General features: G+C 36.2%; 1 protein-coding gene, 1 long non-coding RNA gene and 1 other non-coding gene across 8 annotated transcripts; 2 read left to right on the plus strand and 1 right to left on the minus strand.

Moving 5' to 3' along the window:
- Positions 1-24,586: 24,586 nt before the first annotated feature.
- Positions 24,587-24,693, minus strand: LOC131631024 (small nucleolar RNA R71). The gene has a single exon (XR_009292587.1). It is a non-coding gene; the product is annotated as a small nucleolar RNA R71 (small nucleolar RNA).
- Positions 24,694-55,539: 30,846 nt separating this feature from the next.
- LOC131630994 (protein S40-5) lies at positions 55,540-56,686 on the plus strand. Its single transcript, XM_058901755.1, has one exon. The coding sequence runs from the start codon at positions 55,697-55,699 to the stop codon at positions 56,342-56,344; it is 648 nt and encodes a 215-aa protein (XP_058757738.1). The 5' UTR covers positions 55,540-55,696; the 3' UTR covers positions 56,345-56,686.
- A 5,128-nt stretch (positions 56,687-61,814) lies between these two features.
- On the plus strand, positions 61,815-65,396 carry LOC131631023 (uncharacterized). Of its 6 annotated transcripts, none has more exons than XR_009292582.1 (7): positions 61,815-62,513; positions 62,620-62,749; positions 62,865-63,131; positions 63,253-64,025; positions 64,269-64,341; positions 64,429-64,561; positions 65,165-65,396. It is a non-coding gene; the product is annotated as an uncharacterized LOC131631023 (long non-coding RNA). The 6 variants fall into 6 exon arrangements; XR_009292583.1 differs by having other exon boundaries at positions 65,171-65,396; XR_009292584.1 differs by having other exon boundaries at positions 63,253-63,561; positions 63,903-64,025; positions 64,429-65,396.
- The last annotated feature ends 6,693 nt before the right edge of the window (positions 65,397-72,089 follow it).

The following is a 72,089-nucleotide window of genomic DNA, read 5'->3' on the forward strand; positions in this document are numbered from 1 at the left end:
CTACTGTCAATTGCATACTAGCTATAACACCTAGAGAGATTTTACAATTCATAGATCAATTACATTACTTAAACAGTCAAATAAGACTTTAAGAATAATTATAGGAGCCAATTGGTATATTTTAAAAAATTATAGTAACAAATATGCAAAATATTGGTAGATTTACATTCAGTCAAAATATTTTAATAAACACGTTTGGTGGACTAAATTTGAGATCAAAATCTAACAAATTCATACCATTTTTTTCAATCACGTCTACTAGTCCGATTCAATGTTAGAAAGTCCCTCATTTAATTGTGGGATCGGAGCCATTTCTACAGACAAAACAAACATATTAATAAACGTTAGACAAACAAAACAAACATATTAACAAACGTTAGACAAACAAAACAAATATATATATATATATATATATATATATATATATATATATATATATATATATATATATATATATATATATACCTTGTTCGAGCTTCTCCAATTCTTTCAAATTCTGTTCAATATCCACTTTCAAAGGGGAGGATCTTAACCAATTTTGTGCACATATTAAAGCTTCGACAGTGTGTGGTGTAAGAGAGCTCCTATAACAACTTAGAACTCGACCCCCAGTGCTAAAAGCGGACTCGGAAGCAACCGTAGATATTGGCATAGCCAAGATATCTCTAGCCATTATACCAAGAGTAGGGTATTTGGTGGAATTTACCTTCCACCAATTCAAAATGTCAAAGTCTGGACTTTTCTTCTCCCTCGTCTCCATGAGGTACAAATCCACTTCGTTTTTATTTACATTCGAATCTTGATCCATGTCCTTCTCAAATTCATCATCCATATGATCAGAAGATGTAACGAATTCGGATGGTTCTATTTCTTCTGCAACACTTTCGATTTGGCCTTTATTTAAATAAAGTGTATAGCTTTCAAACATTTTGTTTAATGTTTGCCTTACCTTATCACGCAAAGAATCAGCAACTTTCTTCTCATAAAACTTATCCAATCCCCACCTAATAAACTGAAACTTACGCCGAGGATAAAAAATTACAGCAATAAATACCAACTTGTTCATCTTTATGACATCCCCCCAATACTTACTATATTTTTCATGCATAATGTCAGTCATACTTGTAAGTAGTATGTCATCTTTGTGACATTCCTTCCAAGTCTTTAATGCCCCTAATATTTTACAATGTTCCATGAAATACATAGAAGATGATACTTATGTTGAACCTAACACATTCTTAGTGATTTCAAAAAATAACTTCAAAAATTTCACAAAACACTTGGCATTATCCCAATCCTCATTATTTGGTACACCACCTTCTAACATCGCATACTCAACACATTTCTCTCCTAATCTCTTAAAGGCCTTTTGAAACTTCAATGCACTTTCAAGCATAAGGTACGTGGAGTTCCACCTAGTAGGACAATCAAATTGCAATGTTGACTTGTCTTGTATCCTAACTTCTTTAATACATGTTCTAAACCTATCTAGATGACCCGGTGACTGACGAACATATCAAAATGCAGGATCTTCAACTTCACCCCATCATTGACAACAAGGTTAAGAATGTGGGCACCACATCTAACGTGCAAATGCTCCCTTTTTAGTGGATGTGAATTCCAATCCTCCATTCTATTTTTTAGGCAAGTCATAGCAACATCATTTGAAGCTGCATTATCAACTGTGATGGTGAAAACCTTATCTATCATCCAGCCCTCCAAGCACTTTTCAATCTTTTTCCAATTATCTCTCCCTTATGAGATGTTATAGGACAAAAACTAAGAATCCTTTTATGCATCTTCCAATCTTGATAAATGAAATGCGCAGTAAGAACCTTATAATTAATATTTTGCATAGAAGTCCAAGCATCAGTTGTTAGACAGAGACTTTGTTTTGTTTTAGTAAACATGCTTATTAACTTATGTTTCTCACTCGTGTAAAGACTCAAACAATCTCTAGTAATTGAAAGCCTTCCTGCAAGTGGGAACCTAGGTTATGTAACACTCATAAAATAACGAAATCCTTCATTTTCAACAAAAGAAAAAGGTAACTCGTCCACGATTATCATTCTAGCTAAAGCTTGTCTACACAATTCAACATCAAAATGAATACCAACAAGTGCATTACTAGATCTTCTTGAAGGCTAAGAGTGGTTTGAGTAAGATCAAGATGAAGGATAGAAAAACACTTAGAAAGGGGGGGTTTGAATAAGTGTAGCTTTAAAAACTTGACAGATAAAAATAAATTGCACAGTTATTTTTATCCTGGTTCGTTGTTAACTAAACTACTCCAGTCCACCCCCGCAGAGATGATTTACCTCAACTGAGGATTTAATCCACTAATCGCACGGATTACAATGGTTCTCCACTTAGTCAGCAACTAAGTCTTCCAGAGTCTTCTGATCACACACTGATCACTCCAGGAACAACTGCTTAGATACCCTCTAAGACTTTTCTAGAGTATACTGATCCACACGATCACTCTAGTTACAACCTGCTTAGATAACTTCTAAGACTTCCTAGAGTATTCTGATCCACATGATCACTCTAGTTCCTTACAACTTAATGTAATCAATTCTAAGAGTATTACAAATGCTTCTTAAAAGCTATAATCACAAACTGTGATATTTCTCTTAACGTTTAAGCTTAATCTCACTAATATATTACAACAGCAATGTAGTGAGCTTTGATGAAGATGAAGATTCTGAGTTTTGATTTGAACAGCGTTTCAGCAAGTTAATATGAGTTGTTTTGGTGCAGAATCGTTAACCTTGCTTCTCATCAGAACTTCATATTTATAGGCGTTGGAGAAGATGACCGTTGAGTGCATTTAATGCTTTGCGTGTTCCGTACAGCATCGCATTTAATGTTATACGCTTTTGTCAACTACCTCGAGCCTTGTTCACGCTGTGTCTACTGACGTAGCCTTTAATAGCTTTTAACGTTCCTTTTGTCAGTCAGCGTAGCCTGCCACTTGTACTTCCTTCTGATCTGATGTTTGTGAATACAACGTTTGAATATCATCAGAGTCAAACAGCTTGGTGCAAAGCATCTTCTGATCTTCTGACCTTGAAGTGCTTCTGAGCGTGATACCATCAGAACTTCAGTGCTTCTGTTCTCTTGTTCTTCTGATGCTTCCATAGACCCATGTTCTGATTCTGCTTCGACCATCTTCTGATGTCTTGCCAGACCATGTTCTGATGTTGCATGCTGAACCCTTTGAGACAAAGCTTCTGAGCGCTGAATTATGCGTACTCTTTATATATTTCCTGAAAGGGAAATTGCATTGGATTAGAGTACCATATTATCTTAAGCAAAATTCATATTATTGTTATCATCAAAACTAAGATAATTGATCAGAACAAATCTTGTTCTAACAATCTCCCCCTTTTTGATGATGACAAAAACATATATAAATGATATGAATTTGCGATCAGAAAGAGCAGATGGCAAAAGACAAATTACACAGCTATAGCATAAGCATATGAATATGTCTCCCCCTGAGATTAACAATCTCCCCCTGAGATAAATAATCTCCCCCTGAAATAAATACTCGAAGAACTTTAATAAAAGACTTCCCTGATTATTTCGGTAGAGACGATCATATAAGCTTCTGTCTTCAGAGAATTCATAGCTTCTGACTTCTGCTTCCATTGGACAGCTTCAGAACTAGAATTTCCTTAGATCCCTAGAACACTCACAGCTTCTGATTCCTGCTTCCATCTAGGACAGCTTCAGAACTTGAATTTCTTTGATCTTCTGAACATTCACAGCTTCTGATTTCTGCTTCCATTCAGGACAGCTTCAGAACTTGAATTTCTTTGATCTTCAGAACATTCACAGCTTCTGATTTCTGCTTCCCTCGGATAGCTTCAGAGCTTTGAATTTCTACCAACATCACTTCATGCTAGATTTGTATCAGAACATTGTTGAATGTACCAGAGCATCATCAGAGCATCTCTACATCCTGAAATGTTACAGAACAAAAACTAAACGACAAAAGTCAGCATGAACGAGTCAGAACATAAAATGTATATTTGAACACATGATATGTATCAGAGCCATATAGGCTAAAATAATGTATCAGAGCAAATAGAATGTCAGATCAAATAGACAAATATGGATCAAATTCTATTATCAGTGCTTCTGATTTATTCTTCTTTCCTGCTTCTGATTTCTGAAGCTTGACAGCACTAAGCTTGCTTCAGTTTCCATGAGTTTATTCTTTTTACAGAATAACACTTCTTATGGTTTTGCTTCTTGTGTTTGCTTTGAAGATTTTCTTCTTCTTCACTTCTTTATACCTGCAAAACACTTAAACCATATAGAACTTGCAGTTCTTGTTAGTAAATGTGTGGGAGCTTTACCCAGCAACTGATAGATTAATCAAATCATTTATCATTTATCTTCTCCCCCTTTTTGTCATATCATCAAAAAGCAAAAAAGATTCAGAGAGAAACAAAACGAAACACACGGAGGAAGAAGATGATTTCATTGAAGTTCAAACAGCAGGTACAGAAGTACATGAAGATAATTAAGATCAGATGCACAAAGACAGATGCAACGAAAAGAAAGAAACAACACAGACTCAATCTAAGATGGCCCTAGCCTTGACAAGATCTTGGCCAGCATCTCTTGAACCTCATTGTTGTGTCCTTCTTGCCTCACCATGAAAGCTCTATACTCATCATTGAGTAAGCTTTGCTCATCCTGTCTCCTCTGAATTTCTTCCAGAGTCCTTGCAAGACGAGAAGATTCATCAGAAGAAGCTTCACCGCTTTCAACCACAGGAATAGCAACTTGATCTGTAGCTTCCATGGATAGATCATTTGCAGGGATTTCCTCAACAGGATCTGATTCAGCAACATGATCTTCAGCATCTGCTTCTTGCATAGAAGCATCTCCATATTCTGCAGCAGGAATTTCCGAGTCTCCATTCTCAAGTGCCTGAAGAATGGCAGCTAGATTCCTGGGAGCAGAAGGACCTTCAACTACTGGTGGATCAACAACTTCTGGAATGACCAAGCTTGGATCTTTCTCAGAAGGGTTTTCCCTCAGATAGTCAAAGAGAGTCTTGAAGTCCCCAAGTAGAACAGGATATTGAGGTATCCAGACCACAATCTCCCTGCAAGGATTGGCTTCCAATGCAGCAGCGAGTCTTAATTGTTCCATCTCATCCAAGAAGGGCTTCTCTTCCAACAGATGTCTTCCTTTGAGACTAGCAAACCAGAAGTCTTCATAATTCCTCAGAATTCCACGAGGCCGTGGGGCAGCAGCTACACAGGCTTCCTGAAGTTCTAAAAACAAAGCATCTGATTCTCTGCGAAAAATCCTCCAGAAGTTCCGCATAGCAACATCATTCAATCCAGAACTTTCAGCAATTCTGAGAGTATCAAAGGTACTTCTGAGATTCCTCTTTATGTTTTCAAAAACTACACCAATAGGATATACAGGGCGGAATTTTATTTGGGTTTTTGAAAAGGCAGGGTTGGAAGTGAAGTACGGATGAGGTTCTCTATCCAACCTATAAGAAGATTCTGCTTCAGTATCAGAATCTAACACTACCACTTCAGCTTCAGGACGAGGCTTGGGAGTGTAGTTGCAATCACGGAGCAGCTGCTCATGTGATGCAGAGGTTGGAAGAGGAGAATCACAAAGATTGTTTTGAGAGGTGGAGGGAGTATGTTCAAGGGTAGCATTGAGAGAAGGTTGAGATGGAAAGAGAGTTTGAAGGGGTGGTATATCCAGAACATGATTTATGGTAGGTGGAGAGGAAGGAATGGTTATAGGAGAAGATGGAGGTGTAAGAACATGGACAAAGACAGGTGATTCTGATGTGGCTTTTTCTGGTTCAGGTGTAGGGACAACCTCCATTGGTGCAGCTTCTGAACAAACAGCAGGAACAAAATCAGGTTCAGAAATGCATATACCTTTGGATCCTCTCAGAAAAGCTTTGGCCACATCCTCAGTCTTCTTCTGCTTCTTACTCTTCGGCTCTTCAATAATCTTTGCTTTGCCGCTAGCGATTTCTTTCCTTCTGACATATGCCAGAACTTCTGGTTGATTCTCAGCCTCTTGAGAGATATTTTCTTCATCAGATTCTTGAAGAATCATCTTTCTTTTTCTGGTTTTCTTCTTCTCAACAACTTCAACAATCTCAGCATTGTTATTTGACTTCTTCTTCTTTTTCTCGGCTTCCTTCTTTTTCTTCTCAAAATCAGCAGAGACAGCCTTAACAACCTTTGCAATGACTTCTTCTGGGACCACTTCTTTCTTGGTGGTAGCAGCAGGATGATCAAACTTTCTTTTGGTCCTTTCTTCCTTCTTGCGATTCACTTTAATAGGAGCACCTTTGTCTTGATCTTTAAGACTCTTATCCTCTTTTTGTGACTTCAGATACTTAGTTCTGACTTCAGGTACCTCACTTTTGAAGAAGGTTTCAAAGTCAGCTAGAACTGGTTTTCTTCTGATTCTTGTTCCAGCTAGAGGTTGAGGAACTTTGAGGATAGTGTCAATTATTTTCATCTTCTTTAAAGAAAAAGCATTCAGACAGGCTCCAGAGGTGACAGCAAGGTCTTTGATAATACCTTCAGACTCCAGACTCTCAACAATCTTGGAATGCACCAGAAGGTTTGTAATAATTCTACCAAAAGGAATGATTGTTCCACCATTTTCTTTTCTGAAAGCGTTTCTGGAATCCTTTACTGCTTTCCACATATGGTTGAAGATAATGTAAATCGCATCAACCTTCTTCTGAGTGGCAATGCAATAAAGAATATACCTTTGATCATTACTGATGAAATCCGAGGCATGTGTTGCTTTCCTATGGTAGAAACACCCAAGAAGGATCTTTGTCCAGATTCTGTAGACATCTCTCAAATCCTTGACGTGTTTTGTTTTCTTGACATTTGGATAAAGAGTGGATAGAACATCTCCCATATCTGCCCTTTGATCAAACTCAAAAACCCCTTCAGGGTTTTTCAGATCAAACATCATTCTTAGGATGTTTTCAGTAATAACAACAAACTTTCCATGGACGAAAGAAAGTATAGATTTTGGAGCAACCACAGCATGTGCCCAGAACTCCTTGACAAGATCCGGATAAACTGGACCAACGAACTCAGCAAACAACGAGGTCCATCCTTGAAAGATGATGTCTTCTTTAAGGTGAAATTGGTTTTCTTCAATGTTGTCAAAGTCAACCATGAGTTCACACAGAACTTCCAATTCATCTTTAGGAATGGAGCATGCAACAACAGGAGTGAGTTGCAAAGTTTCTTCTTGGAGATGATGAGGAACAGATGACTCAGCATTTTGGGATGAGAAGGCAGCCATGGATGCAGAATGAACAAAAACGAACAAGAAAAGCGAACTGGGTTTTCGATTAGGTTTTTTTTTTTTTTGAAAACGGCTAAGAACTTTTCAAACGAGAGAATGCAAGAAGAGAGAGAGACAAGGGAGCGAAAAAAAATATATGTGATGATTTGAAAAGAATATATAGAGACGGATTTGAAAAAGAAAATAATAAGAAATATAAACTGAACAGTTCCAGAATCAAAAGAAATCAATTTTATTAAATGATGAGTGACATAAGGAGAGAGAACGTGGTAAATGAAATGATTTAATACAGTTACCTAGGTCGGCGTCTTTTCAACTGCACGCTTTGTACTAACCGTACAGACACGTGTTCACCATCAGATAATAGATGACAGCTGTAAAAAAATGAATAGGCTTTACGCCTTTTGATTCTGATCACTGCTTCTGATAGTCATTCTTAAGAAATGATCTGGTTCTGATAGGATCATCTTTCTTCCCAAGAATCACATCTTCTGGATAAGCTGATGCAAGTCTAAGTGATCTTCTGTTAGTTGGTTCTTCAGAAATTCTCAGATTCTCTAAAGATGCAGCAACTTGATCTTCTGATCTATTGCTTCTGAGACTGCCAACTTCTGGAGATTCACTCCTTTGTTCTGCAGCTTCTGATACGACAAAATTGTATCTGCAGAAATTCTTAAGCAGAACTTGGAAGGCAGTCCTTCTTCCCTTCAAGTGTTGAGACCAACTTGAGTCCAGATGACATGACATGTTGACTTTTATCTTCTTTGTCGCCAAGAGAATCTGCAAAAGAAATAGTCTTTTTCTTTGGTACCCACATCTTCTTGGGTCCTTTCTTGTTAGTTCTCCTCAAGTTCTGATTGAACTTGGGTTTAACATTGTAAGCAATAGAAGGAACAGCATGATAATTTTTAATGTGAGTTTCATGATATTTCCTAGGTTGTGTCACATGCTTTTTGGTGTGTGTTATGTGAAAACTTTGAGCATGTGAAGTGTGCCTAATATCATGGGAGTGGCCATACTTGAACTGATCATACAATGGCTTGTATGTGAGTTTCATTTCATCAACAGGTTCAAGTTTGTATGGGGTTTCACCCTCAAAACCAATGCCGACTCTTTTGTTTCCAGACACAGCATATATCATAGAAGCTAGCTGACTTCTGCCAATACTTCTAGATAAGAACTTCCTGAAACTTAAATCATATTCTTTTAGAATATGGTTTAGACTAGGAGTGGATTTTTCTGAATCAGAAGGAGATCCAACATTATTGGATAATTTTAAAAGTTTTTCTTTTAATTCAGAATTCTCCAACTCAAGCTTCTTTGTTTCAAATTCAAATAGCTTTTTCAGCTTTTTGTATTTGAGACTAATCTGAGACTTGAGTTCCAGAAGTTCAGTTAGACCGGAAACTAACTCATCTCTAGTAAGTTCAGAAAATACCTCTTCAGAATCTGATTCTGATGTAGATTCTGATTCGTCATCTTCTGTCGCCATCAGCGCACAGTTAGTCTGCTCATCTTCAGAGTCTGAATCATCTTCTGACTCATCCCAGGTTGCCATAAGACCTTTCTTCTTATGAAACTTCTTCTTGGGATTTTCATTCTGAAGTTTTGGACATTCATTCTTGAAGTGTCCAGGCTCATTGCATTCATAGCACATGACCTTCTTCTTGTCAAATCTTCTGTCATCAGAAGATTCTCCACGTTCAAATTTCTTTGAACTTCTGAAGCCTCTGAACTTCCTTTGCTTGGTCTTCCAGAGTTGATTTAGCCTTCTGGAGATCAAGGACAGTTCATCTTCTTCTTCAGATTCTGATTCTTCAGGATCTTCTTCTCTAGCCTGAAAAGCGTTAGTGCATTTCTTGATATTGGATTTTAATGCAATAGACTTACCTTTCTTTTGAGGCTCATTTGCGTCCAGCTCTATTTCATGACTTCTCAAGGCACTGATAAGCTCTTCCAGAGAAACTTCATTCAGATTCTTTGCAATCTTGAATGCAGTCACCATAGGACCCCATCTTCTGGGTAAGCTTCTGATGATCTTCTTTACGTGATCAGCCTTGGTGTATCCCTTGTCAAGAACTCTCAATCCGGCAGTAAGAGTTTGAAATCTTGAAAACATCTTTTCAATGTCTTCATCATCCTCCATCTTGAAGGCTTCATACTTCTGAATTAAAGCTAGAGCTTTAGTCTCCTTGACTTGAGCATTTCCTTCATGAGTCATTTTCAAGGACTCATATATGTCATAGGCCGTTTCCCTGTTAGATATTTTCTCATACTCAGCATGAGAGATAGCATTCAGCAAAACAGTTCTGCATTTATGATGATTCCTGAAAAGCTTTTTCTGATCATCATTCATTTCTTGCCTTGTCAGCTTTACGCCACTGGCATTTACTGGATGTTTGTAACCATCCATCAGAAGATCCCATAGATCACCATCTAAACCAAGAAAGTAACTTTCCAGTTTATCTTTCCAGTATTCAAAGTTTTCACCATCAAATACCGGCGGTCTAGTATAACCATTGTTACCGTTGTATTGCTCAGCAGAGCCAGATGTAGATGCAGGTGTAGACTTTTCACTTTCATCAACCATCTTTTACTGAAGCGTTTTTCTCTTCCTGAATCTTTTCTAAACACGGTTAAGTGCTTGCACCTTAGAACCGGCGCTCTGATGCCAATTGAAGGATAGAAAAACACTTAGAAAGGGGGGTTTGAATAAGTGTAGCTTTAAAAACTTGACAGATAAAAATAAATTGCACAGTTATTTTTATCCTGGTTCGTTGTTAACTAAACTACTCCAGTCCACCCCCGCAGAGATGATTTACCTCAACTGAGGATTTAATCCACTAATCGCACGGATTACAATGGTTCTCCACTTAGTCAACAACTAAGTCTTCCAGAGTCTTCTGATCACACACTGATCACTCCAGGAACAACTGCTTAGATACCCTCTAAGACTTTTCTAGAGTATACTGATCCACACGATCACTCTAGTTACAACCTGCTTAGATAACTTCTAAGACTTCCTAGAGTATTCTGATCCACATGATCACTCTAGTTCCTTACAACTTAATGTAATCAATTCTAAGAGTATTACAAATGCTTCTTAAAAGCTATAATCACAAACTGTGATATTTCTCTTAACGTTTAAGCTTAATCTCACTAATATATTACAACAGCAATGTAGTGAGCTTTGATGAAGATGAAGATTCTGAGTTTTGATTTGAACAGCGTTTCAGCAAGTTAATATGAGTTGTTTTGGTGCAGAATCGTTAACCTTGCTTCTCATCAGAACTTCATATTTATAGGCGTTGGAGAAGATGACCGTTGAGTGCATTTAATGCTTTGCGTGTTCCGTACAGCATCGCATTTAATGTTATACGCTTTTGTCAACTACCTCGAGCCTTGTTCACGCTGTGTCTACTGACGTAGCCTTTAATAGCTTTTAACGTTCCTTTTGTCAGTCAGCGTAGCCTGCCACTTGTACTTCCTTCTGATCTGATGTTTGTGAATACAACGTTTGAATATCATCAGAGTCAAACAGCTTGGTGCAAAGCATCTTCTGATCTTCTGACCTTGAAGTGCTTCTGAGCGTGATACCATCAGAACTTCAGTGCTTCTGTTCTCTTGTTCTTCTGATGCTTCCATAGACCCATGTTCTGATTCTGCTTCGACCATCTTCTGATGTCTTGCCAGACCATGTTCTGATGTTGCATGCTGAACCCTTTGAGACAAAGCTTCTGAGCGCTGAATTATGCGTACTCTTTATATATTTCCTGAAAGGGAAATTGCATTGGATTAGAGTACCATATTATCTTAAGCAAAATTCATATTATTGTTATCATCAAAACTAAGATAATTGATCAGAACAAATCTTGTTCTAACACAAGAACGCTCTTGGGAATTTTTTTACATTGATTCTCCAAATGATTATTTAAATTTGTGGTTCCATTCTTGTGTGAATCAGCCGCATAAGATTTCGTACACCAATTACACTTAGCTCGAGTACCCAAATCATCTCTTGTAAAATGATCCCAAACCCAAGATTTAGGCCTACAAGGTTTTTGTTTACCGGCATCTCCAGCATTAGAATCATCAGGCTCTCCAACTTTCCTTTTCTTCTTCTTTTGAACATTGTCCAAATCAATAGTTTGTGGTGGATTTGTTGTTGGTATTTGTTCATTACTTTAAGGCTGCAGATATATAATAAACACATTGTTTAGTATCTTTCTAACAATATTTGTCATCTAAAGAACTTAGAAAATTCCATATTTGAAGAAAATATAAACAAAAAAACTTAAGAGCACAGTAACTCTAAATTAACCCATCAATTCCATATTTGAGAGCACAGTAGCAAATTCCATATTTGATACAAAGTTATTAGTAGCTAATAACGTTATACACGTCAATTCTTAACCCTTAACCATATTCAAAAAACATCACTAGTTTTGAAAGACGAAAATTCCTATTTGTTTCAGCTACTAAATTACATGATACTATAAACTGTCTAAGAGTACTAAAGCTAAGTGAAAGAAAGGCTGAATGTGATTAAGAAAGGCTAAATTACCTGATTTTCGGCCATGGAAATGGGTAAGGAAGCATCATAAACATTTACATCTTTATCATTATCAATAGTCATGTCTGTTACAGAAGGAGGTGAATAGAATGATAAGATAGAACTTGATTCGCAGCCGATAGAAATATAATTCAAAATTACCTGGAAACGGAAGAAGTAGCGGTTGTAACGACGACTGGAAACAGAAGAAGTTGTGGTTGAAACGGTAGAATCTGGGACGACTAGAAACGATGAAGTAGAACAAACACAAAGTCACAAACCCTAGCCGTGTGTGGTAGACTGGTAGTAGTGGATACTGAAATGATATCTCATATTGCAAGTAGCAGGCCGGGTGTTTTTTGTTTCCAAAGTTTTGGTGGGCTGTATAATAATATGGGCCTAAAAAATACTTAAAAATGGGTTAATTTATAAGTCTTGCGGTCTGCTTTGGTTTGGGCCGATTTCAACATATAAATCGCAAACCGAACCGAACCGCACGGTTCTGTCAAAAAATGGCCCAAACTGATCTGAATCAAATGCGGTTTTTTCGGTTTTCAGTTTGGTTTGGTTCGATTTGCGATTTTTTATTGGGTCGGTTTGGTTCTGAACATCCCTATAAACCAACATATATATACACACACGTACCAAAGGATAGAACCAAACACCTAATAAACATTTTTCTCTTGGTTCATCTAATTTCTATTCTTTAAACATCTCAAATCTAAATCATGAAAAATCAAGAAAATAATACATTTTAGATCCATGAATCTTAACAACATTTCCGGCAAAATACACAGAGTCGCCACCTAAGGTACATAAATGGGTCTCTGAACAAAGTTCTAATTTATGGTGGAGTCTTGGGTGAAGATACTAAAGCAGTAATTGAAGGATTTCTGGATATGTGTTCACTATGTTTGGCATATCAATTAGTTGGAAAGAAACACTTCAGAAATTTGTTGCTTTATCAATCACTGAAGCGGAATATATTGTCCTCACTAAAGTTGTGAAAGAAGCATTGTGGCTTAAAGATTTTGCTAAGGAGCTGAAACTTCAAGGTCAAATTATCATTGTTAAATGTGATAGTCAAAGTGTTTTACACTTGTCGAAGAACTCAGCATATTATTAGCAAACCAGGCACATCGATGTGAGGTTGTATTTCATTAGAGAAGTAATCGAGCGTGGAGAAGTCCAAGTGTTAAAGGTTTCGAAAGATCACAATGCTGCTGATATAATTGCCAAGACATTGATGTCGAGTTGCAAGTTTTTCCATTGTATGCAGTTGATAAAGTTGTATGAAGAAAGCTAGTTTGTTCTTGATGTTATAGACTTTGTTTCAAGGTGGAGATTTGTGAGAATTTGATCGAAATCTATTGGTTCGAAGAGTGGCTTCTGGTTCGACAAAATGTATGCATGCCATCGAAGTATTTTCACATGCTGGTTTCGAAAACCTACATACTATATTCGTAGTGTGTTCTAGTATGTGGGTGTCGAAAATGTTAGGGTTATTACTATTTCGAGTTAGGTGTGTTTGTTATGTCTAATTATTTAAGTTACTTTGTACCCTAAGTTAGCTTGTAATGAATATTTGTGTAAAAGCTCATTAGTTTAGTGTGTTAGATTTATTATAAACAGCATACTAGTCTCTCATCATTGCATACTGCAAATCCTAATTTAGGATGAGAGAGTTATTTGTTGTTCTTATAACACTTGTAATCTTGATTGAAAGAGAAAGTAAGGTTTTTTTTAAAAAAACCTCAACTCATATCATTAAATAAAAATCATTATATACAAGGAGGACTCAAATAAAGCACCATGCGTCGAGACCAAGAATTGGCCTACCGCGCTAGGCTACGAGCAACACAATTAGCTTGACGCTTTACAAACTTGACCTCAAAGTCGTTAGGGGAAATAAGAAGATTCTTAATACTAGCAATGATCAAACTAAATGCAGAGTTATCATGTGAAGGAGCGTAAATAGCTTGAACCACCAATTGTGAGTCACTTTCAAAAATGATATGGTTCAATTCTAACTGGATAACTCCTCGAATCGCTTCCTTCAACGCTAACGCCTCTACTTCAACAACGGAAAATCGCCCATGGTCCCACAATGTACCAGCCACCCGAAAACCCCCACCATGGTCTTTAACACACCATCCTCTATTGGTCGTGCCAAGTTGGTCATTAAACCCCGCATCCACGTTACATATCAACCAACCCGACTGTGGAGGTTGCCAAGCACTTTGATGTTGGATTCTATTCATGTCATCCCCAAGAGGATCTTGGGAAAAATACAATCCTTCCACAAAAGATAACCATGCGCACCTAGATGATCAATGTCCATATTTTCTTCATTCCAGATTCAGTTGTTCCTATTATTCCATAACACCCAAACCATCCCCGTCACTCTTCATGCTACTTTCGATTCTTCCTTACTACATATATCTTGGATCACTTTTCGCGCCTCGTTCGTAGTGGCAAGTCGCGACCTGATAACAGGTTCAAGTCCTACAACATTCCAATAATTATTTGTTACTGTAGAACCAAATAAAGTGGGCCATTCATCCTCCACTTCGGCATTACAGAGTTGGCAACTAAGAGGACAAGGAGCAAAGCGTTGTCGGAGATTTTTCCTGGTAGGAAGGCAGCCTCGACACAATCGCCACAGAAGATGTTTAGTTTTTGGTGGCGCTTTAATCCTCCATAAGCACGACCAGACTCCATCTATCCTTTTATTTCTAAATTTATGCTCCTCCTCCCACCAGAGCTTATAACTTGTTTTAACACTATATATTCTGTTCCGCTCTTCCTTCCAAACCATGCAATCTTCCGTAACATCGTTCACAAGGGGAACCTGTAAAATATTATTAGCAATTTCAGTTGAAAACAGTTGACAAATTTTGTTGCAATCCCATTCTTTACGATGAGGATTCATAAGTTCTTGGACCATCAAATTATAAACATGTTTCTCTTGTGGTGCTTCCACCCAACAACCCCCTTCCTCTCTCATCCACAGATCCGACATCACCTTTATACTCCTCCCATTCCCAATGCTCCACCTACTCCCTAAGGCTAGCACATCCCGAGCTTTCCATAGACTCCTCCACACAAAGCTTGGATTGTTCCCTAAACTCGCTGCTAGAAATGACGAGTCAGGAAAATATGTAGCTTTGAAAACTCTGGAATAAGGCAAATGTTTGTTTCGTTCAGATAAGCTGGAAAAAAACCACGGTCAAGCCAATGACAAACAGCCTGAAATTATGTGTTCTTATTACTCCCCTACTTTTTCTTACCCTTGAGGATTTCTTGCCGAAATAAACCTATTATACTTTGTTCTTGACATCGATTTCACATCAGAGACAAATAAAAATAGAAAAAAAATACCTATTCTGAAACGGGTGAGTATTAATATAGATTATATATAAAAGATGTTTATTTAATTTGGGATAATTGACATTTATCCCCCTGCCATATAGGCGAGGTTCGGATTACCCCCTATTAATTTTTTTTGGATTACCCCCTGTATTTTTAGGGTACCCCCTAAGCGTGTAAAAAACAGTGAAAACCCAGGGGGATAAATCAAAAAAACAAATTTACAGGGGGGTCCTAGGGGGGTAAATCATAGAACTTTTCAGATTTCAAGGGGGTAATCCAAAAAAAAAAAATTAATAGGTGGATAATCCGAACCTCGCCTATATAGCAGGGGGGGTAAATGTCAATTATCCCTTTAATTTATAGTTTAAATGTTAAGGGTTTTTATAATTTTTCGTAGCTATTTAACAACTCCATAATAGATGGTCAAATTGTTTGAATCTCATAAGGAGTTAGAATTTTTCATATCTTCATAAAAGACAATAATTATGCTAGTAAATTACTAACAATTATGCTTTTCGATGCAATGATTTTAGGGTTAATGAACTTTTTCGTCCCTTTAAATATTTCAAATTTCGTTTTTAGTCCCTTCAAAATTTTTCTTCAAGAAATCGTCCCTTCAAAATTTTTCTTCCGAACTATTGGTCCCTAACATCAAATTTCGTAGCTAATCAGTGGCTAAAGTCGTAGCTAATCTCTAGCAAATTTGACGTTAGGGACCAATAGTTTAGACGAAAATTTTTGAAGGGACGATTTCTTAAAGAAAAATTTTGGAAGGACTAAAAACGAAATCTGTAATATTTAAAAGGACCAAAAAATTCATTAACCCATAATTTTATAAGGTTGAACACTGTTTTTCATTCCATTATGGATGACTTTTTTTTAGTAACGGGAATGAGCTTCCTCTCGTTAAATCTTATTCATTATTAACTGCACTATACTCTTTTTCTTTCACCAATATTTTATCGTTTTAGGGTTTTCTAATAAGGTTTTTAATAAATTATTTGTTGTTTTCTCTCCCTCTTCCTCTATGTTATCTTGAGTTTTGGCCCTACCTTCCAATTTATTTTTCTGTATTTTTCATTTGAATAATATCGATTAAACTGTTATTAAGTGATAGTCTTAAATTGTCAAACCTAGTTAAGATGTCAAATATATTATCTTATACACTCATTTTTACCCAAAAATATATAAATAACTTCAATAAATTCACTGTTAACTAGTGTGAAAAAAATGAATTTAGAGATGCAAACACCAATTAGAGACGTATGCCAACTTTTTTTTTACAACTAATACGTATGTCAACTTAAGTATTTTTTTGAATCATATGGGACATTTTATTTATGTACGTATGCTTTCTCTATCTGCGCCACGTTAGTAAACAATGACATGTTATAATTTTTTATTTTGTATATTGATAAGATAATTGAAGTTAGAAGAAAGGGGATAACGATATATACTCCTAAAGATGACACTATATTTCGATCTTAGTTCGTAATCAAAGTTAAAAGAAGATATATTTAATGGTCTTAAATATTAATATAATAAATGTGATTTTATATTTGAAGTTATGAGAAAATAAGTGATGCAATAAAATAATAATTTTATATTTAAATAAGAAAATGAGTGATGTACTGGTGTAATACGGTCAACTGACTTTATTTGAAATGTCGCGGTAAGCAAGAGTCGCCACCGACTTTTATTTTATCCAAATTATAGAAAGGCTAAAAGAACAGAAACAAACCTTTTAAAAGAAATTTTGAGTTCGGGGGGTAATTTATACAAAGGAAGGGTGTAAAGCACCCTTTGTATCCATGGTTTTCCATGGGCTCTTAATTGCTTTGCTCTTTTGTAACCAAAAGTTTAGAAATGTAGAAGAAGAAAATAAGGACTTTAGCTCGTAAATGAGCGTAGCTTTTTTGAAGGTTTATGAAAAAGTGTAAGAAAAAGATTTAAGACAGAGCAAAGCAATTAGGGGCAAATTACCTTGACATTGTAAAAGAGTTCTTTTAGCCTTTCAGGGCTATCCATACCATAAGAGGGTAGGAAGTCCTTTTATTTGGAGGTTGAAGGGTCGTCGCAATTATCGTTCGCCATAAGACTGTCCCTGCCATAGGGGGGCAGGTAGTCTAAGGGAAGTATCAGAATAGTCATCATTGTTAGGCAACCAAGAGGACACCTCAACATATCGTAGGCAACTTCGAGGGACGAGATCATATAACCGAACCGAAGGCAACATCATTGGGATTTATGATCTTTTGTGACAAGAATGAACTGAGGGCAACATTGCTGAGGCGTCCTCGTATTCGAGGGACTTGACTATTCTGCGCTGAAAAAAGACAACAAGGCAACAGGCAACAGGCAACAGAAGAGGTTACCATAAAAGGTGTGTGGGTGCACAATCATGTGATTTATTCAAATAATTATCTTGTAATTAGTTATTCTAAGTTCAATTCAGAGTTGCACTCCCTAGAATTACTAACCACGCAGCTATAATAGCAGTTTTAAGTGCCTTCAAGGCCACACAATACAACCAGCCATGGGGAAGGGGAAGAAAAGCAATAAATCCCAACAGAGCAATAAGTCTAACACAAGTAATAATTAAAAAAAGACGGGTTTTAGGGTTATCGAACATTTGAGCTTTGACTGGTTGGTTAACCCTGAAAATTGGCAAAGGAAGAATAAACAACAAGGGGTGAGTGTAGGAGGAGTTCATTGGCATTGAAAATAAACCCTAATTTAATTTATAAGGCAAAATAAATATTTAAATAAAAATAGAAGAGATTAGAACTTAGGTTTTGATTGATAGGGCGCGTAGTCGGAAGAACCCCGATGGTAACCCTGAAAAATTGCACAAAGGAAATGAAATTTTTTCAGTGTATGAATGATCTGATGATAAACCTCGTAAACCCTGATTAGGGCACAAATTAACTATGATTAAAAGAATAAATAAAAAAGAAACCAAACTAATTAAATCGGCAAAAATAAAATTTCGATTAAATTACCTAACCCTAATATGTATTTTAATCAATTAATAAAAATCTTGATAATTAATTAAATAATTAAATAATTGATTTAAACATTTAAATCAAATAAAATTATTAATTAAAATAAATATTTTTTATTTTTAATATTTTAAAAAAAAAAGAATATTTAAAAGGGTCTTGAAAAGAAAATAAACAAACAATGTATGAACAAAATAAAATAAAAAACTACATTATATAATTAAAAATGAAAAATTTTAGAAAACTTAGCTGGTAATCCTGTGTGGCGCGTTGATGGAGATGCATGGTGCACCTGCGCGTTCAGAGGCATTGGATGAGCCAGGGTGTTGATCCAATGGACGGATAATGAGGGTGCAGCGCATGGATGTGGGCTGCATGTACCGGATTAGGAAGCATATAATTCCAAAAAAATAACGTTGGGAGTGGGGATCGAACCCCATCCCTTATGCACATAGGCCTTATGCGCTTCTTCTTTGCCATCTAGGCTGAAGCGTTGTGCTGTTATTGTGTCGCATGCAATAAATAATATACAAACAAATTAATCAGAAAGGAATTTAAACATGAACGCGCGCCAAAGGGTCTTCGTCTTCCTCCTTGGATTTTCAGAAACACAAGATCTTTTGACAACGGTTTTTAGGCGTGGTTGTAGACCTTCAATCTAAAAACCGTGGCTTGTTGAGCGAGATTCCAGATGTTTCAGGGCTTGGTAAAGATCGTAAATCACTCAGTGATGTTCCAGGAATGTGCTTGGATCTTCAAAACTACTTCAATCGATCTCAAACTCCAAGAATAACTTCAATTTTCCTTGAGTTTTATGAGCTCGGTTTAGGGTTTGTAAGGCTGCAAAATTCGTGAACTAGGGGTCTGGAACGAATCACTACTTATAATAGATGGAATTAGGGTAAATAATTGGACTTGAATCTTACTAAATCTTTGATTTCAATCTTTGAAATTTGATTGAAAATATGGTTCATAATGTTTCTATTGTTGTCCAATGTTTGATTCACTTTATTCCAATTATCATTTGGCTGATTGAGGGAATATATTTGATTGATTTTTTGACTTAAAATCAAAGCAAATAATATCTCTTATTAATTTTACTATTTTATATAATTAATTTATGATTTAAAATGATAAAAAATCATAAAATAATTAATAAAATAATAAAAATAAAAAGGCTCTTGTTATGGGGCGTGCATGGGCTTAAAATAATGATAGGATAAAAAGAATGTAGGCCCATTTGGAAATATTTGGAGTTTTGGACTTTTTCTCTTCATACATGCCCTTGAAAATAGGTGAACTTGTGCACCTTGCCATTTCCTCATATTTCAACATTTTTTCAAGTTCTTGAATTTTTTAGAAACCTTGAAGAGTCCTCTAACCAATGTCTTTGTTCCTATATCAAAATAACTTTCCATGCTACTTGTATTCTCTTTTGAAAAAGATGATTTTTGGTTGACTTTCAAAAGGACCTATAATGTTTTGAGTCATAACTCTCAAATGAAGCATTTTTGGACTTGGCTTGTGAGAGACAAATTTGTATAGAATCCAATTTCCTTCAAAATGATATTTGAATGGGAAATTTCTGATGTTCCATGTAGGAGTTATGACTGGTCAAAGTTCAGTTGACTTTTCCTATGAAAACCCTAATTTAGAAACTCTTGAATTTGTTGATTTCTGATTTTTTTCTTGATGAACCATGATCAATCCTTGATAAAATGGTAAATGATACTTAAAAATAAGGTTGTTGACAAAAAGTCAGGAATTTTGACTGTACTTTGACCACAGTTGACTTTTAGGTCAAACTAGTCGACTGTTGATTTTCTGAGCAATTGAGTGGTCAATCCTTTGAATTAGGACCTGAATTTTGTCATGGAGATAGTTTGAAACATCATAAGCCATATGAAATGCCTTGGAGCCTTTGATTCATTCTTTTTCTTCAGAGAGACCAAAACCCTAATTCCTTGAACCATTGTTTAGGAGGGGTGTCCTTGAGCCTTGAACTTTGATATGAGTTTGAATTAAGAGAAATAAGATGGGCAAATTTGGTGGTATGACAGCTGCCCCTGTTCAATTTTCTTAAACCTGAAGATGTAGAGTGGTTTGTATGCCAATCGGTATCTGAAGGTGGAAGAAGATTGAACACTAGAGTACCCAAAAATTTGTACCATCGGGGGATGGGCTTACAGATGCCATCCGGAGGAGTATTAGTACAAGTCATACATTAGACTATATCTGAACTTGAAGTGTTTGAGAGGTAGTTGTTGAATGTTGATCGTATCATTATTGCTCGTAGTAAATGAATTAGATCCTTGAGAGTTGGTCGTGTCAGCACCGTTCGTAGTAACTGAATTAGACTTTGACAGTTGATTGCGTCTACATCGTTCGTGATGATAGAGTTATATCCTTGAAAGTTGATCGTGTCAGTACCGTTCGTAGCAACTGAATTAGATCTTGGAAAGATGATCGTGTCTACACCATTCGTGATGATAGAATTAGATCCTTAAAGGTTGATCGTGTCAGTACCGTTCGTAGCAACTGAATTATATCTTGGAAAGATGATCGTGTCTACACCGTTCGTGATGATAGAATTAGATCTCTTGTCGTGTCAGCACCATTCGTAGTAACTGAATTAGACTTAGGAGATAATTGATCGTGTCCACACTGTTCGTGATGATGGAATTAGATCTCTGAGAGTCGACCGCGTCAGTACCATTCGTAGTAACTGGATTAGATCTTTAAAAATGATCGTGTCATCGCCGTTCGTGGTAAATGAATTAGATCTTTGAGAATGATCGTGTCTACACCATTCGTGGTGATAGAATTAGATCTTTGAGCATTGATCGTGTCAGTACCGTTCGTAGTAACTGAATTAGATCTTGGAAAGTTGGATATTTCGTTCATTTGTTCGTACCTGTATTCTGCAATAGGTATAGCAAGTTTTTATGCAATGTCATGATGCATGTATTATGTAATGAGTTTCTCAAAATAAATGAGAGACTTTGTATGTCATGCATGAGTTTATCATGAGACACCATGTGCAATGTACGAATATGTATGCAATGTATGATCATGATTCATATCATATGAAGTATTTTGATCGGGACCCTGATGTCTTTATCTTGTCTGGAAGATATACAGCTGAGGGTTTATGATTTTGCTCGGGGATGAACAATAACTTGATGTACCCTGACTGGGGATTAATAAACCATGTTGGAGGAGGGCAAAGCGTCGGAGAACCGGCAGTCTTGAAGATGTGAATTCCTTTGAGGGGCTAAGTCTTTTGTTGAGAGTATTTGAAGATATCTTCTTAATGATTACTCTGTGGGGATTCCTCCAGATTATTGACTCTAAGGGAGGACTTCTGAATCACTTTAGACATTGTCTATTTGCCTTTCCTATCCTTTTACTAATCATACAGATATTTTGCAAAAGAAAAGATAAATGATAATCATGTTCATATGCATATGTTCATTCAAAATTATCATTGGACGTTTGCGAATTCGAGAAAGAGAAAAACTCAGAAAAATAGAAAGGAAAAAAATAACTTGTATTAAGGAAAAGCCATGAATAGGCAAGATAATAAGAGAACATTTGTGTGTTTTTAGAAAAGATAAACAGTAAAACAAAAGAAAAATAACTATGTGGAAACAATCCTATTGAGTTTCAATTCTGCTATTGCTAATATGTCTTCGAGTATCTCATCCCTTACTTGTTGGAGAAAGATGATTGAATCGGTCCGTGCCTTTTGAACTTGATATTATAAATAGAACTAAATGATGAGTGATCTGAACGAGACATAGTCGTACGCTTTAATCCTTAACTTTTGCCTAGGCTGCCCTTTCAGGTTTTCAGCCTACCAGGATACCCTTTTTTGCCCAAGTCACCCTTTCAGGTTTTTAACTTGCCGGGTGTACAATTTTTTCTATATATATTGATAACACGATTTTATATCGTATATTTAGCCTAAAATCCATAGATATTTATAGCATTTTCCGTTTATTATGTTAACTTATTGTGATATTACGCGTGTATTTGTTTTGTTTCAGGTTTTACACTTCAATTACGTCTATTTGCGAAAAGGAAAGAAAATCGAGCTTAAATGACCAATATTTATGCTTAAAAGACGTAAATTGGGTGCTGAAGTAAAAAGGGAGTGCAATTAGGACCCAAAAGGCCCAAAAGAGCAATCCAGCCCACGAAGGAAAGCAACCCAGGCCACGCTAGTAAGCAGAGACGCACGTCTCTGCCACCTCAGCAAAGGGGAGACGCACGTCTCCACCTCCCTAAAGAATCTCCACTTGAGACGCACGTCTCAAGTCAGTCAGCTGCCTCCCTGAAGAATCGGAGACGCACGTCTCCAAGTCCCAGTCAGAAAAAGGTCCCTCAATTCACGGATTCCAACTGCAAATCCCCTCCTATAAATAGGACCTGCTATCTCACTTCAATCGGTCCGATTTCCTGCCAACGAAGTGCTGCCGAAATTGTACCGCGAACCGCTTTTCATTATTCTGTTTTCATTCAACCGTTTATTTTCTCACAACGATTTCTACACTGGAAATTGTTGTGAACTTTTCGTAGATCTAGCCTTACGTTAGATTTATCGTTTTAATTCCTTGTTTTTATTTTCTGCCATTTAAATTCCGAAGAACGATCCAGCCAAGCTGTGGTGGAAGTTCGAGTACTTCAAGATTCAATTTAATTCAGATTTATTTTAATTCAGGTTTATTATTTACCGCCTTTATTTATATTATTATTGCATGATATATTATATGCCAATCAATATGCTTATTAATATGAACCAAATTTATTTATGCATGTTTAACCATATTAATATGTCTGGCTAAATTACTAAAGGTGTCGGTATGTAAAGTAAGTTAACCGTAGGGATCCGAAATAAATTGGCTTAAATTATGTTTTATTAATCATCACTTATTTTTGGTTTATATGTCTAGTTTAATTAGTAAGTCTTAAAACCAATAGAGCGAAAGTTTGAGGGCTTAAGACGGTCAAAGGTTAAAACCAATAGAGCGAAAGTTTGAGGTCTTTAACTGGATAGTAGACATAGGACATTAGTTTTAAGGATGGCGAAAGCGTATTAAAACTAATTGGGACTTATTTATTTCCAAAAATTGTTTTTACACTCGAGCGGGATGGCGAAAGCGTACGTTAGGGATATTAGCTTGCTCCGAGTCAACAGAGCGAAAGTTTGAGATTAGGAGATTTAAATAGATAACAACCTCATAAAATAGGCATTTTATTAATTACATTGTTTCCAAAAAGCTCTTCTAAAATCTAATGGGATGGCGAAAGCGTACATTAGGATTAGGATAGTAGTCTGACTCAACAGAGCGAAAGTTTGAGACGAGGATTTTTAATCAATTGAATTAGTAAAGATTTTTAATTTAATTATGCAAAAGCCAATGGACCTTCGGATTTCCTGTAGTTAAACGAAATACATACTGATACCTGTCTTTTATTATTATTCTTTATTCTCTCACAATCACTTTCCCTTAGGAACAATCGAAATTTTAGTACTCCTAGCTTTACATAGTAACCTTAGATAACGGTAGATCGATTCATAGTCCCTGTGGATTCGATATCTTTTAAAACTACACGACACGACTGTGCACTTGCAGTTATCAGATTTATAGACACGTAAAGTCGCGATCAAGTTTTTGGCGCCGTTGCCGGGGAACTATTTAAGTCGATATCGTAACTCACTGTTACACCGTAGAGACTAGGACAATTCTTCCCTTTCTTTTTGAACGATTGTATGCCAAATACTCGTTCAGAAGGAGGAGACTTAATACAACGAATTAACGAGATCGAACGTTTCATTAACGTCAAACGTCGAGCTCGCAATCTTCCCGAAGTAGCAGAAATTCCGATTAATCAGGAATTGATTTTTACTGATCAAATCAATCAAATTACCCCGAAGTTAGAGATGGCTGCTATTCGTCCTCTTAGAGACTATGCCGCTCCTTCGCGCGCTGAACCGCATTCAAGCATCGCACCACCTGCGATTGAAGCGAACAATTTCGAACTAAAACCTTCACTGGTCCAAGCTGTTCAACAGAATCAATTCTCTGGAAGCCCTGTAGACGACCCCAATCTCCATTTATCCGTGTTCGTGCAATACGCCGACACTATCAAAGCCAACAACGTTAGCTCCGAAGCTATTCGATTACGCCTTTTCCCTTTCTCCTTGAGAGATAGAGCGAGAGCGTGGCTTCAATCTCTGCCTTCCAATTCCATAACTACGTGGGACGAATTGAAGAGAGTATTCTTAGCGAGATATTTTCCGCCTAGCAAAACTGCTATGCTTAGAGGTCAAATCAACGGATTTACCTAGAAAGATAACGAATCACTCTTCGAAGCTTGGGAACGTTACAAGGACATGCTTAGAATATGCCCTCATCATGGACTCGAACCATGGCTGATCATCCATACTTTCTATGGTGGTCTCCTATATAACACTAAAATGACTATAGATGCCGCTGCTGGCGGAGCATTAATGGACAAACCCCATGATGAAGCATACAAACTCATAGAGAACATGGCACAAAACCATTACCAATGGGGTGGAGAACGAGCTGCTCTAGAGAAAGCACAAACCAAAGGAGGAATGTACGAAATAAGTGGTATAGACCGCGTTAACGCTAAAGTAGACGCTTTAACTCAAAAGATCGAGAATTTAACCATCACTCCTTCAGCCACCGCTGCCGCTGTAGCACCTAACTGCGAGATTTGTGGATTGACTGGGCATGTAGTTGCTGAATGCCAACTCTTGACTGGAGTCCCATCTGATCAAGTAAATTACGCTCAAGGAAACCCTTATTCTAACACGTACAACCCTGGATGGAAAAACCACCCGAACTTTTCTTATAAGAACAACAATGCGTTGTACGCACCTGGACAAGCACCTGCTGTACCACCTGGCTACCAAAAAGCACCTGTAGCTGCTCAAAACACCCCTAGGAAGTCGAACCTAGAAATCATGATGGAGAACTTCATAGCTTCCCAACAACAAACCAATAAAGACTTCCTGAATCAAAACATCCACAATAGCGAGCAACTAAAACAACTATCGAACAAAGTAGATGCTTTAGCTACGCATAACAAAATGTTAGAAACTCAAATCTCACAAGTGGCTCAACAACAAGCACCTACTGCTGCCCCTGCTGGCACGTTTCCTGCTCAACCACAACCTAATCCTAAAGGACATGCGAACGCGATAACACTACGAAGTGGAACGAATTACGATGGACCCATAGATCCTAGAACCCAAAACGTACCCATGTCACAACAAGAGCCAAAGGAAACCCAAAAGAAAACAACTGACGAACAAACTACTAAGACTGATGAGAACAATAACGAAGTGGAACCCGAAAAGGAGAAACCTTATGTTCCACCACCACCTTATAAGCCACCAATTCCTTACCCTCAGAGATTAGCTAAATCAAAAACCGAAGCGCAATTTAAAAGATTTGTAGAACTTCTGAAGCAATTAAACATAACCATACCATTCACAGAAGCCATAACTGAAATGCCTTCGTACGCTAAGTTCTTAAAAGAAATCTTATCAAACAAAAAGAAACTCGAGGATAACGAAACTATAACGCTTACCGCTGAATGTAGCGCTATCATCCAAAACAATATGCCTCCAAAACTGAAAGACCCTGGTAGTTTCTCTATACCCTGCGTAATAGGTAAAACCATTATAGAGAAAGCCTTGTGCGATTTAGGAGCTAGTGTTAGTTTGATGCCTCTCTCAACCTGTAAGAAACTAAATTTAGGCGAGCTTAAAGCAACAAGAATGTCTCTTCAACTAGCAGACCGTTCAGTAAAGTACCCTGTAGGAATGTTAGAGAATATCCCTGTTCGTGTAGGTCAATTCTACATCCCGACTGATTTCATCATTATGGATATCCAAGAAGATTCTAACATCCCAATCATATTAGGAAGACCATTCTTAGCAACCGCTGGTGCAATTATAGACGTAAAACGAGGAAAGCTTACTTTTGAAGTAGGAGAAGAGAAAATAGAATTTATACTTTCCAAATTCCTAAAAGCACCCTCTATAATTGACACATGCTGTTCTGCTGACATAATCGACGAGTGTGTTCATGAAATAAAATCCGAACCAAATACGGAAACCGACATCCTAAGAATTCCTATGCCGCCAATTTTTGAAGATGACAACTGGCGTGAGGAATATCAAGATAACCACCTGAGTGAATGCTTAGCTTTAACTCCTGATCCTATACCTGGACCTAAGAAACCTGCTATAGAGCTGAAGACACTTCCTACCGATCTTAGATATGAGTTTCTAGACGAAGAACTAAACCGACCAGTTATAGTGAACGCCAACTTAGGACGAAGCGAGACTGAAAAATTACTTAATGTCCTAAGAAAATACCCTACCGCTTTAGGATACAACATATCAGATCTGAAAGGTATAAGCCCTTCTCTGTGTATGCACCGCATTATGCTCGAAGACGATAGTAAAACCTCTAGGGAACATCAAAGGCGAATAAATCCTATTATGAGCGATGTGGTTAAAAAGGAAATCCAAAAACTGCTAGAAGCCGGAATAATATATCCTATATCCGATAGTAAATGGGTTAGTCCTGTTCACGTCGTACCAAAGAAAGGAGGAGTCACTGTAATCACTAATGCAAAAGGAGAATCTGTAGCACAACGTACCCAAACTGGATGGAGAATGTGCATTGACTATAGGAAGTTAAACAAAGCTACCCGAAAAGACCATTTCCCTTTACCTTTCATAGATCAAATGCTTGAACGCCTAGCTAAACACTCACATTTTTGCTATCTGGATGGATACTCCGGATTTTTCCAAATTCCTATCCACCCTGACGACCAAGAGAAGACCACATTTACCTGTCCTTATGGTACATTCGCCTATAGACGAATGCCTTTTGGACTCTGCAATGCACCCGCGACCTTCCAAAGATGCATGATGGCAATATTCGCCGACTTCCTAGATGGAATAATGGAGGTCTTTATGGACGACTTCTCTGTCTGTGGAGGAAGTTTTGAAACATGTTTAGCGAACCTTGAGCTGGTACTTAAACGATGCGTAAGCGTAAACCTAGTCCTTAATTGGGAAAAATGCCATTTCATGGTTCGACAAGGAATTGTACTTGGACACATCGTATCCGATAGAGGAATCGAAGTTGATAAAGCAAAAATCGAAATTATCGAAAACCTTCAACCTCCCAAAACCGTTAGAGAAATAAGAAGTTTTCTAGGACACGCTGGTTTTTACCGACGTTTCATTAAGGATTTCTCTAAAATAACCAAACCCTTAACTGAATTACTCATGAAAGACGCCGAATTTATTTTCACCGATAAATGCACTGAAGCATTTCAAACACTTAAACGAGCATTAATCTCTGCGCCAATTATGCAACCTCCCGACTGGAATGAGCCTTTCGAAATAATGTGTGACGCAAGTGATTATGCTGTAGGAGCTGTTCTAGGACAAAGAAAGGATAAGAAACTACATGTCATATACTATGCAAGTAGAACCTTAGACGAAGCTCAAATGAATTATGCCACGACAGAAAAAGAATTATTAGCTGTCGTATTCGCATTAGACAAGTTCCGTTCTTACCTGGTAGGAGCCAAAATAATCATATACACTGATCACGCCGCCATTAGGTACCTCCTAACCAAAAAGGACGCCAAACCAAGACTTTTGAGATGGATCTTGTTACTACAAGAGTTCGACCTGGAAATTAAAGATAAAAAGGGCACTGAAAACGTCGTAGCAGATCATCTCTCTCGATTGGAAAATCTAAAACCCGAAGAAGTACCAATTGACGACGATTTCCCTTATGAAAGACTCATCGCTCAATTTGAAGCAAATGAATTTGAACCATACCATCCAAACTCTGAAACCAACATATTAGCTGAAATAGCTGTAGCCCGATCTAACGCACCTTGGTATGCAGATTTCGTAAACTACCTAGCTGCTGGTGTGCTGCCTCCTGATTTAAGTTATCAACAGAAGAAGAAATTCTTCCATGACCTAAAACATTACTATTGGGACGACCCACTCTTGTTCAAAAGAGGCCCCGATGGAATCTTTAGACGTTGTGTACCCGAAGAAGAAATAGGAAGCATAATCACACACTGCCATTCTGCACCGTGTGGAGGACACCATATCACATCTAGAACCTGCGCCAAAATCCTTCAATCTGGACTTTTCTGGCCTAACCTGTGGAAAGACGTTTACTTTGCTGTAATAAACTGTGATAGATGCCAACGAACCGGAAATATTTCGAGACGTGATGAAATGCCTCAAAAAGGCATTCTGGAAGTAGAAATATTTGACGTCTGGGGGATAGACTTTATGGGTCCATTTCCATCGTCGTTTGGAAATCAATATATACTCGTAGCCGTCGACTATGTTTCAAAATGGATAGAAGCTATCGCCTCTCCTACAAACGATACACGAGTCGTCACTAAAATCTTTAAAAACGTCATCTTTCCTAGGTTCGGTGTACCAAGATTGGTAATTAGTGATGGTGGTTCCCATTTCATTTCAAGAATACTTGAGAAACTCCTTCGAAAATATGGAGTAAATCATCGAATAGCCACACCATACCATCCACAAACAAGCGGTCAAGTAGAAGTATCTAACCGCGAAATAAAACAAATATTGGAGAAAACTGTTGCTATATCAAGGAAAGATTGGTCAACCAAGCTAAACGAAGCTTTATGGGCTTATAGGACAGCTTTCAAAACTCCAATAGGAACTACCCCATTCAAACTCGTTTATGGAAAATCATGCCACCTACTGGTAGAGTTAGAACATAAAGCCTACTGGGCTATTAAGAACTTAAACCTAAACTACACTGCCGCTGGCGAGAAACGACTTCTAGACATAAACGAATTAGAAGAACTTAGACAAGACGCTTACGAAAACGCCAAAATCTATAAAGAGCGAACGAAAAAATGGCACGACAAGCGTATATCTAGGAAAAATTTTAGCATGGGCGATAAAGTGCTTTTATTTAATTCTAGACTAAAATTATTTCCTGGCAAGTTACGATCTAGATGGTCTGGCCCTTTCGAAATAACTAACATATTTCCGAGTGGAGCGATAGAAATCAAAGGAGAAACCGTCAAACCTTTTGTCGTAAATGGGCAACGTCTTAAGTATTACCATCATCTCGAATACGATGAAAACATCGAAATTTTTAAACTTGACAAACTGCCCGCTCTTTCGAAAAAATAGTTTTCTATTTTAAAATCGTCGAGCTTACGACATTAAACAAAGCGCTTGGTGGGAGACAACCCACATTTATTTATTCTTTTTATTTTTATTTTATTTTAATTTTAAAATTTTAATTTTTAATCTTCATTTAACTATTCTATTTTTAATCATTCTAGATTTTAATTTTCTTATTATTTTTCATACATCTTATAATAACTATTATAATTATAGCCGCTTTCTTCATTCGAGAAAATACTTCCTTTTTATAATTATAATTATTATTATAACTTGTTTTATTTAATTTTATTTTTAAAATTAACACTAGCCTAGTTCTAACTTAATCTCAATATTTTCAACTTCTAGGTTTTTCATTTAACTACTAACTACGATGCAAGAAGTTGACAATATGGAAGTTGTGTTCCGTGGTAGAGGACAAGAAGCAAGATTTAACAAGCTGGCTGAAAGACACATGGAATTGACTTGCTATCCTCACCAACCAACTATGGTGAAGCTTGGTATCGAAGAAAGCATCCTACACCTGCTTAACCAAATCGGTTGGACTGGTTCTCACTTGTTCCGCAAGTTTAGCACTTATCGGAAGCTCACCCTGGAATTCTTGAGCTCCCTGACCTATCTTCCAAACTGTGGACAAGGGCTGAAAAAAGGAGTTATTCTCTTTAGACTCTTTGGTATGGAGTTTAATTTCTGCATCCGAGACTTTGCTGAAATGTTAGAACTACCTCATGGACCTGATGCATACGCCCAAGTAGCTGAAGAAAATCTTCCATACTGGGAGTTGGAAAAATACTGGGGCAAGATCACTGGAAACGACAACCCTGAAGAGAATGAATTTCAATCTGAGAACATCCACAATCCTGCTTTCCGCTACTTTCACAAGATCCTCGCTCACTATATTTTTGGCAAGCCTGATAATGTCACTGAAGTTACTAGAGAAGAGCTGTTCATCATGTTTTGTACATCTCAGAATCGCCCGGTCAATACCATCGCATTCATGCTAACAAACTTCGAACGCATCACGCAAGACGAAGTTTCACCCATTAGGATCGGCGGATTCGTCATTATGATTGCTAATGCCATAGGAATGAGAGTGCCTTTGCTTAGATTGACACCTTTTGGTACCCACACCTCTATGGACATCAATTTCTGCTTTAATCGAGGTATCATCGGTAACCTTGGACCTGATCGTTTTGAATTGCTCATTGACAACAAAGTTTGGTATCAGTTCACCTTACCGAATCCTAGGACGAGTGTGCACAACCCTACCAACTGGCTTTACTATGGTCAGATAGAGCCATCACCTGAAACTCCTCAAGCTTATGAACATTTTGATGAGGAAATGCCTGCATCTGAATCTGAACCTGAAACACCTCCTGGTTATTATGAACCTCTTCCTGTTGATGAACCCATTCCTGATTACGAACCTCTTCCTATTGATGAACCTATATCTGAGTATGAGCCTGAAACTCGTTCTGAAAATTCTGTTGATGACTACACTGTTGATATGACTGATGTCGAGGTCGAGCAACAACAACCCGCTACATCTACCGCATCGGTGAATCAAAGAATGCCTAATCTGAATACGCACGAGCAAGCCATCACTGCGCTACAACAAGATGTACAACATGTGCGCAACGAGCTACACACCTTGCAAATGCATTTCTTCGATTTTATCGACACCGTAAATGCTCAGTTCGACGAAGTTTTCAAACACATTCAGTCTAATCAAAACAACAATAGACGTGGCTAGATGTTACCGTATTAGACTATTAGATTTTATTTCTAGTTTTAGCAATTTCTTTTCCTAGTTTAGATTTTCATTTTTCTGCACTTTTACATTCTGCTTATGTTAACACTCAGTACTGGTTTAATATTCAATGCAAATTTCTTTTGATTACTGTTACTGTGTTATGTTACACTGCTATTGACTGCTATATATATACTTCCCTATAATTTTTTGCTGTTAATAGTATTAAAATCCGACACTGTTATGAACTGATGGACAATATTAATGGTATCTGTCAGTACTGTCTGGTCACTTGCATGCGTGACCCACCTGCCTACAACAGGAGACGCACGTCTCCATCTGTGTGGGGCCAGCTGACACGAACCAAAGGAACAGGAGACGCACGTCTCCATGCTCTGCCCCAGCAGACTGGCTGCCTGAGACGCACGTCTCCCAAGGCCAGCAGTCTGCTTGACCACGCAGACCACTCTCTTTCCCTCTTGAATTTTGAATTTGAATTTCAAAATTCACCTTTCAATCTTCTTCATTCTTCCCCTATTTATTCCATTTAAACTCCATTAACCTCATTCATCCTCCATCATTCACCTCTTAAACTCCATTCATTTCCCACTTTTCTAATCTTTTCAAACTTCAAACACCACCATTAATCCATTTTAATTCTCCATTAACCACCCCATTTTCAAACCTCACTATAAAACCACACCACCACCACTCTTCTTCTTCACAACTTTCATACCATTCTCTATTTCTCCTACACTTCATTTCTATTTTTCATTTCCATACTCACCATGCCTCCACGTTCATTAATCCGTAGTGAGCGTCCCGAGAGACCACCTGCCGACCTTTCAAACATTATCTTCCGAGATGATGACAATGATGCTCAACGAACTAAATATGTCACCTTCTACGAACGTTCGGTTGTTCCCACAAAATTTGTGAACACCGAGTGTCTAGAAACTTTGGGTCTCATTGATGGTGTCACCCGTTTGCTCACTAAATCTAGCCTCCACCATCTTTGTACCGAACCCGTACCTACTTATGAGCCGCTCGTCTTAGAATTTTTGAGTTCGTTCAACTACGACACTCCCTCTAATCAACCACTCTCAACCGGTAGCATCCAATTTCGGATGTTCAACCGTGAATATGCTCTAGATCAAGATGTCGTAGCTTCATATTTGCATTTTAATCATGCACCAATTGCTCACCGCTCAATCTTTCAAGAACTCAATGGTCGATCCTGGGAGGATCTCGCTTTTGAATTTTGGTTCCATCTCACTGGAGAAAACCCTACCGGTTGGAATGCTCTCCATGCTTCTCACATTCAAAACCCCGCTATACGTTATTTTCAACGTGTTTTGGGGCATATTATTTTTGCGAGATCTAACAACCACAAGGTAACCAAAATGAATTATTTTTCCTTTACTGTGCGCTTAACAATATCCGTTTCAATGCCGCACCGTTTATGTTCCAACACATCCAAGGCTTAGTCAACGCCCCCGCTACGAACCCATTCTTGCTTGGCGGCATTATTACTACCTTGGCCTGTGCTTTAGGTCTTGGTGACGAGCTCCTCTCACTCTCACATCTCATGAAACCTGCTCAGTCACTCGATCTCACCTACTGCCGTGACTCCCACTTGGTTTCACCCCGCCATGATGGCCGATACACTTTGGTCGTCAACAAAGTTCCTATTCCTTATGTCATCCTTCCATGCCCTGAAAGAATCAACATCCGTTATGTTCAACGTTGGAGGCTTATTGAAGACAACCCTCAAGATGACCAACAAGAACATCCTAATGAACCTATGGATGCCAATGAAGAAGAACTCAACCAAGGGCAAGCTGATGTCAACCAACCTCCTCCAAACAACCCTCCGCCTATCACTCTTGAAGCCATGTATGCTGCTATTCAACGCCAAGATCAACTCGTTCAAGCTATGCAGACAAACCAAACTGAAACAATTAGGCTCATCCGAGAGATGCAACAGGAGCACCGTGACTATACTATTAGGAACGAAAGTCAATACGCTGAAATTGCTACATATTTGCATGATCTTGACATTCGTGTGAATGACTCTCCTGATAGACGTCGCCGTGTTCGTACAAGAGGCGCGAGCAGTTCTCGCAACCGCAACAATGAGGAGTAGTTCTTATGCACTGAGGACATTGCATCATTTCAGTCTGGGGGAGTCTTATTATTTCTATTTCCGTTTTATTTTTCCCTTCAGTTATTTCCCTTCCTTGTAATGTTTTTCTAATTCAATAAAGAATATTTATGGAATTTAAGTCTTATATGTATAATTCCGTAGTTATTTCAATTTCTTCCATTTTCTTGAGCCATAACAAAAATTTTGCTCCTAAACGATAAACGCAAACCCCACACGTTCGAGAAATACAAAGCTACTCAAACACTCAACGCACTAAAATTGATTCAAGTTAATATCCTTATAGTCCCTACACTTTAAAACCCCCGAGTATGCGTAACCGATTTGAATACCCTTTATACCAAAACCACCGACTTTAATTTTTGAAGTAACCTTTAGTAGTTTATTCTAGCAGTCGGCACCGTCTTAGACACCAACTACGCAGAGAGTCGATGAATATAAGTGTATGATCCTCATACTAAAAATTATGTGCTTAACCATAATAAGAAATGTGCCTACTAAGTAAGGTGGTCCTCACAAGATCATTTAACCTAACGGTCGCAATTCTCAAATACAAAGAATTTAAAAACTCATTGTTGATTGGTTCAGAAGTCATCTGGTACTGAACTTGGTAGGAAGGACTATTGTCCTATTCCCCGCAATCCTCAAAATGAGCGCTAAGGAGTATACCACTTATTGTGCCAGAACTCCATGAGAAGGATCATAGTCACTAACCGACTACTCTGCTATGTGCGTGTCGAGATAATGGGCTTAATGTGATTGCACACGAATGAAAAGGGTGAAACATGATGACGAGTCAAAAAGGTCGAGCTATAATGGCATGATTCGGATTGGTATGCATACTGGGAGCTGTCTAGTGTCGCTACTATAAGCCTATTGCTAGGATCATTATCATTATTTTCAAATAAGAACACTATGTGGCTGAGTATGACCGAGCGACGTGGAGGAAGTGTATTTTATTTATCTTTATCTTATTATTTTGCTTGAGGACAAGCAAAGGTTCAAGTCTGGGGGAATTTGATAACACGATTTTATATCGTATATTTAGCCTAAAATCCATAGATATTTATAGCATTTTCCGTTTATTATGTTAATTTATTGTGATATTACGCGTGTATTTGTTTTGTTTCAGGTTTTACACTTCAATTACGTCTATTTGCGAAAAGGAAAGAAAATCGAGCTTAAATGACCAATATTTATGCTTAAAAGACGTAAATTGGGTGCTGAAGTAAAAAGGGAGTGCAATTAGGACCCAAAAGGCCCAAAAGAGCAATCCAGCCCACGAAGGAAAGCAACCCAGGCCACGCTAGTAAGCAGAGACGCACGTCTCTGCCACCTCAGCAAAGGGGAGACGCACGTCTCCACCTCCCTAAAGAATCTCCACTTGAGACGCACGTCTCAAGTCAGTCAGCTGCCTCCCTGAAGAATCGGAGACGCACGTCTCCAAGTCCCAGTCAGAAAAAGGTCCCTCAATTCACGGATTCCAACTGCAAATCCCCTCCTATAAATAGGACCTGCTATCTCACTTCAATCGGTCCGATTTCCTGCCAACGAAGTGCTGCCGAAATTGTACCGCGAACCGCTTTTCATTATTCTGTTTTCATTCAACCGTTTATTTTCTCACAACGATTTCTACACTGGAAATTGTTGTGAACTTTTCGTAGATCTAGCCTTACGTTAGATTTATCGTTTTAATTCCTTGTTTTTATTTTCTGCCATTTAAATTCCGAAGAACGATCCAGCCAAGCTGTGGTGGAAGTTCGAGTACTTCAAGATTCAATTTAATTCAGATTTATTTTAATTCAGGTTTATTATTTACCGCCTTTATTTATATTATTATTGCATGATATATTATATGCCAATCAATATGCTTATTAATATGAACCAAATTTATTTATGCATGTTTAACCATATTAATATGTCTGGCTAAATTACTAAAGGTGTCGGTATGTAAAGTAAGTTAACCGTAGGGATCCGAAATAAATTGGCTTAAATTATGTTTTATTAATCATCACTTATTTTTGGTTTATATGTCTAGTTTAATTAGTAAGTCTTAAAACCAATAGAGCGAAAGTTTGAGGGCTTAAGACGGTCAAAGGTTAAAACCAATAGAGCGAAAGTTTGAGGTCTTTAACTGGATAGTAGACATAGGACATTAGTTTTAAGGATGGCGAAAGCGTATTAAAACTAATTGGGACTTATTTATTTCCAAAAATTGTTTTTACACTCGAGCGGGATGGCGAAAGCGTACGTTAGGGATATTAGCTTGCTCCGAGTCAACAGAGCGGAAGTTTGAGATTAGGAGATTTAAATAGATAACAACCTCATAAAATAGGCATTTTATTAATTACATTGTTTCCAAAAAGCTCTTCTAAAATCTAATGGGATGGCGAAAGCGTACATTAGGATTAGGATAGTAGTCTGACTCAACAGAGCGAAAGTTTGAGACGAGGATTTTTAATCAATTGAATTAGTAAAGATTTTTAATTTAATTATGCAAAAGCCAATGGACCTTCGGATTTCCTGTAGTTAAACGAAATACATACTGATACCTGTCTTTTATTATTATTCTTTATTCTCTCACAATCACTTTCCCTTAGGAACAATCGAAATTTTAGTACTCCTAGCTTTACATAGTAACCTTAGATAACGGTAGATCGATTCATAGTCCCTGTGGATTCGATATCTTTTAAAACTACACGACACGACTTTGCACTTGCAGTTATCAGATTTATAGACACGTAAAGTCGCGATCATATATCCCTAATTTTTGCCCGAACCCTTTTGGTTCGCCGGGATGCCCTTACTTTTGCCTAGGTACGTCGACCTAGCGGGTCTCATTTATGCGTAGTATTTTTTGACTATGTCTGCATTCACAGGGTGTGGAAAGTCTTTACCATCCATAGTAGTAAGTATCATTGCTCCTCTAGAGAATATCTTCTTGATTACGAATGGTCCTTCATACATGGGCGTCCACTTGCCCCTAGGATCTCCTTGTGGTAGAATAATTCTCTTTATAACCAAGTCACCGGTCTGGTATGCTTGTTGCTTGACTCTCTTGTTGAATGCCTTGATCATACGCTTCTGATATAATTGTCCATGACAAACAGCCGCAAGCCTCTTCTCGTCAATCAGGTTTATCTGGTCTAATCGAGTCTGAATCCATTCGTCTTCGTCTAACTCTGCATCCTTCATGATCCTCAGAGACGGAATCTGAACTTCAATGGGTAATACAACTTTCATGCCATAGACTAGTGAGAACGGGGTTGCCCCAGTTGAGGTACGTGCTGATGTACGGTAACCATGAAGAGCAAATGGTAATATCTCATGCCAATCCTTATAGGTCACTGTCATTTTCTGTACAATCTTCTTTATGTTCTTGTTGGCGGCCTCCACTGCGCCTTTCATCTTTGGTCTATAAGGAGAAGAATTGTGGTGCTTGATCTTGAATTGCATACAAAGCTCAGTAATCATCTTGTTGTTCAAGTTGGTACCATTGTCTGTGATAATCCTTTCGGGGATGCCATACCGACAAATAAGGTTGTGCTTAATGAATCGAGCCACCACATTCTTGGTAACAGAGGCGAATGAAGCAGCTTCTACCCATTTGGTGAAGTAATCAATGGCCACAAGGATGAAACGATGTCCATTGGAAGCAGTAGGTTTGATTTCTCCGATCATATCAATGCCCCGCATTGCAAAAGGCCAAGGAGCAGTCAGGAAATTCAGAGGAACTGGAGGTACGTGTACTTTGTCGGCGTATATCTGGCATTTGTGGCAAGTTCTAGAATGCTGGTGGCAGTCAGTTTCCATAGTGGACCAGCAGTAACCCGCTCTCAGAATCTTTTTAGCCATAGTATGTCCACTAGAGTGAGTTACAAAGATACCGTCATGCATATCTTCCATGATCTCTTCTGCTTCCTTGTTCACGCAACGAAGCAGAGTTTTATCATGATTGCGCTTATATAGGGTACCATTACTCAGGAAGAATTTGGAAGCAAATCTTCTCAAGAACTTCTTGTCATTGATAGATGCTCCTTCAGGGTATTCCTGAGCTTCGAGATATCTTTTTACTTCATAAAACCAAGACTTTTCTTCAACCTCGTCGGTAGCTATCTCGTAACAGTATGCCGGTTCGTCATGTCTTTCAATAATAACTATAGGAGCCTCGTTATCCCATCTGACTTTGAACATGGATGACATAGTAGCTAGGGCGTCTGCCAATTGATTCTCCTCTCAGGGAATATGTTCAAAAGTAATCTCTTCGAAGTGAGGAATCAGAGATAACACCAAATCCTTGTAAGGCATGAAATTAGGATGCTTCGTGTCCCATTCTCCTTTGATCTGACTAATTACCGGGGCTGAATCCCCATATACTTCCAAGAACTTAATTCTTAAGTCAATGGCAGCTCTGAGATCCAAGATACACGCTTCATACTCAGCCATATTGTTGGTACAATAGAAACATAGTCAAGCATAACATCTTCGTCTGGAAATTCAAAACTCATAGATTGATAGTCGTCTAGAGCTTGTTGGGCCAAATGATCTGCCAACACACTTCCTTTGATTGCTTTCTGTGTTGTATAATGGATGTCATAATCTATTAATATCATCTGCCATCTTGCTATTCGTCCAGAGAGAGCGGGTTTCTCAAATACATACTTGATAGGATCCATTCTAGAGATCAACAATGTGGTATGATTTAGCATATACTGTCTTAGTCGGCGAGCAACCCATGCCAAAGCACAGCAAGTTTTCTCGAGCAGTGAGTATCTTGTTTCACAGTCGGTAAACTTTTTTCTAAGGTAGTATATTGCATGCTCTTTTCGACCAGACTCGTCATGTTGCCCCAGTACACACCCCATTGAGTTCTCTAACACTATTAAGTACATAATTAGAGGTCTTCCTTCAACAGGTGGTATCATAATCGGAGTTTCTTGAAGATACTTCTTGATCTTATCAAAAGCTTCTTGGCATTGGTCATTCCATTTCACTGCTTGATCTTTCCTCAGTAACTTGAAGATCGGCTCACAAGTAGCGATCAGATGGGAAATAAACTTGGCAATGTAATTCAAACGTCCCAAGAATCCTCTAACTTCTTTCTCATTCCTTGGAACCGGCATTTCCTGTATGGCTTTTACTTTCGCAGGGTCGACTTCAATACCTTTATTGCTAACAACGAACCCTAGTAGCTTACCAGACCTCACACCAAAAGTACACTTGTTTGGATTCAGTCTTAACTTGTATTTCTTCAACCTATCAAACAACTTCTGCAGGTGGACCAGATGTTCTTCTTCAGTGTTGGACTTTGCAATCATATCATCAACATAGACCTCTATTTATTTGTGAATCATGTCATGGAACAGAGCCACCATTGCGCGCTGATACGTTGCCCCTGCGTTCTTCAACCCAAATGGCATGACCTTGTAACATAAAGTGCCCCAAGGAGTAGTGAAAGTTGTCTTTTCCATGTCTTCGGGTGCCATCTTAATCTGATTATAACCTGAGAAACCATCCATGAAAGAAAATGTTTTGCATTGCGCAGTGCTATCAACTAGAATGTCAATATGTGGTAGGGGAAAATCATCTTTAGGACTTGCTCGATTCAAATCTCTATAGTCTACACACATTCTGACCTTTCCGTCCTTCTTGGGTACCGGTACTATATTGGCGATCCATGGTGGATAACTTACTACTTTCAAGAAACCGGCATTGAATTGCTTCTCAACCTCTTCTTTGATCTTCTAAGCCATGTCAGGTCTGCTTCTTCGTAACTTCTGTTTAACCGGAGGACTGTTTTCTTTGATAGGTAGACGGTGAACCACAATATCAGTATCGAGCCCAGGCATATCTTCGTAGAACCAAGCAAAGATCTCAACATTGTCTCGTAGCATCTGAATTAATCTCTGTTTGACCATATTCTCTAGTTCAGCCCCTATCTTGATTTCCTTCTTTTCTTCGTCAGTACCTATGTTCACAATCTCGATTGGCTCTTCATGTGGCTGTATAGTCTTTTCTTCTTGCTCTAACAATCTGGCAAGTTCTCTAGGCACTTCACAATCTTCCTCACCTTCATCCTCAGCTTGGTAGATCGGATTTTCAAAGTCATATTTAGCAATAGCAGAGTCGTTATCAATAGGATCCAGAGTGGATATGGATCTGCAGTGCATTATGTGGGTGTGTGTAAGAACACATAGCTATAAAAAAGTAAAGAAAAATAAAAAGCGAACACACAATTTGAATACGAAACGTCCAATGTTTTTATTGAATGAAAATATGCTTATGAAATGACAAGCCCTAACAAATGGACCGTTGTTCCCCGGGCAAGACACACGACTTTAAAGTTTATTTTTTATTGAAGTACATAAATTAAAATTGGGAAACATAAAAACAAAACAAAACTAGAAACGAAAATTACTCCTGACTATAGGAGATAGAGACAATGTCTTCGGTCTTCCAGTTGTCCAGCCCTTCGTCAGGTGTAGGAAAGATCCACTTGTCTAGGTTGCAATTATCTTCATCTTCTCCAATGGCATTGACTCCTTTGCTGATGAAATGATACTTCAAACCTTCTGGACGAGGATTTCGTTCTCCACTCTGATCTTTGGCAGTGTAGCCTAGACCCCATTTGTTGGATTTATAAGGAAAATCAGGGAGTTGCCCCTAGATAGTACAGCCACCTTCTTCTACCACAGCCCTAGCATCTTTCAGGGAAGCCATTGTAGGAGAAACTCTAGTAACTTTAGGAACAACATTGATGGGTTTAGTCTCAGGAACCACTTGAGGGACCAATTCAAACGCTTGACGGGGAGATTCAAAAGCTTCTCCAGTGAATTCAACATACTTGGTCTCGTCTATGAAGCTCACCACGTATTCTTCCTCACCATACACAGTGACAATCTTGCCTTTCACCGGATATTTCAGTTTTGGATGTAGAGTCGAAGTCACAACATTTGCCCCATGTATCCAAGAGCGTCCAAGTAGATAGGAATAAGCGGGATGAATGTCCATCACATAGAACAAAATGTTGAAATTCTGAGAACCTACTCTAATCGGGAGCTCAACTTCGCCATATACAGTACTCATTGAACCATCGAAAGCTTTTACTATCACATCATTGGATTTCAGCACGATTCATTCAGGGTTGAGTTTGTCCAGCACCAACTTGGGTAGTACATTCAGGGATGAACCATTGTCAACTAATACGTGAGCTAGAGTGGTGCCCCCACATTCAATGGATATATGTAGAGCTTTGTTATGATTCTTTCCACTGGGACTTAGATCAGCATCAGAAAACCCAAGGTAGTTGTCTGTCGTCAGATTTGCAATATAATTATCGAGTTGAGTGACAGAAATCTCGTGTGGCACATGGGCAACCTCTAGAAACTTCATCATAGCTTTGGCGTGAGTCTTGGAGTAACTTAGGAGTGACAGCATAGAGATCTTGGAAGGAGTATGCCCCATCTGTTCAACAATGTCAGAATCACTCTTGCGGATGATCTTCAGGAACTCATTTGCTTCTTCAGAAGATGGATTTTCAGTAACGGTCTCAACTGGTGTCTGGACAGGTTCATGCAACGGTCCCTTTCCTCGGGTATCAACATTCTGATTAGGGATAGGGGTACCAGCAGGTGCAGCAGTGTTTGGAGAGATTTCTGGAGAAAACACTCTTCCGCTCCTTGTTACTTTACTAGTTCCAGCAATGTTACCCACATCAGGGTTAGCGTCTTAAGCAACCTTGTCAGTTATAAGTTCTTGTTTAACCCCCTGAATATAGACCTCGGCACCATAGTTCCAAGGGATAGCCTTATCGGAAGAATATGGAATTGGACCAGGCTTAGTGATGATAATAGGAGCCACACGAGGTTCAGCAGAAATCTTGAATGGAGCCTTAGTAGGGATCTTCAATGGAGCTTTGGAAATTACTGATACGTCTTCAATCTTTAAGCCACGAGAGAAACCATCGCACAAGTTTTCTATAGAGGGGATCTTTTCAAACCTGATAGTGCGACGATCCATCCAGCCTTGAATACTTATTTTCAGGTTCTCACAACCATTGGGTTGGGATGCACAATAATAACAACCTGGGTCGCAACCTGGAAATAAACCAGCTTGCACCAGCTTTCTCTTGATGTCAGGGAGAGGAGTTGACAGATCTCTCACATCATAGACATGGATCGTGTCCATGATAGCATTAACAGTCTTGTCATGCTTTGGCATAGGGGCAGTGATGACATTTGGAGTTTCTGGCGGGTCAAACTCGATTTCACCGGCATCTATCATGTCTTGGATCTTATTTTTCAATGCCCAGCAATTATCAGCATTGTGCTCAGGGCTATTAGAGTGGTACACACATTTTGCATTAGGATCATAGTTTGGAGACGTAGTAGTGACGTTCTTCGGAGGATCTCTTATGGTGATCAGATTGGCCTTCAACAGATGTTGCAGGGCTTGAGATAAAGGCATGTTGATTTTAGTAAATTGCCTTCTAGGTGTGTCTTACCAACGCTGATACCCTTGTCTAGGAGCTTGTTGAGGTGTTGGTGTAGAGATGAGAATAGCTCCAACAGATTAATTCTGATCATTCTTATTACGGCCCCTCTGACTATGAACGATATTAGACTCATTTCTTCCATGATAGGGCTTCTTTGCAGTACCAGAAGATGCGCCTACTTGAATCTTCCCACTTCGAATACCACTCTCCACTCGTTCTCTAGTCAATATGAGATCAGTGAAACCAGATGAGGAACTACCCAACAAGTGACTATAGAACAGCCCAGTTAGCGTACCCATGAACATGTCCACCAATTCCCTATCAGTCAAAGAAGGTTGGACTCTTCCAGCTAGATCTCTCCACTTTTGAGCATACTCCTTGAAACTTTCCTTAGGTTCCATAGACATGCTTTGTAGTTGCATGCGAGTTGGTGCGAGGTCGGAATTATATTGATATTGTTTGTAGAAAGTAGCAGCCATGTCCTCCCATGTGCGGATATTGGCATTCTCCAGCTGATAATACCATTCTAGTTGAGTCCCAGACAGACTCTCTTGGAAGAAATGAATCCACAGTCTTTTGTCTTCAGTATGAGGTTGGATCTTCCTCACATACGATCTTAGATGCATCTTGGGGCAGGAGACTCCATCATATTTAGCAAAAGTTGGAGTCTTGAACTTTGGAGGAATGATGACTCTAGGAATGAGCCCTAGCTCCTCAAAATCCAGCCCAGGTACCTTCTGAATTTCCATATTTCTCAACCGTTCCTCTAGTAGCCTGTACTTCTCATCAGCATAGTCTTCTTCATGAAAATAGTCTTCCTCATTATCATCTTGATTAGCAGAGCCTACATTGCTTCCGGCGTTGGTCTTGATACTAGCATCATCATCTTCTTCCTCGTCTTTGGGAATTTCAACTTTTTCAGCCTTTTTGAGAGGGCCTTTGAATCTTCTTCCCAGGTTGAGAACACCTTTAGCTTTCTTAGCTTTCTTCTTCTTAGTCAAGAGGGATTTCAGCTCGTCTTGCCCGTTGGACAAATTCAGAATCAAAGCTTGGAACTCAGCATTCTGAGCTTGGAGATTTTTGACAGATTGTTCAAGATCCATTTTCTCACTGAAATAAACAGCGGAAAGATGAGATATTTGCTTTATAAAAACCTGTGATGTAATGTTTATGAATGGTATGTTTATGCATATGCAATGTGTTCGAGGACCTTGGAATTCAAATTTGTTTAAAACCAAACAAGAAAGAAACTTTATTAATAATACTTAAGGAAACATTGTAAATTGTTTTACTATTATTTTTTTACAAGAGTGAAAGCATAAAATAGGAATAAAATGAAATCATAAAACTAGGAATAAAATAATAATAAAGATAAAAACAAAGTCTTCAAGTCTCCCATGGACGCTTCCTTTTTGAACCAATGAAGTTGTTGATGCCTTGCTCCGCATGAAGTAGTTTTGTGAGCTCTAACACCTTCTTCTCTTTAGCGCGAAATTGAGCTTCAAAGGTATCTCTTTCTCCTTTTAGTTGAATCCAAGACCTTTTTAACTCTTCGATGTCAGTTGGCATGTCTGGATGAGCAATAACTTGAGGAACTTTTTCCTCGCAATCGGGTTCCACAATCACAGGTCGGACATATGGATAAGGCATGATGAGGCGTTGAACACGGGTGCGTACCCATCTGAGGTAAGGCCCTAAAGGAATGGAGTTCCTTTGCCCCAAGCTCTTGCTATCAATTCTGTTCACCATATCCCATGCTCATATAAAGTTCCGGCGGTGATTTTGAGCATCATCTTCATAATCAAACACAACCCCTTGTATAAGCATCTGATGAGGACCATCTCTTCGAGCGTAACCAAACTGACGTAGGGCCAAGCAAGGATTATAAGTAATACCCCCTCGTATGCCAAGTAAAGGCACATTAGGATATTGTCCACAACGGTCGATGATAGTAACATCCTCCTTGGATAAGGAAAGCCAACGGATATCAGAGTGAGAAAGTGACATTATCCTCTTATGCCATTTCAGCCCTTGGTCATTCCTCATTACCGAGCGAGGAAAGTGCGAAATAAACCACTTAGATAGCAAAGGTATGCAACACATAAGAGTCCCTCTTTTCTTCATAGTACGAGTGTGAATAGAGTGTAGGATGTCTCCAAGCAAAGTAGGCACCGGGTTGCGTGTCAGAAATATGTTTATGGCATGTACATCTATGAACTGATCAGAATTAGGGAATAGCACTAAACCATAAATGAGTAAAGCTAATATGTCTTCGAAGGCTTGATAACTCATGGTCTTCAAAAACATGCGAGCTTTTCCGAATAAGAACTTAGCGAGGAATCCTTTGACTCCACTTCTAGTTTCCCAATGGCCTTCAACATCAGACTTCTTAAGATGTAAAGCAGCAACAATAACTTCCAATTTTGGAATTTCTTCCAAACCAGTGAACGGGATCTGATCTCGGATAGAGAGTCCAAGTATGTCAGAAAACTCTTCCATAGTAGGTACCAACTAATAATCTGGGAAAGTAAAACAATGGTGCTCAGGGTCGAAGAATTGAAACAGTACACTCATCATCTCTTCTTCAAAACCTGATGTAACCAAACTGGGCAAGAGACCATGTCTTTCAGTGAAGCGGGAACCTCCAGGAATCTCTAATACCAACTCTTTAAACTCAGAAGGTATCTTCACAAAGTTAACTCGAATGGTGTTTCTAGTCTCCATGACCTACAAAATAGAACAAAGATGAATTCTTTGGTCCTCGAATGGTTAGTAGAATGTCATGATGTTATGATGCTTATGATGTCATGATGTCAGGTAGATAACAAACACAAACAAGTCACACAATTTCGCCTTAAGGTTAGGCTTGCATGTAGTCTAGAGGTGTATACCCCCCCCTGAAGTTTAGTTGGTTCAAACCTGTCCTATATAAAGATCGGGTTCTAGGGAGCTCATATCATTGACCTTTCTCGAAGGCGCTTATCTCAGTTCGGCAATCGAATCACCAACCGAAAAGGTCCTAAAAGTCCAGTCCATATGAGTGTAGCTTCGAGTATCAACCAACTTCAGTCAGAACCAAAGGCAGCCATCTCGCTACTTTCTAATAGTCCAAAGCCAAGTTCAACTAGGGTTCTAAGGGCAAATTAGTGCTTAATGACACCACGCGGCAGCCAAGCATTTCCTCAGGTCGGATCCCAAGGAACACCAGGACAACCAATGTGTCACACTAACGATGGCCATCTGATCAACCACATCAGTATACACTGTGCAGTCTCCTTGATCTCATGCCATTTACCTAAGGTACTCAGATCCGGGTTAAGATCTTTCACATAGCAAAATAACCAAAACAACCCTGAAAAAATAAAACAAGCAAAGCAAACAATAGAAAACATTTGAGTGATCCTAAACTTTTAAGGTAACCCCTCTTTTATTCGAAAAATCCCCAACAGAGTCGCCAGTTCTGTAATACGGTGAACTGACTTTATTTGAAATGTTTCGGTAAGCAAGAGTCGCCTTCGACTTTTATTTTATCCAAATTATAGAAAGGCTAAAAGAACAGAAAAAAACCTTTTAAAAGAAATTTTGAGTTCGGGAGGTAATTTATACAAAGGGAAGGTGTAAAGCACCCTTTGTATCCATGGTTTTTCCATGGGCTCTTAATTGCTTTGCTCTTTTGTAACCAAAAGTTTAGAAATGTAGAAGAAGAAAATAAGGACTTTAGCTCGTAAATGAGCGTAGCTTTTTTGAAGGTTTATGAAAAAGTGTAAGAAAAAGATTTAAGCCAGAGCAAAGCAATTAGGGGCAAATTACCTTGACATTGTAAAAGAGTTCTTTTAGCCTTTCAGGGCTATCCATACCATAAAAGGGTAGGAAGTCCTCTTATTTGGAGGTTGAAGGGTCGTCGTAATTATCGTTCGCCATAAGACTGTCCCTGTCATAGAGGGGCAGGTAGTCTAAGGGAAGGATCAGAATAGTCATCATTGTTAGGCAACCAAGAGGACACCTCAGCATATCGTAGGCAACTTCGAGGGACGAGATCATATAACCGAACCGAAGGCAGCATCATTGGAACTTATGATCTTTTGTGACAAGAATGAACTGAGGGCAACATTGCTGAGGCGTCCTCGTATTCGAGGGACTTGACTATTCTGCGCTGAAAAAGGCAACAAGCAACAGGCAACAGGCAACAGAAGAGGTTACCATAAAAGGTGTGTGGGTGCACAATCACGTGATTAATTCAAATAATTATCTTGTAATTAGTTATTCTAAGTTCAATTCAGAGTTGCACTCCCTAGAATTACTAACCACGCAGCTATAATAGCAGTTTTAAGTGCCTTCAAGGCCACACAATACAACCAGGAGCAATTACAAAATAAGCCATGGGGAAGGGGAAGAAAAGCAATAAATCCCAACAGAGCAATAAGTCTAACACAAGTAATAATTAAAAAAAGACGGGTTTTAGGGTTACCGAACATTTGAGCTTTGATTGGTTGGTTAACCCTGAAAATTGGCAAAGAAAGAATAAACAACAAGGGGTGAGTGTAGGAGGAGTTCATTGGCATTGAAAATAAACCTTAATTTAATTTATAAGGCAAAATAAATATTTAAATAAAAAGAGAAGAGATTAGAACTTAGCTTTTGATTGATAGAGCGCGTAGTCGGAAGAACCCTGATGGTAACCCTGAAAAATTGCACAAAGGAAATGAAATTTTTTCAGTGTATGAATGATCTGATGATAAACCTCGTAAACCCTGATTAGGGCACAAATTAACTATGATTAATAGAATAAATAAAAAAGAAACCAAACTAATTAAATCGGAAAAAATAAAATTTCGATTAACTTACCTAACCCTAATATGTATTTTAATCAATTAATAAAAATCTTGATAATTAATTAAATAATTAAACAATTAATTTAAACATTTAAATCAAATAAAATTATTAATTAAAATAAATATTTTTTATTTTTAATATTTGTTTAAAACAAGAATATTTAAAAGGGTCTTGAAAAGAATATAAACAAACAATGTATGAACAAAATAAAATAAAAAACTACATTATATAATTAAAAATTAAAAAATTTGGAAAACTTAGCTGGTAATCCTGTGTGGCGCGTTGATGGAGATGCATTGTGCACCTGCGCGTTCAGAGGCATTGGATGAGCCAGGGTGTTGATCCAATGGACAGATAATGAGGGTGCAGCGCATGGATGTGGGCAGCATGTACCAGATTAGGAAGCATATAATTCCCAAAAAATAACGTTGGGAGTGGGGATCGAACCCTATCCCTTATGCACATAGGCCTTATGCGCTTCTTCTTTGCCATCTGGGCTGAAGCGTTGTGCTGTTATTGTGTCGCATGCAATAAATAATATACAAACAAATTAATCAGAAAGGAATTTAAACATGAACGCGCGCCAAAGGGTCTTTGTCTTCCTCCTTGGATTTTCAGAAACACAAGATCTTTTGGCAACGGTTTTTAGGCGTGGCTGTAGACCTTCAATCTAAAAATCGTGGCTTGTTGAGCGAGATTCCAGATGTTTCAGGGCTTGGTAAAGATCGTAAATCACTCAGTGATATTCCAGGAATGTGCTTGGATCTTCAAAACTACTTCAATCGATCTCAAACTCCAAGAACAACTTCAATTTTCCTTGAGTTTTATGAGCTCGGTTTAGGGTTTGTAAGGCTGCAAGATTCGTGAACTAGGGGTCTGGAAAGAATCACTACTTATAATAGATGGAATTAGGGTGAATAATTGGACTTGAATCTTACTAAATCTTTGATTTCAATCTTTGAAATTTGATTGAAAATATGGTTCATAATGTTTCTATTTTTGTCCAATATTTGATTCACTTTATTCCAATTATCATTTGGCTGATTGAGGGAATATATTTGATTGATTTCTTGACATAAAATCAAAGCAAATAATATCTCTTATTAATTTTACTATTTTATATAATTAATTTATGATTTAAAATGATAAAAAACCATAAAATAATTAATAAAATAATAAAAATAAAAAGGCTCTTGTTATAGGGCGTGCATGGGCTTAGAATAATGATAGGATAAAAATAATGTAGGCCCATTTGGAAATATTTGGAGTTTTGGACTTTTTCTCTTCATACATGCCCTTGAAAATAGGTGAACTTGTGCACCTTGCCATTTCCTTATATTTCAACATTTTTTCAAGTTCTTGGACTTTTTAGAAACCTTGAAGAGTCCTCTAACCAATGTCTTTGTTCCTATGTCAAAATAATTTTCCATGCTCCTTGTATGCTCTTTTGAAAAAGATGATTTTTGGTTGACTTTCAAAAGGACCTGTAATGTTTTGAGTCATAACTCTCAAATGAAGCATTTTTGGACTTGGCTTGTGAGAGACAAATTTGTAGAGAATCCAATTTCCTTCAAAATGATATTTGGATGGGAAATTTATGATGTTCCATGTAGGAGTTATGGCTGGTCAAAGTTCAGTTGACTTTTCCTATGAAAACCCTAATTTAGAAACTCTTGAATTTGTTGATTTCTGATCTTTTCTTGATGAACCATGATCAATCCTTGATCAAATGGTGAATGATACTTAAAAATAAGGTTGTTGACAAAAAGTATGGAATTTTGACTGTACTTTGACCACAGTTGACTTTTAGGTCAAACTAGTCGACTGTTGATTTTCTGAGCAATTGAGTGGTCAATCCTTTGAATTAGGACCTGAATTTTGTCATGGAGATAGTTTGAAACATCATAAGCCATATGAAATGCCTTGGAGCCTTTGATTTATTCTTTTTCTTCAGAGAGACCAAAACTCTAATTCCTTGAACCATTGTTTAGGAGGGGTGTCCTTGAGCCTTGAACTTTGATATGAGTTTGAATTAAGAGAAATAAGATGGGCAAATTTTGAGGTATGACAACTGGGAATGTAAAATAGTTTTACACCTCCAATCAATCACAACTATATATTTAATTATATTACATTTTTATTTTAATTTTTTTATTATTGATTTTTTATTGGATGATACTGTAAAATTAATGAATGCATATCCATTAAATCTTAAAGTTATTAATTATAAAATATTTTCCAATAAAATAATTTGTATACAGAATTAACCAAAACTATACCTGTTTTTTATTAAATAAAAAGGTTAAATTAGATTATTATTTATTTCTATTTCGTTTTGGAATAAAAAAATAAGAGGAGGAACAACGTTGATAGCATATCGCAGTTTTCAATAAGGTAGAGTGGAGACATGCAAGATTAGCATTCTAATGCTTAAGTCAATATGTGATAGAGAAGAGTGAAATCAAAATTGAATTTGAAACTTGTTAACTCCTTTTATATATATGCACCCTAACGTGCATGTTGCTAAAATAGACCTTCATAAAATCAAGTGAGTCTAAGTTAGCATATATATATATATATATATATATATATATATATATATATATATATATATATATATATATATAAAATAATGAACTTAACTATTTGTTAGTCGTGATTCGTGAAGATTCGTTTGATGCACTTGTATTTGAGATCTCTTGTGATCTCTAGGATGTTAATCTTTATGTGTTAGAAAGGTTCTAGAAGATGTGAGACTCGTTCCTGCTAGTTGGTCGAGGTCGATGTGGTCAACCCAGAACAGTTATCACCAAGCTCTTACCGATGTACAAACACCACTACAAAACGCGCAAACAATAACACTCGATCAACTCACCATGGTTCTTTCAAACATCGTGGTGACATCTCTAAACTCAGGTGCTTACATTTTCTTATTTTTACATTAAAAATTGTTAAGATATAATAACAGTTGTTGAGTTCACCGTGGTGATATAATCAAACTTTCATGGGTTTGAACATTAGCGCCCTAAAATATTATATTTCCTTAACGTTAAGACGCGTCTTTTCTTTTTTATTTATTTATAGAAAATTACATGAAAGGAATATCACTACAGATGTTTTGTTCAACCATTGTGACACACGCGCGCACACACACACGCACACGTACACGCACGCACACGTACACGCACACACACAATATCTACACCACGATTGACAATTACAATCATTATGAAATAATTCACCCATATATAAGCGAATTAACTCTCGCTTCTTGACAATATCGTCGTATCTTTCACAGCAAAATTCTAGCACCTATATTTTCTCTTCTTCTTCGTCATTAACTTTCATATTCTACAGTATAGCCGTCAATCTTGTTCTTCATATATGAAGGTATTCTTCTTCCAATTTCTATCGCTTTCGTGTATGTTGTTGTTATGTTTCACATGATTTTCATATGATTTTTTTCTGTTAGATAGCTTATGGTATTTTTTTTATTGTTGTATGTTGTTGTTGATAAATATAGATAAGTGTTTTTTGAAATTATTTTCATATTACTTACTTCAGTTTCACGTGTTTTGTGTTTCTTGTTGTTGCTGACAAACTATTTTTTCAAATTTGTCTTCACTAGCTTAACAAAGCGCATATTTTGGCTATGGTACATATGGTTTGCGTTTCTATGGAAGAAAAAAAATACAAGTATAAAGTTATTGTGGAAACTTCATCCACCTTGTATTTCTTTTTCATAGCATCACAAACTAGATGACTTCATAATTTGTTACATTTCCACGATTATTTTCAATAAAATGTGCGTTCTTGAAACAATTTAATATATATTATGATGTTGTATGTTGTTAGTGTTTTATTGCAAAAATGTATATTTTTTTATTTTGTCGCATGTATTTATTACGTTGTTGTTGACAAATGTTCTCAAAACAAGAATAAAATATTGCTTAGTCACAAGAAAAAAGGCTTCCTGTGACTTAGCAAAATTTTGTTCTTTAAATTCTTATACAGGTTTACAGTAAATGAAGTATATTTTATTATATTTTATGTAGATTGTTTGTTTTATTAATCTTTCACTGATAATACATTCATTTAAATTGACATAGAAACTTATAATCTGAAAATTAAGTTGTATTTGAAAATCAACTTATATCAATCCATGTTTTCCGAATTGCATGCGTCTCATTATTCATTTCACGCTCTTTAGCATTTATAATGTGATTCAATGACCTAATTCCTCCAATATATAAATATCTTCTATTATAGTTTAATTTGAATTAGATATAATTATTGGCTAGGTCTACCTTATTGTCGTCACTTATCATCGTTATTTTAATAATGATAAGTCATCATAATAATCACGATGATAAGTGACGATGACGAGGTAGATCTAGCCAATAAATTGATGTTATTCAAATTAAACTAGAATCATACCATTGAATCACATTTTATGTGTTAAAGAGCAGAAAATGAATGATGAGAGACATGCAATTCAGAAAACAGTCGTTTGTTTAAGTTGATTTTCAAGAATAGTTTAATTTTTAGATTATATACTTCTTTATCATTTTGAATGGTTGTATTTCTTTAAGGAGGAATGTGCCGGATTGGAGTAACTACTGACTTATTACAATGGATTTGTCATTTTCCTACTGTTACGCTGTTGAAGTTGAAACTAAACCCTAAAACCATAATCCTAACTTCTAAGCATCAACAACACCCAGAAGAAGAGTAGAAAGAAGAGAACAAGTAAAGAGTAAAGAGAGATCGAAAGAGAGATAGAGGAAGAGAACTTACCATCTCCGTCGTTGTTGGAGTTTGCGTCGTACGTTACTCCGGTCAGATATCCTGTAAGCTTCTTTTCGCCATTCCCTTGTTACAATATTGTTGTGCTTGATCTGTTGGTTTAAACCCCTATGGTATTTGTTTAGTTCACGTGAGGGTTGTGGTTTAATTTGGATTTTGGTTGGTTAGGGATTTTGACTTTGAAACCCAGATCTAGGCCATTTTAGTAGGATTTAAGGCTTTTGGTGGCAGGATTCGTGATCTACGGCCGAAAAGAGGGTGTTGTGTTAAGAGTATTTTGTTTAGGGGTAGTGGTCACCGGAGAAAACTGATGCGCATAAGTTGATGATATGTTAGTGTTTTCTTTAGAGAGAAACAATTTTTATGAATTGGGCGACATATAATTTCATTTATATATTAAAAAAATATCACTTTTCATCACAGTTGACAAGACGAACTGTGATGATATATTATTTGCATAATGAAATTTCATAAAGAAGTGTTAGTGTTTAACCATTTAAAAATTTTAAATAAAAAAACAAAATATATCACAATGGTTGAACAAAACAACTGTAGTGATATCTCTTTTATTTTTTTCCTTAAAAAAAAAGAAAATGAAAAGACGCACCTTAATGTTAAAGGAGTTAAATATTTGAGGACGCTGAGGTTCGAACCCATGAAAGCTTGATTGTATCACCATGGTGGATCATCAACCGTTATTATATCCTAATAATTTTTTATTACAAAATAAATAAAAATGTTAGCGCCTGAGTTTAGAGATGTCACCACGGTGTTTGGAAGAATCATGATGACTTGGGCAATGTTATATGCGCGTTTCTTAGTAGTGACTTCGCCATTACATGTCTTTTGCTTGAAGGAATGTGTACCGCCATGTTTTCTTAATTAATAAATCCTTCCTTACAAGTCACGTGCTTGAGGGACTGAGTACTGATAAATTTGTAACAACACATGTCAACTTTGCATCAGCTCACCTCGGCCCTTTAGGATTAGAACCCTCTAAGCTCTTATAGAGTACTTAACATCGAAAATCCAAGTCTAATATAGCAATGACGTGTTAAGACATGTTTGGGAAAAGATAGTAGGATTTCTCAATTATTGTCACGTTACCCAAATTTAACGAGTGACTCATTCCATTTTCCCCACTTATGTCAAACCTAATAAATATAGGAGACCAAAGAATCAGTGAACCAAGACTATAAATGCATGACCTCATAGTTGGAAAAATGGACGACATCCACATATCAATGAACAAATGACCATCTCCTGATATATTGTCGGAAGAATGTCTATACTATTTTACTTATAAAAAATACACTAGTAAATGACTCGTGCGTTCGCACAGGTCTTGCAATGAAGATAAAATAATCATGAGTAAATATAATATAGGGATGTATGCTACTTTACTATAAGTAATAGAAAATATTATAATAGGTATTATGTATAAATATTGAGATTCATTTTTAGTAGTAAGAATAAATCATATAATTAAATTGTCATCTACTCGTGTGGCACGGGTCGAACAATATCGTTATAAATAGGAAATAAATATACTATATTTGAGGTTAAAAAAAATATATAAAAAATATACTAATTAAGTAGTTTCAGTACGTCAAAAATGAATATTTTGATAAAAAAATAAATGAAATAATTAAGTTGCTATATACCCGTGCTTTTACACGGGACGCATAATATTGTTATAAATAAATAATAAAAAAATATAATATAGAGATGGTTTAAAAATTATAAAAGATATACAAATTAAGAAGTTTATGCCCATTGAATATGTATATTTTAGTCAAAAAATTTAAGAAAATAATTAAGTACCCATCTACCTGTGCGTTCGCACAAGTCGCACATTTATTTAATTAATTAATAAATAATCTTAATAATTAATTTTAATATTAGAGCAATATAATAATAATTTTTTATTTACTATTATTAATGTTTAATATAAATAATTAATAATGATTATATGTATTACACAAAAATGACATATTTTTAAAATAAATATTTGGAAATTTTTTTCCAAAATAATAAATCAAAGCATATCAAATTCATATATGTCATTAAAAAAATAAAAATTTGTATTTTTCATCAGAAATTTGTGTATTTACCTATCACAGTTGTCTCATGTTTTTTTATTAAGACATATATTCATATTATATTTTCTTAGTATAAATACTACTATTTTATATAAACCAAGAATGAGATTCTTTAAAAATTTTAATAATATAATATTACATATTAAGTTATCTTACCGTCATATTTAAAATTCGTTTTCATTTTTTCCATAATATCATATATATATATATATATATATATATATATATATATATATATATATATATATATATATATATATATATATATATATATATATATATATATATATATATATATATATATATATATATATATATATATATATATATATATATATTAAGTTATCTTACCGTCATGATTAAAATTCGTTTGCATTTTTTAAAAAGTAAATTAATAAATTTATCAATATTTCTAATAAACATTAAATACATAGTAAAAAGTATTAAATGGAATCTATACAATTCTTATGAATATTACAATTAAAAATAAAATATATTTAATATTATATTAAATTAATCATTTATTTTTGTTTCTTTTTAGAAATAAGGCTGTCTTATTAAAATAAAGAATATAGTTTTATAAAATAGACTCATTCTCTTATTAAAAGCACATGTTATCTTTAACCATTTATTTTTAAAAAAAGTGTCCAATAAATTTAATTGTTTTAGATTATTTGTTGGTCTTTCAAAAATATATTTGTATATTATGTGTAATTTTAATTGCACACTCCTAACACCAAATTAAAATATATCATAAATTTTACTGCTTTCTTACTCGATTTATGTTAATTGGTCTTAAACCGGAATCTAGAATCTATATAAATTAGTTTTGATATCCTAACAAATAATAAATTGTTTTAAAATAGAAACATTTATTATTGATTAATTTGATTTTTAAATTTTTTTTAAAACAAATAATTAATTAACAAAAAATTGCCTGATATATTGTCGGAAAAATGTCTATACTATTTTACTTATCACAAATACATAACTAAATTAAAATAATTAATTATCAAATCAAATAACTATTTTTAAATTTATTAGGTTATTGTCCGTCCTACATGTAACCAAAAAGAATTAAATTTGGTCACAGCAAACTTTATTATGGACTAATTTGTATGTTTCCTCACCAAAATCAACCTATTTCTTCTTCCAAATTCTGTCTATTATTGTAGAACACCTTCATAAATAAAAAAGGTTGAATCAGAAAGGTTGAACTAGAAGACCATAATTATGATTTGTCTCTGTTACCCCGCAATATTCACATCACGAGTTCACGGTCAAAAAATTCAAAAACACCAAAATCGTTTTCATTGGTTCAAGTGGTAGGCATGACATGAGATGAAAGTCTCAAAATGGGAAGTCCCAATTAAGATTCCCATGTTTCATTTGGGTGCATTGCCAATTATCTTCTCTTCCACCTCAAAACTAACCACTTATTATCACACACACCACCACAGTGACGTGCCATTAACGACAAATTCTTGTATTAGTATAATGTTTAGTTTAATTTTAAATAATTCTCATGTGTCGTCATTACCTAAATTTAAACTCTTTTGTTTTATTAACAAAACAATATTAACATATAAGTACCAATATTCTAAAGCCATTCAACATTTATAAATGCTTTTGAACCATTGAGTTGCATCACTTTTAACTATGTGGTTTAATAAATTATATTTAATGACAAATAATTACCAAAGTAATTTTTTATTAGAATTTATTTTTATTTTTATTTCTCATAAATACAATCAGAGAAAATAGTATTATAAAAAAAAAGATAAATTCAGATAAAATGAAAACTAAACACAAATTCAAATGAAATTCCAACGTTATATATAGAGAGCAAGTGGCAACCATTTTCTCCTCACCTCAAGCTTTAAGAGCAATGGAATCATAACATTAGCAGTAGAAATATTTAAAAAAATTGTGAATAATTCTTTTTTGTCTCTTCCATTTTTTTTAATTAAATCTCATAGTTTCTAAGTTCACGGCGGCGCAACCATTTCTGCCGCCGTAGATGGCGAAAGGTCGGAAATTAACTACCAGCCAAAGCGAGCGGTTCTTAGGAACTTACGGCTACTCTCACAACCAAGGCTCCACTGCCGCTGATCCCTCTGAGCTTCGAGAAGAGGATATCTGGTCCACTGGCGGTGATACCGGTGAACATGAACATGACTTGAATTTCTCTGATGAGTGGGAGTCGTCAAACACTGACACTGTTGTGAGTAACGGCGGTTCGTCGTATCGTGACCGGCGTCGGATTACTCAGAACGGTGGCGAAAACCGTCAATTAGGTGGTCTGTCGCTTGCGTTTGAAGATCCGGCGGATGATAACTCCGCGACAGCTACGGCGAGGATCGTGCATCAGTTCCGTGCGCATGAGAGTGTGGCGTCGTCGCCACGTGGACGGCACATGGCGACATCGCTGCCGGTGAACGTGCCGGACTGGAGTAAGATACTCCGAGTTGATTCGGTTGAGTCGCTACACGATGACAGTCTGGATGATGATGACGATTTGGGGATGGTTCCGCCACACGAGTATTTAGCGCGTAGCCGTAAGACGGCGGCGAAATCGGTTTTTGAGGGTGTGGGTAGGACTTTGAAAGGCCGTGATTTGAGCCGGGTTCGTGATGCTGTGTGGAGTCAGACCGGGTTCGATGGTTGATTGTCCGGTTCAGGTGGTTTTTTTTTTTATTAAATGGTTCCTTCTCGCTTAGCCTTGTTTGTAATATTAGTTAATTATTGTTATTGTTGTTAATGTTATTATGGTTAGTTAATTAATCAAATTCCACTTGTGGTTGTTGGTTAATACATTTGTTTAATTATGATAAGTAAGGACTGTAAGGTGGCTTATGGGCAATGATTCGGTTGGTTGGACTTGGGTGATTAGAGTCCAACTCAGTGGCCAGTGAGCCTAATTAAGCACAAGCAAGTGCTAATTAGCATGTAATAATTGATAACAAATTGTAATTTGAATTGCTGAATTATGATCAAGGTCGTTGTCTCATGCTTCAGTTTTGATTTTCGATAATTTGGTCTTCTGTTTGTTCAGGTGATTATGGATAATTAGGTTAGATTTTGGGTAATTGGCTATTTTTTTTTGTTAATTGTGAAGAGGAACAATATACTCCATACATATGAATGAAAATCATGAATTCAGAGCATAAAAAGATGACTAAGTTTCTTTGCAATATGCAACAAAAAAACCTTATTTCTTAATGAATTTAGTATAAGTAAAAATAAGTTGAATAAAATTGAAATATTTGATTTAAATTTAAACTAAATATATTGTTTCAAACTGAATATATGTTTATTTATAGGCACAAATCATATAATATAATCAATACACAAGTGGAGAAAGTTTTTCTAAAGACAAAATGACAAAGACATTAACTTCTATTATTCATAATATTCTTTATCGTTAAAACTTGCTAAAAAAATTCAGTGAGAAAAATCTATTGTAGAAAAAAAAAAAAACAATGATATCTTCAAAATTATAAAACTAACAAAACAAAAAAAGCAAAACCAATGTTACCTTCAAATTTTAATGTTGCTTCAAAAATCTTAGAACTTCCTGTTGATAATGTGCTATAAACTAAAAATAAAAGAAGTAAAAGTTTAGAGAGAAAAATCAAATGTTTTCTATTATGGTATTCAAAAATATTTCATTACACAACGATACAGGTCATGTTCCGTTCGAAAATTAAAAATGATTGGTGAAATGGTGAGGTGGGGTCTTGAATCGATGGATTAAGTTTCGGTGCAATCAAGAAGAAACTGACATGCAAGGTTAGCACTCAAATTCCCGAGTCAGTGAGAGAATGAAGAGTAATGTGACTGATAATGAATTTGAATCATACATTTTCCTTCACGTATGGCAATTGTAACAAATTTGTAATGAACAAAATTTTGACTTTTAGTGATAATTCATCCTTTCCTTTTGTTAAGTTCTTTAACCTACTTCTTTATTTTGTCTTGCGTAATTTTATTTCATCATTTAGTTTTCAATGATTTGTTTTATCGTATCATCCTTCATGATTTTATTTCATCATTTAATTTTCAATGATTTTGTTTCATTGTATCATCTTTCATGATTTTATTTCATCATTTAGTCATCCATAATTTTGTTTCGTTGTATCATCTTTCATGATTTTATTTCATCATTTAGTCATCCACGATAAGTAGACTAGAGCGTGCTTCGACCTCTTTGGGGACCTTACTCTTCCATTCCCCCCATGTAAAGTGGTTTGAGGTCGATGTATGTTTGACTTCATTGCATGTATTTTGGAGTGGCTAGCTACCAAGAAGGGGTGTGTCAATTTTGGCTTCATGTTCCTAATTTGTCAATATTTCTTCTTTCTTAGGGGAGACAATACTACGACTTTCAACAAATAGAATTATATTATTTATATCAAAAACATTACATCCAACAATTATTAAAGTACCGTTTGAGTTTGGTTACATTTCACGTCCTAGAGGATGGGCTCCTTGGTCAGGGTTTCCATAGTGTAGATTTTGTTCCCTGCTCTAGCCTTGATCATGTACATTCCATACCAATTAGCTGCAAGCTTTCCATCTCCCAGAGTTCTTCTTTCAAATGTCGACTCGCCTTAACGAGGTATCCTGGTTAAAACTCTCGAGGTCGAACTTGCTTGTTGTATCTGGATTCAGTTGCTTGCTTCATCAGGACACTCATAAGGGCGATAAATACTATCATTTCTTCTAAAAGTTTTACCTCTTCCCTGATGGCCTAGGTGTTATATTCCTCTGGAAAGGGATAATTTATTCACGAACTAAGCTCACCTATTGTCAACAGGGATGACAACTTTGGTTTCATAAGTAAGTTGGAAGGGAGTTTCTTCTATCCTCAAGTGGGGTGTGCGAGATATGCCCAAAGGACATGTGGAAGCTCATCCGCCCAATTTCCCTTAGTTGCCTCCAGAATTTGCTTTAGTCCTTTCAACAAAACTCAATTTATCACTTCTTTCTCTCCCATTCATTTGAGGATGTTCAACTGAGGTGAAATTTTGCTTGACCTTCAAATCATCCAACAATTTCTTCAAATTCTTATTTACGAATTGTGCCCCGTAATCAGTTACAATGGACAATGAGATTCCATATCTAGCTAAAATGTTCCTCTTGAAGAATTTGAGTATGTAGGAGAAAGTAATCCTCGCTAAGGCCTCTACTTCAACCCATTTAGTGAAATAATCAACAATGATTAGGAGACATCTAAGCTAGCATAATGCTAGGGCAAAGGGCTAAGAATTTCCATTCCCCATTGAGATAAAGTCTAAGGTGATGTTAACACGTGCAATTTGGATAAAAGGGAATTATGGATGTCCTCGTTCCTCTGACATTAGTCTCACTTCTGTATACATTCTTTGGCATCTCAGACAATAAATGGTCAAGAATATCCAAGTCTGAGAAACTTTTTTCTAGAGCCTAGGCACCCAAATGTTGTTTGGCTATCCCTTCACATACTTCGACGAGGGGGTATGTGGCTTTTTCTTCCTTTAAGAAATTTTTATCATAAGGGTTGATTAGCCCTATATATACAAGATTTCTTATATTACAGAATATGATTTAGCTCTTTTTTTCACCAGGGCAGATTTTTCCAGATCGGAAGGAAGTGTTCTCCATCCAATATAATATACAATGAGCGATATCCAAAAAGGTTGTGAGATGTCTTATATGATCATTTCTGTCGCTCCTGGATTTTTGATGCTTGGGTCTCTTAGTGTCTCCTGGATGAAGGAATGGTTTTCTTTATAGGACCTGGTGCTAGCAAGTTTGGAAAGGACATCTTCTATAATGTTTTTCTCCATTGGGATGTTCAATATTACAAATCATTTAAACTTTTCTAGCATTTCTCTATTCAAGGTTACATACCACTGAAATAATGGTTCCTTGGACTAAGCATCCCTCTTGACTTGTGACACCACGAGCTGAGAATCCGTTCATAAGCTTACATTTTTCGCCCCCTTCTTGGCGGACAATGTGAGACTGGCGATAACAGCCTCGTATTTGAGATGGATCATTATTGGTAAGGAATTCAAAAAGTAAGTAGACCTCAATCACTAGTCTGAATTCATTCTCTAAAATAAGGCCATTCTCATTTCCCTGGTTATTAGATAATCCTTCCGTGAACATGACCCATGTGCAGACCAACTCTAATATTCTTGGAGTTATTTCTAAAATGAAGTCTGCAAACATTTGGGCTTTCAAGGCTTTCCTTGCTTTAAAGGAGACTTCAAATTCAGACAATTCAATAGACCACTTTGTTAATTATCTTGCTAAATTCTGGCAATCGAGTACTTGCTTCAAGGGCATATCTGTCTGGATATGATGGCATATGATAGAAAATATCAACGCAACTTCTTGCGCGCGGTCATTAATCCCAACATTTCATTCTCTATCTTTTGATAGCATACTTCTAGCCTTGCTAAGGCATTAGAGATAAAGTAAATCGGACTCTGAGTAAAATTTGACTTTCACACAAGAAAGACACTAATTACTTCATCAGATATTGCTAAATAAAGGAACAAAAGCTCTCTGGTGGAAGGTCGTGATAATAGTGGTGGAGTTGATAGGTTCCTTTTCAAGGATACCAATGCTTGCTCGCATTCTAGAGTCCACTCAAAGGGTGCTTCTTTTTTCAAAAGTTTGTAAAAAGGTAGGGTGTGTTGAGCCGATTTCAAAATGAATATAATTAGAGTCGTCAACATTCCATTCAGTCTCATCACCTCCTTGTCTGTGTTTAGTGCTGCCATCCAAATGTACGTTTCACACTTATCTGGGTTTACTTTTATGCCTTTCTCCATCAAATAAAAATCTAGAAATGTCTAGCTTGGACCTCAAAGGTACACTTCTATAGATTGAGCATCATATTATATTGTCAGACTCTTTGGAACACACTGACAAGATTCTTGTCGTGCAACTCTTATTCGCCGAATTTAACGATCATGTCATCTATTTATACCTCCAGTGTTTCACATATTTCTTCTTTGAATACCTTGTTCATCATTCTTTGGTATGTTTCTTTTGCATTCTTCAGGTCAAAAAGCATCATGTTGTACTGGTAATTGACTTACTCAGTCATGAAAGCTATTTTCTTCATGTTTGGATCATACATGGGTATCTGGTTGTAGCCACAATATGTGTCCATTAATGAGAAAAACTTGTACTCGGCCGAATTGTCTACCAACTTGTCTATATTCAAAAGGGGATACAAATCTTTGAGGCACGCCAGATGTTCGTGTAATCAACACAAATTATCCACTTCCCCCGAAGCCTTTTAGACCAACACGACATTGGAGAGTCATTCAGTATATCTCACTTCAAAGCGTCATGGACCGTCTTCATGGGTTCTTTGACTTTTTCTTGGGACCATCGGCTCTTTCGGTTGGATACATATCAAACACAAGGATCGATGTTTAATTGATGGCATCGGGTCTATGCCCGACATCTCATGCTGAGAGGTTGTGAAGAGGTCAACATTAGCCCCTGCCCAAACTGACTGCTCGGATTGTCATCAAGCTAGAAGAATTCAAACTTGTCATTCAGAATCATCTTTAAGGTCTTCATTTGATCTTAGTCGATGTGCTAAGCTTGTCGTCTTGCATGACGTCATCCCCCGTTCATTGAGATCCAATACATTGATTGCTTTATAGGCTTTCTACTTTCTTTTCTCAAAGGTGGCAGTGGTTGCTAAGGGATTCTTCAGTATTGTCTCGTGTATACACTACTAGAAATATGGCCTACGGCCACGCTAAATTTTTCCACAACTCAAAAACTGTGGCCACATATAGGTTTTAGCCAGAGTTTTAAAACCGTGGTCATATGTTTTGAAATATTGAATACGGAGTGTGAAACTGTGACCTTTTCTTCATTTGTCACAGATAACAAACTGCAGATAGTTTAAGCCGCAATAGAAAAACCGCGGCATTATAATTTTCATCTCAAACTGTGGCCCAAACCCAAAAAATATACCGCCAAAACTTCCCTCTATTTTTTTTAGTTTCCCTCTTGTTAAATATTTTCTTTTCTAATTTTTTTTAGATTAAAAAAAAATTGAAAACGTAAATACAAGTGTTATACTTCTAACCTAATATTGTTCTTCTAAACCCTAAGAGATAGTTCTCAGTCAAGAACCCCTCATTTGACAATTCATATTTCTTGTTCCAAACCCTAAATTCAACTTCACCTCCTCATCACCGAATCAAACCCTAAAATTAAAGGTCCTCACTCACAAGCACACCATGGATCTTCATCTCTTCTCATCTCTGGGTCGCAGCTTAGTTGAAGATTTTGGATTTTGGGTTTTTCACTCTCTTCCTCACTAAATCCACCACAACAACACCTTCACCACAAAACACTCTTGTAGCAAATCTTCTACCGTTAACAGTCCACTGTTTCACTAAAAACATCTTCACTCGTGCAAATATCTCTACTCTAATCGATAACCGTCTTTCTAGAAGCATCAACAAATCCAAATCTAAAGCTATAGAAGACGATATTGTTGGTTCGAGTTTTGGTTTTGGTGAAATGAGTGGTAATGGAACGATGGTTGGAGTGGTGGGTTTAGTGGGTAGAAGTAAAGTTTCGGTTTTTGAGAAAGGTGAAGTGAAGAAGAAGAAGAAGAAGAAGAAGAAGAAGATGGTGAAAGGGTGTGATTTGAGTAAAGGGTATTGGGTTTTTGATGAAAGGTATCCTCTTTATGGTGGAGCTTCTTATCCTTTTGTTGATGAAGGTTTTGATTGTGAGGGGAATGGAAGATTGGATAGAAATTTTACTAAGTGGAGATGGCAACCTCAATATTGTGACCTTCCAAGGTACTGTCAAATTCAATCTTTTGGAATACTTTACTTTAGTCTCTTTTTTTCCCTTTAATTTTGCAAGTGTGGTTATGCTTATGAGTTTGATTAACCGTTATTTTAGTGTTGGGTCGGTTCATACAAGGTAAAGGACTAGCTTAAATTGGGCCCCCTGCATTGTTCTTCTGGATTAGTCGGTCTCAAAGAGAGACTTTTTACTATTAGGAGTAACATATGTGAAGTTAGTAGCAAAGGTGAAGTTAATTTTATTCTTTAAGTACTGTTTTTTTGTGTTATAGATTCGCAATGTAGAATAGTATATGATTAGTTCTGAAGTATTAGATTTTTACTCGTTTTTCAAACTTATAGGATTATCAATGTACAATTGAGTACTATGTAAGTCATTTTAGTTCATGAAAGCAAGGCGAGAGTAGGGCAGAAATGAAGAACGACGCTGCGAATTGATGTCATTGATTACGGTTCGTCAAGATGGAGAGGAGCTGATATTTTGGGTTTCAACACAATGGTATCATTACAAAACCAAAGCTGGGTTAGTACCTCTCTTAAATTTCCCAATTGAAGCCTTGTGCAGTGCTACCTCTCTCTCCTTGCCTTCCTGCAAATCGCATTTACCTAGTATATTTCACACCTCTCATTCCTTTTCGCTGACGCTTTTGTTTATCTTTCTATTCCTTTTCAGTTATGCTTCTATCCATTATTTTCATTATCTTAATCTTTCTCATACATTTTGTTTTAGGCAGGAGGTCTTGCAGGAGGTCTTCATGAGGATGCTAAAGTGATTGAGAAGCATGCCGCACAACTCTATACTCTAGTCGAAGATTGTGACCAACCCGATTATGTCAAATTGGTGAAAGCCCTTTGTGCAGAACATAATGTTAGTTTGCTGACAGTTCCAAGTGCATTGACACTTGGAAAATGGGATGGTGCAAGTGCCCTTCACCCTTAACCTAGTTTTGGTTGAAGCAACAGCTCTACCATATCTAGAGATTTGACCTGATGAACTAAGTTTAGATGAAAAGGCAGAGTTACTCTTTTTAGATCAGGGGTATGTATGCCAATTCATTCGACACGACTATTGTAATTCTTGAAGTTGGTTAGAAAACCGTGAAATAACTTGCACTTTTATGAGTACTCTTCATTTAGTCTAGTGTTTGGTTTACAACTGGCTTACACCTAAGGAAGTAGAATTTCACAACCGTGAAATGACTTGTTAGGAATATGTGAAGTTAACAACTAAGGAAGTATTAACAATTTAATTAATTTCTTTTTGCAGCTTGTTAGTTTAATGTTTGGTTTACAACTGGCTTATACCTAGAAGAATTAGAATTTGTTATGTGCTGATACTTATTTCAATTTGATGGTAAAAACTTTGTTGCAAATTTGAAGGAACCTTTTAATCTTCAAAGGGGTTGGCTTTTGTGAGCTGGAGTTGGACTTGTTGGTGCTCTAGTTTCAATTGGATTGACAGGAGTTAATGTGTCCTTTAGTTGAGAAACCCCACAAAGAGAGGTTAATAATTTATTTTTGATCATTTACAAAGAGTTCTTATGTAATGGTTCGAATAGAAATTATATAACCAATGGTTTTAAGGGTTCTTATGCGCTAAATTCGTTGTGTGTTGAATCATTATTGTTGTAGGTGCAACTATTTTCTCTTCTTTCTCTACTGCAGTAGTTAAGTTATGCTCCTTAGAGCTGTAAGATTTATTCGTCTTAGATTGAATATCCATGTTTGGGTTCTTTCTTGTTTTAGGCTCACTCACTATTGGGTCTGACTTGGGATAACTTTGTGTTGGTGCATATATTCGGAAACTCAAATTTAAACGGTGAGTTTTTAACATTCACACATTGTGATTTCAAATCAAAGCTTAATGAGATCGATATCAATTTAGCGTTGAGTGTTTTTTTAACAGGTTTTAAGAAGAAACGTCAATGGAGAAGAGTGAAATGACGCTGGACTTAGCCGCTTGGAGATTTGCGAGGCACTTGGATTTCACTGCCGGTCCGTCATTTACAGCACCCCTTGCAAAAACTTCTGGTGAAGAGGTTAATAAAATTACTTTTTGTTTTTTCTTTTGAATGTGTTGCATTTAATGATAATCAACTTTGAGATGCTAAAGTGTATGTAAAAGTGATGTATGTTTGGAGTTTTTTTATAAGTTGAGATTGTATAAGAAACATAAGGCTTTTACTGGAAGTTAGCTTTTAATTGAAGACAAGGGTTCTTGTCTATAATTTGGTTTGATATGTGAAAACCATGATTCTTGGAGATTTTTTAAAGGTAAGGATGGTTGCATAAGTGCTAGTGTTAAAGATCATTAGGGATGAAAGTCTGAATTTCCTTCCAATTGTAAATGATTCATTTCACTAATACTTTAACCATGTTTGTTGTATCTGTATGCGATCTCAGCATTATTCTTGAGGTTGGTTATAATGATCTAACTTGTGTGTGGGTAGATAGTGAAAACAGTAATGCTTGCACTTTTTGTAAAAAAAGACAGATTTTACCACACGACCATGGTATATCTAAACATCTTGCATGCTTATTTGTGCTTTCCTTAACTAATAGCTAATTTTGAAACTATAAAGTATTGTGGGTGCTTTGTATCTGGGATTTATTATGATGGTTGCAACTGTCTGAAACAAAAGTTACAGGAGGAAGTGTCTGAAACTAAATTTACTGGAAAGCACAATAAAGGATGTCACTGCAAGAAATCAGGTTGTTTTAAGAAGTATTGTGAGTGTTACCAAGCCAATATCCTCTGCTCTGAAAATTGTAAATGCATGGACTACATGACACTCAATGTGAAGAATATTTGTTTACTCACTAAATTGGTACTTTTTTGTTAACTTGATTCCACTGATTGCTATGTTATTATATTCAAATTGAAAGACATTTACCAATTACTTTAATTTAACCTGCAACATCATATGTTTTCTAGCCTGGAGCGGTCTTTGTGTAGACAGTAAAATAATTTGTATGCATAAAATTATAGTAATCAAATTTTAAATTCTTTAAAATTGGCGCAAGTGATTGGTGTGTTGGATTAATATAAGCCACTAAATTTATTTACATTAAATTTATATTAAACCGTGGCAAGATAAATGGTTTAGAATGCATAATATATAACCACGGTTTTAAATCTGTAGTCATAACCAAACCGTGGCTATATCTTGAACCAAAAGTGTATGTTAAACGTTAAATTAAAACCGTGGCTTTACCATATGGCCACAGTTCTGTAATCATGGCAAATACAAACCGCGGCCTTAATCAAGCTACCTAAACCGTGGCCTAAAAAAGCCACGGTTGTCAAAAAGGCGTGGTCTATACCAAAAAACCGTGGACTTTACTTTAGGCCACGGCCGCATACTCCACAGTTGGATTTCCGTGGCCAAACCGTGGCCTCAGCGTTACGCCACGGTTATTTTGCATATAGCCTCGGTTTCTTGGGCGTGGCAGGAGACCTTTTTTTTTGTAGTGATAAGACAAGATCTACTTAGGCCAGCTTTAACAACGAAGGGTTACTTGAATCGTTATGGTATTTCATTTTCAGATGGACCGTAGAAGCCATATTGTCTAACATTCTCATGAATGATAGTCACAAGGTACTATTAGGAAACCTACGTTAATAATTCTAATGTTTGTTTCCTCTTTGACGAAAAATAGTACGTCTAGGCTTCCACATGTACGAGTTGAAGAATCATTGAATGCAAGGAGGCTTATGCTTTTACACGAATTCAAATCTTGCATGCCTAGTCCTAATTTCATGAATATTTCGAGATAGATTAGGTCATACGAACATCCATTGTCAATAAGGATCCCTTACATAAGTGGAAGTTTCACTTTAAGAGATCCATCCACCTTTTTCGTTGCCTCAAAACCCTAAAACTGACCTATCATTCCACCGCTTCTAAGCTTGCATAGTTGATTTGAGGAAGTTCTATGGCGGAGGCTCTCTCTCTCGCTTGGCATTTTTCCACCGATCAAATTGATGAAGAATACTAGAGAAATCTAAAGTTGGAAGGATCCAATGTGCTTTTGAAAATAAGATCAATAGTTGCTTTCTACATCTCAGTGTAACTACTATATAATCGTGACTTGAATCAGACAGATCTGATTGTGAAAATTAACAGGAGTCAGAAGTCGATTTCCATATATTGCACTATTATTTCGTTTGGTAACTAAAAATGATTGATGAAATGATGAGGTGGGATCTTGAATCAGTGGAGTAAATTTTGATGTAGCATAAATGGAGTTGACTTGCAAGATTAGCTATTCAGTTTCAAATATATAAAAGAATGAAGAATAAAGTAAGAATGAAAATAAATTTGAATCATGCATTTTAATTCAGGTAGAGTACTTTTATATAAAAATTGATTAATGTGTCCATAACTTGGATGAGATGTGAGCCTTAATCTTATTAGACTTTTGGCTAGCCTAAAAACAATCATATTTATAACTAGTCATATTTATAGGACACACAAATTATACAATGCAATGAATACGTATTAATATAGATCAATATATATGATGAAAGAAGTTTATTGAAAGACATTATTAAAAGACAAAAGGACAAAAACATTATTTATAATATATATTAATTTTCAACTCATTTTTCCCCCTCACGAAATCATAAGTTAGCCGCAAAAGACAAAAGACCATTTACTAATATTAATTGATTCATGAATAATTTTTTTGAAGGACTTATTATTAGTAATAGGTTTGTGGAAATGACTTTGACAATAATAAGACAATCGACACCTCTTATTTTAGAGGACAGTTTGGTTGGTTCTGTGTACAAATAATGAAAATCACACAACTTGTTGTTCTTTCCTTTTATAAATAAGGACCCATTTTGTTAAGGGAAAGAAAATAACAAGTTGTTTTATTTAATAAGTGGGTGCTCTACTTCTTTTTCTTTCACCTTCTTATATATGAGTAATTAAAAACAAATACATTTAGTAGTTGAAGTTACAAAGAAGCCAAAAGCAGAATTTTAAATATAAATATACTTTTCCTTATTACAAAATAGCATTCATATTGTTTATTGTTATAAAAAATGTCTTATTTTTTTCAATCTCAAAATAATTGTCATTTTTTATAATGTTATTTATATTATCATTACAAAATTTATTATTACTTTTTCATTTATATATTCTTATTTATTGATTTTTAAATTTATTTAATATCTCTATTACCTATAATTAACAAAAAAAAGTTTAGTAAACAATATTACTTTTTTTATTTTAAATAAAACAATCAATTATTTTCGTAAGAATTATGTACCACTTAAATATGAGACTTTTTGTGAGGTGGAAGGAGTATTTGACTATTCTTATTAGTTTCACATAAGGCATGACAAACTACATCTTCCCAATCTATTGCTTGCTAATGCATAGGGTCGATAACTCTGTGCCATACTAAATATTTCTAACATTTTTATTAATATTTTGATTATATTTTTAAACTAATACTACAAGAAACAAAGCAAAAAACATAATAAGATTTAAGGTATGGTGGAAAAGATCGATTCAAATAGAAAACTGTTTATCTAGACAAATTTTACGATATTTTTAACATTAAATTATAGTGACAAAATTGGAGAAAACATAAAAAAGAAATTGCAAAAAAATGTGTGGCGCATATGATATAAGTCACTACGTGTTTTCATGAAGAAATCATCTTTGGCTTGCATTGGTTTTGGGTGTGGTGCGTTTGCGCGATCCAAATTTTACAATTGTGTAATATTTTGATGAGAGGCATGCTATGTTGACACTCATTTTTCTACACCATATTTTACACCGTAAAATTTAACAAAGGAAAATGTTGTTGCACAAAAATCAAGACAAAGATAAATTATTTTAAAAAGAGTGAAGACCCATTTTGGTCTCTCACAAATATTATACGAGTCAAATTAGTCCCTCACAAAAAAATTGACCCAGCTTAATCCCTTACAAAATTTAACCGGGTCATATTAGTCCTTCTGCTAATATTTTTCTCAAATCGGTTTTTTCTACTTCTAAACCGGTTCTTTTCATACTTCTAAACCGTGACTGCACTGACACGTTAGATTTTTTTAAAATACTAAATTAATTTTTATTTTTAATTTCATTTTTAAACAGTTATCAATGAATAATATCAAAAAAGCCAAAATTATTTTTTATAAAATAATTTTTAAACAAATAATTTCCATGATTTCTACTAATATTAACAAATTCTATACATAAATTTTTACCTATGAGGTCTCAAATCCAAGTCCCATTCAAGTTAAATAATTTTCACTTTACAACTAGACAAATCAATTTCTATCGTTAATAAAGTGACTATCATTTACAACTAGAAAAATCAGTTTCTATTGTTAGTAAAGCAACTATTATTTACAACAAGACAAATCAATTTCTATTGTTAGTAAAGTGATTATCATTTACAACTAGATAAATCAATTTCTATTCTTAATAAAGTGATTATCATTTACAACTAGACAAATCTATTTCTACGGTTAGTAAAGTGACTATCAATAACAACTAGACAAATCAATTTCTATTGTTAGTAAAGTGACTATCATTTACAAATAGACAAATCAATTTCTATTGTATAATTGATTGTCATTTAATCTGAAGAGACTTAGTTTCGAGACCATATTCATACAAATTTTATATTTTATATTTTAAATTTAGAATTGTTTACAACTACGTGGGCCTAAGTTCAACTCCTTATAAGAAACAATTTTGGCTTTTTTATATTATTAATTTATAATTGTTTAAAAATGAAATTAAAAATAAAAATCAATTTAGTATTTACAAAATGAAAAATAAATAAGATCCAACATGGCAGTCCAGTCACGGTTTAAAACTAGAAAAAAAGCCGATTTGAGAAAAATATTAGCAGAAGGACTAATATGATCCGGTTAAATTTTGTAAGGGATTAAGTTGGGTCAATTTTTTTGTGAGGGACTAATTTGACTCGTGTAATATTTGTGAGGGACCAAAATGGGTCTTCACTCTTTTAAAAAATAGAACATGGGCAATGTATGTATTCATGTACGGCGTTGATGTATGAAAGAGTGTACACTTATCATTTTTCTTTTGCCTATATTTCGAGTTTCTTAAGTCAGATTGAGGTGAAACAACAGAAAATGAAACAAAATGTTCAAGATTATAACATTCACGAAGAAGTTCAAGTCTAACTCATATTATAAAATAACGAAAAAAAAAATAGCAAGTAATATCTTAAATGTTTGCTATCAACACATATTTAATGAGAAGGAAGACAAGAGATTAAAGTTATGTTTGGATTGATGGAACACGATGGAGCGGAACAGAATAAAATGAAATAATATTATGTTTTATTGTTTGGATTGGTAAAAAGAGGATGAAATGGAACGAAACATGATGGCATGCATTTCATCCTATTCCATCCAATTCCCCATTTTTGTTCCATCCAATTTGGGGTGTATGAGATAGAATGAGACGTTTTAAATAAAATAACCAAACAATGGCGTGGTATTTATATTCCATTCCACTTCGTCAAGTTTCATTCCGCTCCGCTCCGTTGTGTTCCATCAATCCAAACATGGCCTAAGGGTTCTAATTTTGTTCCACATTTAGGTTCCAAACAAGGGTTACTCTTTTAAGAGAAGAAAGACCTCTTTTAAAGACAAGGAAATGAAGGTTAATGATCAAGAATCATCGGATTGACAATTGCTGATTGTAATGTTATTCAATCTTTCTTTCTTGTATATTGCTATGATTATTAACATATGAGTGACTAATTTCTTTGAGTTTCTTTGGGTTATGCCCATTATATGATCTTGTTTTAAATTTGTATGAGACGTATAATTTGTTGAGTATTGATCATGGTAATGGTAGACTTATTATTATTCAATAATATTTGTGCTTAATGTTTATGAACGGTTGACGAACAGATTAATTACAAACTGTGTTTGATAACTAGCCATAGATAATGTGATTGTAACTAATATTATTGGAAAGGTATTTATATTAATGTATTATTAGTTCTAACATAAGTATTTTAATGTTCATTCAAATCTTTGTCAATTGCAACTTCGTCCAAGAACATTGGGGGATTGTAATCTAGTGAAGATGGTTGCATAGAAAGACATTGTGCATAATTATTTTGTCAAAATAGTCGTGATATATTTGGATATCGTCATATGGTGTCAAACGAGATTACCACACAAAGAAAGACAAAAGATTCAAATGGGACTTAATCTCACCTTTATTACTATAATTTCCTTAAATTTTTATTTATGCATTTTATATGTTCCTCACTTATCAACCCTACAGTTTACGTATTCTAATAGTAATTTTAACCTTTTATTTATCTTTAACTAGACTAAGTATATTTTTCCTTGCCTTTAAAAATTACAATAGTAATTGTGAATTTGATGTCTTTTTAAAAAAATTGTTACTAGACAATGAATGTAGAAGTCTCTATTTAGGGATGGCAACGGGGCGGGTCGGAGACGGTTATTATCTCCCAGAAACCCAAACCCGAATCCTCAAATAATCCTCGTTCCCCGTCCTAAACCCAAACGAGAATAGAGAATTAAAATCCAAACTCGTACCTGCGGGTACCCACCCTTAGTGACTCTACTACATATATCTTTTGTGAGTATATCTTCCAATTGATCTTTAGGTTTAACAAATAGAAACTGAATTATATCTTGGTCTCCAAATTTTGATTGATAAAGTTTCCATCTACTTCTACATGTTTTGTCCGATAATGTTGGACCAGATTATGAACAATTTCAATTGCAAACTTATTGTCACAAAAAATATTCATCAAACTATTCGCAGCAAATTCAGTTTTAATTAACAGTCTTCGAAGCCAGAGAAGCTCACAAATATTCTTAGCCATCCCTCGAAATTATGCTTCAGCACTTGATAATGCTACAACCTTGTGTTTCTTACTTTTCTATGAAACCAAATTTTCTCCAACAAAGGTAAAATAGCCTAAGGTGGATTTTCTGTTGGTGATATCTCTTGCCAATCGGCATCTGTATAGCCTTTAACTTGTAGATGCTTTTTTTTTAACACCAAGCCTTTTTCCTAGCAAGGACTTCAAGTACCGCATGATTCGAATGATTTCGTTCATGTGATCTTTATTCATCTCGTGCATAAATTGGCTTACTACACTTACTGCATACACTATATCAAGGCGTGTATGAGATAAGTAAATAAGTTTTCCAACTAATCTATGGTATCTTCCTTTGTTTGTTGACACTTGGTCTGGATATTCTCCAAGTTGGTGATTCTAGACATTTTTTTGTCATTTATCACATTTAGTGTTATATTGTATGAAAAATATCATCAATGTCGACTTCATGTCGGTTCTATTATATTCCATTATTGGCATATTTATCGATATCTCTTTATTTTCATAAGTTTTAGGTACCTGATCAATCTCTTCTGGAGATAGAATGTTTATTATGTTTGAAGATTCTTTTAGATTTTCTATATCCTTACTTGGGTCATCTTTAATTTTATCTTATTTACTTGGTAGAGTATTGTTAATATTGGAACTGACTTTCCTACCATGCTTCATGCACGT

The sequence above is a fragment of the Vicia villosa genome, unplaced genomic scaffold (assembly GCF_029867415.1).
Source record: "Vicia villosa cultivar HV-30 ecotype Madison, WI unplaced genomic scaffold, Vvil1.0 ctg.000758F_1_1, whole genome shotgun sequence".
NCBI classification, from domain to species: domain Eukaryota; kingdom Viridiplantae; phylum Streptophyta; class Magnoliopsida; order Fabales; family Fabaceae; genus Vicia; species Vicia villosa.

Coding starts and splice junctions, on each gene's coding strand:
- LOC131630994 (XM_058901755.1), top strand. CDS start 55,697: ATGGCGAAAGGTCGGAAATTAACTACCAGCCAAAGCGAGCGGTTCTTA.